The 60,948-nt window shown below is 47.9% G+C and overlaps 3 protein-coding genes across 3 annotated transcripts; all 3 read left to right on the forward strand.

Moving 5' to 3' along the window:
- Positions 1 to 37,865: 37,865 nt before the first annotated feature.
- LOC311631961 (proline-rich protein 23A-like) lies at positions 37,866 to 38,936 on the forward strand (the record flags this gene model as incomplete). The annotated part of the gene is made up of 2 exons (XM_084902761.1): positions 37,866 to 38,303; positions 38,610 to 38,936. The coding sequence occupies 2 exons, from the start codon at positions 37,866 to 37,868 to the stop codon at positions 38,934 to 38,936; spliced, it is 765 nt and encodes a 254-aa protein (XP_084758887.1).
- A 10,369-nt stretch (positions 38,937 to 49,305) lies between these two features.
- Positions 49,306 to 50,261, forward strand: LOC311632194 (proline-rich protein 23C-like; the record flags this gene model as incomplete). Its single annotated transcript, XM_084903331.1, has 1 exon — positions 49,306 to 50,261. The coding sequence occupies one exon, from the start codon at positions 49,306 to 49,308 to the stop codon at positions 50,185 to 50,187; it is 882 nt and encodes a 293-aa protein (XP_084759457.1). The 3' UTR covers positions 50,188 to 50,261.
- A 3,822-nt stretch (positions 50,262 to 54,083) lies between these two features.
- On the forward strand, positions 54,084 to 54,560 carry LOC311632195 (proline-rich protein 23A-like; the record flags this gene model as incomplete). The annotated part of the gene is made up of 1 exon (XM_084903332.1): positions 54,084 to 54,560. The coding sequence occupies one exon, from the start codon at positions 54,084 to 54,086 to the stop codon at positions 54,558 to 54,560; it is 477 nt and encodes a 158-aa protein (XP_084759458.1).
- Positions 54,561 to 60,948: the final 6,388 nt, after the last annotated feature.

Genomic DNA, 60,948 nt, shown 5'->3' on the forward strand with positions numbered 1-60,948 from the left:
ATCTTTCTCCTTTTAATTTTCCTAAATGGCCCAGCCGCTGCTGTTGAGGAGAAGGTATTTAATATGGGTGAGGATTTAGCTGTTCCTCCAGACCAAGCTGGGCCATTGCTTTTGAAATGTCATCTTGATTTGCTGCTTCCCCCACTAAGTAAGAGACTTAATAGGGCTTAAAGGATGAATCTAGAAACAAACCTCCCTAATGAAATGGCCTGGGGCCTTGCCCACTGTGGTAGCTCTGGGCACAGCTGCCCTGGGAGCAGGAGCTACTGACGGGGAAAGAGTCTGAAACCTGAAGGACTATCCTCCCAACCCCTTCTGTATCCCCCACCCTGGCTCCAGCCAGCCACTCAGAACCATGTCAAGTTCACAGGGTCTACTCCATTTCTCTCTCTCTCTCTCTCTCTCTCTCCCTCCCTCTCTATCCCTCCCTCCCTCCTCTCTTCCCCCCTCTCTCTCCCCACTCCCAAGTTCACCCAGAGCCCTATTATTCCACTTCTGCTAACATTTATTCCAGTGTTGGAATTACCAGTTGACTTCCACTTTCCCTTTCCAAACGGTTTTTTTTTTTTTAGAACAGGCACTGGGTCTACTTTACCAGGATACCTTGGTGTTAGACAGTGTTGGTTCCAGAAGCTTCTCAATAAATAACGGGTGAATGGATAAATGATGACTCGCTGAAAGACCTTTAACAAGACCCTTAGCATCTTTCCATTGTGAGTCAGTTATGTCTCTGCTTTCTCATCTATCAGTGGGAGCCAGGTCCCTGCAGTACCTCCCCTGCAGGGGCATGGTGAGCTGCTAGCAGAGGGCTGGTCAGAGAATGTTTTAAAAGGATACAGGAGTCCACCTGGGCCTCCCAAGGGTGCCTGAGGAAGAGGAGGGTGGGATCCGGGATCAGACCTGAGCTCTGCCTATCTAGTCATGTGCCCTGGCCCATGGCTGTGTCAGGCTCCGGGTGCCATTGAAGAAGTATTATACTAAACCACCAAATGGCAGACTTACTTGGCCATTTTGCATTGGCCAGACTCTGTCATTAGCTTCCCAAATGCTAGCTCCAGACAACCTACCAGGTCCACTGTCCCAGCTGGCAACCCGCCTGCACCATAGCATGGACCTGCCACAAACTCCTTCACACCATGCCCCCACCCCCAGCTGTCCAGTCTCCTTGTCCCCCATTAATGGGTCAGGCTACTGTATTGAAATGCAGCGTGTGCTCCCTCCAGAAGCCCACGCATTGCGCTGCTTCTGCTGGGAGGCTCAAGACACAACTGTCCTTTGGAAGGGATATTCCAGCATGCCTCTGACCACTGACTCCCTAAAAACGTCCCAGAAAACCTGTGTCTTCATAAGATGTACCTCCTCCCATGTGGAGAACCCATGCTATACCAACCCCTCCACTGTGCCTGCCATTTCTTCTTCATCCAGTTCAATTCACAAGTCCTCAACCTAGTGAACCACCGTGAGGTCCTTCCACATGTCCAGAGAGTCTAGGTCCCTTCGCACTATACTGTGACTAAAGTGAGAGAAATAACATTATTCTGCGAGAAGACCATAAATGTTCACTGTTGTCTGCTCATGCAAATCCCCACTGATTCTGCTCCTGCTTCATAGTGGCTGAGCCACATGCTGCTAGATTGATGTTCATATATCACCTGTGTGGCGCTTCTCCAACAGAGCACACGCCTGGCTCAGCAGCTGCAACAGAGCTACTTCTTAGTGTTAAAATAAAGACAATTCAAGACCAAAATTGGAGGGGTGAATGAAAGTTTCCCCCATCAAACAGGGAACCTGATCGAGGACACATGCTAAGTAAGCTCTTTGGGGAGGGAAAGGAAGAGTTAGAGAAGCTCTGTCCAAGCTAACAGGCAGAGTTGTTTCTGCCCCACACTGGGAAAGCAAAGTCTGGGTGAAGTGAACCGACTGGCAATGACTGGGTTTCTCTGATGTATGCGCGCTGAAGGTCCCAGGTGTCCACGTGGTGCGTGTTTCGGGGTTACGTCATCCAGGTACCTCTGCTGAGTGTCTGCGGCCCCTGCCTCAGGACTACAGTGCCCAGCTACTCGGTGATGTGTTTGAGTCAGGGTTATGTCACCCAGCTAGGGCCCACCTACAAACAGGCTGTTGTGATGGGCTAACGAGCCAGGTCACAATTCGCCATCAGCGAGGAATGGGAGAGTCCAGTGTTGTCCGCCAGAATCCAACAAGGTGTGGAAGGTGCCAGGCTGTGGATTAAGGAGGGCACTGAGGGGAGCCAGAATCTCTGCCAGCACTCCCTGGATGAAGTCTTCTTGTTCTCTGTACTGCCTTACAGGGAGGAGGGCAGTGTCAGAGCTGTCCACTGGCTTTTTCTCACGACCATCATTCTTACCCCACATGGCAATGAACTGATGTGAGAGTTCTGCAAACCACTCTCGCTCCTGTTCTCAGGGGAGAGGGGGGTCGGTCAGTGATCATGGATGGGGTTGGCCTTGGCAAGGGAGACCACTGTCTCCTGCACCTATCACTGCTCTGCCTCCAAAACCCTCCCCAGATCCTGCTGTGCCTGTAAGGTCTGACTCCGGTGTCTCCACTCCCAGAGGCTGCATCTTCTGTGCCTACAAGCTTCTGCGCTTCTCTCTGATCCAGCACCAATCATGCCCCCACCCCTCAACCAGACTGGGAGCTACAAGAGGGCAGAGCCATGGCCAGCCTGGCAGAGAAAAGGCACGCCAAGACATTTGCTGAGCCAGGCTGGTGCTGCCCAGTGGTTGAGCATCGACTATGAACCAGGAAGTCATGGTTTGATTCCCAGTCAAGGTATATGTTAGGTGGGCTCAGTGCCAAGTGCAGGGCGTGCAGGAGGCAGCCGATCAATGATTCTCTCTCCTCATTAATGTTTCTATCACCCTCTCTCTTCCTCTCTGAAATCAATGAAGATATATATATATATTAAAAAAAAAAAAAAGACAATTGCTTATCGAATGAATAGATGAATGGGGACTGGCATATAGCCCCTTCTTTGTTGTTCTCTGTTCCCTGTGCACCCCATCTCCAAATTTCTGCAATAGTTGTTGACCCCCAGCCAGCCCACCAGCTGGCTGAAAACATTCCCCAGAGCACAGAGCGCATGTACACAGCAGGCACACAGTAAGCGCTCAGGACAGCCTTTGAATAAATACGTAAGGACACCTCCTGCCTGCAATAAACTGGCTCAGGCTCCCCAGGGCATAGCAGAAATGACGGCTGCTTTTTTTAAATGAGTCATCCCTTGATCTTTGCAGCAAAAGCTGCTTTGAGCCCACGAGCCCAGCCTGGCTGTCTCTCTGCAGGCTGGACCTAGAGGAATTCCTACCGCCGTCACTCGGACCAGGAAGGGAACTTCCACCTGGAGATGCCAGCACCTGCCATTGCACTGTGCCTCTTTAAGTGGCTCTGAGGTCTTAGGTTCTGAATCTGGGATATCTATTTGTCTGTCCATCTGTCTATTCATTTGTCTGTCTTAGGGCATCTCCAGCCCTTACAGCTGATCTCCCCTCCCCACCCGTCTTCCTGGCCCTCTGTAGGCACCGGGTCCCCTCCATATTCACAAAGAAAAGCCGGTTGAGTAGCATTTCTATTCCCAGGGCTTAGGGTTTTGAAGAAGGACGGTGACTATTCATGAGTGTGTTCACAGCCTGCAGGGCTTGCTGATCCTAGCTGTCCGCGATGAGCATCTGCAGGGCCAACTTCCACCCCGAGGCACCTGGCTTCAGACTGGGACGTGAAGATGGAATTAGGAGCCTAGTGCAGTGGTCGGCAAACTCATTAGTCATCAGAGCCAAATATCAACAGTACAATGATTGAAATTTCTTTTGAGAGCCAAATTTTTTAAACTTAAATTTCTCCTAACGCCTCCTCTTCAAAATAGACTCGCCCAGGCCGTGGTATTTTGTGGAAGAGCCACACTCAAGGGGCCAAAGAGCCGCATGTGGCTCTTGAGCTGCAGTTTGCCAACCACGGGCCTAGTTCATCGAGGACTGTTGGAAGCATGGAGAGTTGTAGACCCGCCATAATCCAGCTGCTCCCTAGATACATGAGCAAACTCAGCCAGGATCAGCTACCCAGACACATGAACAAACCCTGCCAAGATCAGCCAATTCCAGCCCAGATCAGCTGAAGCCCTGTAGAGTTATGACCCAAATAAGATGGACTTTGCGCCGAAACTGGTTTGGCTCAGTGGATAGAGAGTCGGCTTGCAGACTGAAGGGTCCCGGGTTTGATTCCATTCAAGGGCATGTACCTTGGTTGTGGGCACATCCCCAGTGGGGGTGGGGGGGTGGTGTAGGAGGCAGCTGATCGATGTTTCTCTCTCATGGATGTTTCTGACTCTCTGTCCCTCTCTCTTCCTCTCTATAAAAAATCAATAAAATATATTTTTAAAAAGATGTACTTCTGGCCCCAGAAACAAAGAACTGCCTTACAGACATGGAAGTGACTATGTACTGGGTTCTGAAGGAGGTTACTTGGGAGAAACCATTGAAAAGCATGGAGCAGTGATACCATCCTTGGGATAAGTGTAGAGCCCTCAGGCAAATTTCTTTTTTAAAACGGTAACATGCACTTAGACATGTAAATGCTGGTTTACCCCTTTACCTGTGATCAGACCTCATATTTGCTGAATATCTCCGACTGTGACTGCCTGAAGTGACAATATTTTTTCCAGGTTTTTTTTTTTTTTTTTTAATTGAAGACAATATTTTTTCCTGCCCAGGAGACCATCCCATTTAGAAGCTCTGTGAATTCAATTAATGGACACTACCGTTTCTAAGCACCAGGCTACTGTTTTTCTCTTGGAAATGTTAGTTGCCTGTGAGTATCTACAGAGAACCACTGAATTAGGGGGAAATTGTTTGAAAATCTGTTAACAGACTACCGTAAAGTTCAAACAACCATTATCTTTGGGATTCCGGGCACTAGTGGCAGAAACCAAGACATGTGTTTGCCATCCCCACACACCATCACACACAAAAAAGGGAAGGTCCTTGTGACCTAAAAATACAGTTTGCAAATCTTCAAAGCCTGCTTGTCATTAAATCTCCTCTGAAGATGTGCAGAGCTTGCACTTTTAAGTGCAAATGTGTAAAGGGTCTCCAGACTGGGGAGAGTCACTCCTGTGTGAGTGTGTGTGTGTGTGTGTGTGTGTGCGCGCGTGTTTATGGGTGTGTGTGTGTGCACGCACATAGGCACCCCAAGCCACCAGGCAGCTGTCCCCACAAGCTAACATAATGAGAGTCCTATGTCACCACATCAAGCCTGGGGCCGTACAGTGGGAGGAGGGATGTACAGGTCCTGAGGGGCCATGGGGGCTCATTGGAAGTACACAGGATTCCTCAGAGAGAGGGCTATGGAGGCCTGTGACCAAGCACGTGGGTTTGGAATCCCACCTGAGTCTCTCCTGGCCCTGCCACGTGCTTGGAGTGGGGCCCTCCTTTCAGCCTCAATGTCCTCAGCTGGCAGCCAGCACCTCCCTTGGAGGATAGCTGAGTCAGGAAATCAATGCGGAGTGCTTAGCATGGTCCCAGGCACATATTAATGCTCAGCAAAAGATGTCATTAGTGAATTATGGACAGCACACTTTGCCTTGACTGGGCTGAAAGCTGTTTTAAAGGGCAGAATTGCTAAACTGTCAACAGTGTTAGAATAAGCCAAGGAACCACAGACATCTTGTGGCTAATGGTGTGCTGATAGTGTCACCTGACAGGTGCTGTCTGCTCAGCCTGTCCCCACCTGTCCCCTATCCATTTCTCAGAAGCCACAGACTAGGAAAACCAACAAAACACACATTAAGATTGTGTTTAAAGTAGAAGTAAAATTATTCTGAAACCTGTGAGGACAATGCCCAGACCTCAGACATGGCCCCAGGGCCCACCTGGCCTTTTCTACTTCTTTCTTGAGTAAGCTGCCATTTATTAAGCACCTATTACATGCCAGGCAGGTGCACCACAGGCATCATCTTATTTAGTTCTCGACATTTTAACATCCCAGTTTTGCTGAGGACCAAGGTCCAGAGCAGGTAAGTCACTTGTCTGATGTCACACAGCCTTTATAGATAGAGTCGGGAATGGAAATGAGGCCTGAGCATCTCCAAAGCCACGGTCTTACTCCTGCTTCTGGCTGCTGAACCTTCTAGATAAATGGTCCTGCTGAACCTTCTAGATAAGACTCACTTGGTGTGCACTCAGAGAAATGAAAATGAGTCCTCTCTCATTAAAACTTTAAGAACGTTTCCAAAACTTTAGCAAATCAATTTCTATCTCCAGTATATTTGCCAAATCCACTCACATTATCTTCTTAATTCCTTCCATCAAATCAACTCACTTTTTCTACCTAACTTTATCTTAAAAGGGAATGGTTCACACTATCATAACCCCTATCGCTTGCTATAATTAATTAAAAATTTTAATATATTTTATTAGTTTTTTTTTACAGAGAGGAAGGGAGAGTGATAGAGTTAGAAACATTGGTGTGAGAGAAACATCGATCAGCTGCCTCCGGCACCCTCACCACTGGGGATGTGCCCACAACCAAGATACATGCCCTTGACTGGAATCGAACCTGGGACCCTTGAGTCTGCAGGCCAACACTCTATCCACTGAGTCAAACCAGTTAGGGCATGTAATTACTGGTAACTAAATTTAAATAATTGTCTATATATATAAAAGCCTAAGCAATAGCTGACCAGCCAACCATTCACAATGACCACCAGGGGGCAGACGCTCAACGCACAGGCATGGAAACATGGAACAGACTGATGAATCTCAGAGGGAAGCAGGGATGAGGAAGGGCAGGAAGAGATTAACCAAAAATCTTATATGCATACTAGAGGCCCGGTGCATGGATTCATGTATCAGTGGGGTCCCTCAGGGATTGGGCCAAAACTGGCTCTCTGACATCCTCTGAGGGGTCCCAGATTGCAAGAGGGTGCAGGCCAGGCCAAGGGACCTCACCAGTGCCTGAATTTGTGCACTGGGCCTCTAGTTTAAATATAAAATTGTGTTGGCATATCATTTAAAATCAGCTTGTGTTCTGCATGCTATTAATAAAGTTCTGCTATAAACATTATTCTCTCTCATATATAAATATATACATGTACACATGCATAGAACTTTTCTTACTTTTTATTAGGAAAAGTTTCAAAAACAAAAGCAGAAATAATAATATAATGAACCACTGTGTACCCATCATCCAGCATCAATGACTCAACTCATGACTAGTCCTGTTGCATCTGTACCTCAACCCACTTCCCAGCTCCCATTTTTATTTTAAAGTAAATCTGAGACATCGTATCATTTCATTCACATACATGACATTCTTGGTCAGAGCACACATTTGGAGAGTGTTTGCTAGATGCCAGGCAGGTGCAACATGACAAACACACACTCACACATGCTCAGTCACCATGATGGTGGGAAGCCTGCTGTACTCTCCAGCCTCACAGACAGACAGAAACGTGAGGCAGAGAAACAGAAGCAACCTGCCCAGGGTCCTACAACTAGTAAATGGCAGAGCTGGGACTTGAACTCAGGCAGTCCGTGCCCTTATCACCTACACCGCACCACTTCTCAGGAGCACAGCCGCTTCTTGGCCTGGGTGGATGCAACTTGTTTTTCTCCCACTCCCCACAGAACTGGTCCAGAATGAGTTTCCTGCAGGTCACACGTAGAGCCTGTCACCTCTCAGTGCTCCTGCCCCATCAGCATCGCAGTCGGGTTACCTAAAAGGAGCTTCTACGCTCAAGACACGAGGCAGGACGCCTCTGCTGAGGGCAGAATGCGGGGCTAGTGTGCAGGCCATGAGCCTCCAGTCCCCAGGGGCTGGGGGGAAGACTGTGTGCTGCAGCTGAAGGGCCCAGTACGCAAGCCAGCCCTTAATAATCATTTACAACTTGACACTCGTTGCTCTGCTTTTCAGCCTTCAGCATCATCACAAAAGGTGCTGATGTCTCCGAGGCCTTGTTTCCTGGGAACGTGGCTGCTGCTCAGGTTGTGTCTTGACCACACTGGGATCACTCAGGGAGGAATGCCTTTTGTCTTGATTGAAACCCTCCGCATCCATTTGCTTCTAGCAGCCTGCGGGGTCCTGGTGTTAAGAGGGGCTGAGAGGGCTTAAATGTCTCCAAAGGTTTCTGAGACGTAGGATTTCTCAAGGGAGACAGGGTGATGATTTCAGGGTAAAGGAATCAAAAGCACATGTAGTGCCTCCCTCTGCGCACACAGAGTGACTTAAAAATGAAGGGGGGGGGGAGACATTAGAAAAAACAGTTTTGAGTTTCATTGAACCAATGTTGGAAAAATGCAGCAAGACCCTTTCCAAATCCAAAGCAGAAGTGTGTCCTTCCACCTCTGTGGGAAACTCTTCTGGTCCAGAGGCCAGGTCTCCTGGGGCCGCCAAGCATCCCCAGCCTCGGCACAGCACCCCCTCCACCGCCTTCTGACCAGAGAGCAGAGGGTCCCTCCGCCAGCTTCCCCAACCCAAAAGCTGGATGAAGGGTGGGATGGAGACCATGCCAAGGCTGGCAATGCCCCTTGGCAAGATCTGCCCTTTTTGCTTGTCTGTGGTGCCCAGCAGAACCCTCTCCACGGGCAGGAACGTGGGCGGGCCCCTGCCTGGCTGGGTCCCATTAGGGAACACACCCTCCAGGGAAGTGTGTGTACAGTATGGCTATGTGGAGACATGTAGGTGCTCAGCTAGAGAACAGGAGTTCCTTCAGGAACCACTATGGCTCCCGGGTTCTGACATTCCTGTGATCCAGTCTTCTGTCTCCTCCCATTGCCACTAACTGCCTTCTCGATTGACCCTGCTCTCCTGCTATCCCGGGGCTTCTCAGAATCTCTTGACTTCCACCTTTTCTCTGCCTGCCTGCTGGCATCTATCCTTCCTTCCCGGTACCCACAGAAAAGAGATCTGATTGGGCCCACTAGCCATGATCCCAAATCCCGACTCTATTGGACATCAGCCTGCACCACGGCACCCTGTGGGCCGCTGAGCCTATGAGCGGCTCCTTTGGCTGAGCCTCCATTCCTGGTCCAATCGTGTGGCCAGAGGGCGGGGACGCATAGTTCAGCTCTAGGCAACCAATGCGGGAGGCGGGCTCCCTCTCTTTATACCAAGAACTTAGGGGTGGGGAGAAAAGGGAGTCCACCTCACCACCACCCCCCTTCCCCCCCCCCGTGTTGCCTCCGACCTTGAAACAAAGGCTCAGTGGCCATGGAAGAGCATCAGAGACTAACAGCAAAGTCTGCAGCCGGAGGGAAGCACCTACACGTGTGTGGGCGCGGAGAGTGAGGCTAAGCTTCAATTAGGTTGATCTGTTTTGTAACTTGTTCTGGCCTTTTAAATCCCAACTCTCACGGAGGCCTCTGCTTTCCAGGAAGTTGTTCCCCTCCGCAGTTGTTGCTGCAATCGTGGCCGTTATGAAACCCTTTGTTTTGAAAGCACATTTCAAAACAAGGCTTCTTACGCACTCAGCTTTCTCTGGTTCGTTTGGAGGAAAATGGCGCAGATGTTTCTCTGTGGCCCGTCCACCCTGCGTTATCCCCCGCAGGCCATTCAAGTCCCAAAACCCACCGTGCAGTCACCATGGAAAAATGCAGAGGCAGGCTGCGGGGGATGCACGTCAACTCATCCCAAACACTCCCCTTCAGCCAGCTCCATGCCCCACACGTGGCTGAGCCATGACTCAACGGCCTGCTCCTCGGAGAGTAATTCATTATGTAATTAACTTTTTTCATCAAAGTCCATTTCTAAAGCAACTGCGGAGATAACACCAATTAGGAAACACTAACAGAGGAGGAGCTGGCCCTGACGTCAGGGCTCACGCCCGGAAGAGTTTACATGACTTGTCAGATGCCTGTGCCCGGGACCCTGACAGAATGCTGGGTAAGAAACAAACAGCACATGCTCCTCAGGCTGGAAGGGACCTTCCTGGAGCGGGCTTGTTCCCACAGGGGACCAGGGTGGAGTCATGCAAAGTAACGGACCTTGAGATGAGACCAACAGGAAACCTAATTCCTACTCCGAGTGCTAGCAGCTGAGGCCCCCGGGCAAGTCACGTCACCTCTCTGAAGCTCACTGTCTTCATTGGAGGGATGTTTTGGTTTTTTTTTTAAATATATTTTATTGATTTTTTACAGAGAGGAAGGGAGAGAGGGACAGAGAGCTAGACACGTCGATGAGAGAGAAACATCGACCAGCTGCCTCTTGCACACCCCCTACCGGGGATGTGCCCGCAACCAATGTACATGCCTTTGACCGGAATCGAACCTGGGACCTTTCAGTCAGCAGGCCGACGCTCTACCACTGAGCCAAACCGGCTTTGGCATTGGAAGGATGTTTTTATACTACCTGCCTCTCAGGGCTCTGGGAGGGTGAGAGATAAGACATGTTAAACTCTGGAAAAACAGTGCTGATACATAGTAGGTGCTCTGTGTGGAGTCAGTGCTACTGTCATCTGCCTTCCCACTCCGGAGTGAATTTCGAGTCCACTGGCCCCTCGTTGGCACGATCTGGCCAGGGTTCTCAGGAGAGAAGGGCTGAGCTGTGGAACATTCTTCTCCACAGACACTCGGCAATCGCCAGAGGCTTCGCCACCTCTCCTTGGTCCCATCAGGGTTTGGTTCAGAAAACTCCTCGTAAGCCCCTGCTCTCAGGGTCTCGCTTTGAAGGGAGGTGACAGACAGGCAATCCCAGTATCACCTGCTCAGGGCAAGGAGAGACGTGTGTGCTGATGCTTTGCGGAGCAGAGGGGAAACTGGGGGCAGCTTTCTGGAGGAGGAAACAGGGGGAGAAGAGAAGTTTCTGGGAAGATGGAATGGGGATGAGCAAAGGCACAAGGTGACGAGGCAGGAGCGGGGCAGGACCAGGTCTGGCTGCAGCATGAAGGAGCACACCCTTCCGCTGTGTGTGTGTGTAAGAAGGTACCCCCAGCAGAGTGAGGAGAGGGGACTGCACAGTGTGACTCTGGTGTCTAGGAGGCAGGCAGAGGCAGCACTCAAGGGAGGAGGGCAGCGTGGTGGCCCGCTGACAGCTGGGCAAGGCTTATCTTCACTCTGGAACCAGAAGGGAAAACCAATTTGACAAATGGAAAAAGTCTCAGGTCCAGGAATCAAGTTACCGCTGGGGCAGCAGGCCTTCCCCTGACCTCCTTCCTGAGGCAAGTTCTCTCTGCAGCCCGGTGAGCCCGGCCCTGCGCCAGCCAGCTGCACAAACCCAGGCTGCAGGCCATCTGATGGGAGGGGCGCGGGGGGGGGGGGGGGGGGAGGAGCCGGAGATGGGCCTCCCTCGGGAAACAGCACAGGTGGGCCCCCCCTGACCTGCCACAACCTCTCAGCCCACTGGCTCATCTACCCTGTTATGGCCAGACCAGAGCTTTTGCCATCTCAGAAATGACACAGGGCCCTCCTTGCTTGCTCTCCACCTGCCACTACGGTGGGCTCAGTGAGCGGCCAACCTCCTACACAGGTGTCAGCCCCCTCCTGCCTGATGACGGCTGCTGTCCACAGCCATCGGGCTGGACACTGCCCACCTGTGGAAAAATCTATGAGAACAGCCTCGCCTAGACCCTCCCCAGGAGATGCAACAGTTCTTGGGGTGTCAGAGCTGGGGGCAGGCAAGGAGTGGTGGAGCTGCAGGTGAACCTGCCCGGCACCACATTCCAATCTGCTCTTCCCTGAGCCGGGCACCCAGACAGACACTGGAACTATGTGTCAAGGCGCTGACAATGCACTCAGAAATCCCAACTAAGGTCAGTTTCATAAAATGGGCCATTAAAGAAGCAGGATGGACATCCCTCTGGAGGGGACCCCTGCAGGAAGCCGCCCATTGTCTTCATGAGCAGAGAGGTGTGGACAAGGAACCCAGAAGGCTGGTGGCCCTTAAGCCCTGGCAAAGGTCAGGGCTGTACACCTACTGTTCAGTACAGACAATGGCAGCTGAAGCAACTTCCCTACCAGACAGCCATGTAAATCCTCACTGATAAGATAGTCTGCCTGTTACTAGAAATTGCCTGCCTAAGGGCTATAGGTATATTACAAATTGAATAGAAGGATGGCAAGGCCAGAGCCCAAGCAAAGTTCTTCCTCTTGAGTTGGGCTCCTGCCTGGTCCCCCAATATTTCCAAATTATTATTTCTTGTCTCATCTCTTTCGTTTGCGTGTGGCCCCTCTTCCAGAGCCCGAACCCTGAACCATGTGGGATGTGGGTCATCACAGACCCCAAAACCCTTAAACAAGGTGGTGGCCCTGTCATAAAAACAGCACCATCCCCCCACTGGTACCCAAGTTAGAGATCAGGCTTCCATCACCCTTGACTCCTCATGACTTATCAATCCGTCAACCAATATATCCTAACCATGATTTCCATCTCTGGCCCCACAATTAGACCTCTGTGGTCACAGTCCTCTTCTCTGTTACCTGGGGGACCACCACAGCTGCCTTGTGACCACTGACCTCTAGCATCACCCCATCCATTCCACACTGTGAGTGCCTGAAAACATAGTCTAACAGTACTCCTTTGGCTTGCACCCTGCATGCCTAACAGCTTGCCTCTCTCCTCCACAACTCTAGGCTCCTCCACACCGAACCACCTGCAGGGCATTGATTGGGCCATGTTCTATTGTATCTTGCATCATGCCTTTGCAAAGGATGTGCAAACATGCACAACTTCAACTGACTACCACTGTTTCTATGTCTTCTTCTCAAATGTCCTTCCCTGAACCCCTGATTGCAATAGATGTCTCCCTTCTATACTCTCTGCGTCCCCCAAGCCAAAAAAAAAAAAACCTTACCCTCATGACTTGAACTCATAAGAGTAAGCCCCTGGGACAGATGACTGTGCTGGTTTCTACTCAATGAGGGCATGATGGAGCCTTTGGTCAAAGGCATGGCATCCGGGTGCCAGTTCTGTCTTCAGTGGGCTCAGAGAATCAAAGATGCTGGACTGGGCTGGGCAGGTTATGTTGTTGGGGCTCCCCATTCCCTGGAGTCAGGCACTGTGGCTAAAGGTCTTCTCTGCTCCTTAGGCCATTCCTTTCTACCTCGAGGGTCTCTGGCCAAGTTCTTAAAGAGGTTCCAGCCAGTCCTCACAGGAGTATAACCAGAGCCTGTAGGCTAATGCCCACCAGGAACTCTAGCAGACTCACAGCCACCAATAGAAAAGACTGGAGAATATTCTGGAAAGAAGAGATTCCAGGGCTAGGAATCCCAGGTGCTGGTAATCCTTTGTGCGGAGCAGAAAGGGCTGCAGGTCATGCCAACACCCAGAAGTCTCCTCAGACATCCCACCAATGCAGTGAGGCTCCTAGGTATGTGTTTGCTACTCAGCTGATCCAGAGGGAGGGATCCACCCGCCCCACCAGCAAGACAGAAGCCCCAGCCCCCGAGGACTCTGCAATGTGCATGTCAGGAGAGGCTGTTTCTCCTGACCCCTGGGTGCAGCTCTCCCCCGGGCAGGGGGAATCAGCATGTTGTTTAACCTGCTGTGATTTTGTCTGTGGGGACAATACCCCCACAAGGAAGAGATTTCCTAAGCCATCCAAGGACCAGGATGGAGAGAGGCCAGTTAGTCCCTGTGATGGTTAATTTTATGTGCCAACTTGGCTGGGCTAGTACTCAGATATTTGGCCAAACATGTCTGGATGTTACTGTGAAAATTTTTTTTAGGTAAAGTTAACATTTAAATCAAATCATCTGCCAGTATTGCTGTGCAAAAATGTGGGTGCGCCTCACCCAAACAGGTGAAGGCCTTAAGAAAAACCCTGATATTCCCTGAAGAAAAGGGAATTCTGCCAGCAGACTGCCTTCAGATACAAACTGAAGCATCATCTCTTCCCTGGGTCTCAGCCTGCCAGCCTACCCTGAAAACTCTGGACTAACCAGCCTCCACAATTACATGAGCCAATTCCTTTTTCTTTAATTCCTTTACAAATATATAGGGTGCCCCCCCAAAAAAAAAAATGTATACACACACTTGGAATAATTATAAAGGCGGGGTTTGTTAAAATACATTTCATTTTCAAAATTAAGTTATCAACTGCTAAAGTATTTTGGGGGAAAAACCACACCACACACACACACACACACACACACACACACACCCTGTTGGCTTCTCTAGAGAACCCTAATATGATGCACCAAAGATGATAGAGGCCTGGTCTCCAGCTTGGGTACCATGTAGATATGGTGCAGCTTTCATGGAAAGCTACCACCTTCTGGATTCTACCTTGGGTATAGTTTTCTAAAATGCATGTGCACAGTGGGATACACACACATATACATGTGTGCATATGCAATAGTTCCACCCCACCTGGCTACTCTAAACCCTTTTTACCCCAAGATACCTGTGCTACATCCATACAACATATACAGTTGGAAATGGATGCCCAAGCCAGCCCTCCCTTAGACTGGTTTACAGATGGCAACCTCCTTGAGGGCAGGCTGGGCTTGATCAAGCACTCTGCCTCTTACTGACTGTATCTTCTTAGGCATGGGATCTGACCTCTTCGGCCTCAGATCCTTCTTATGGAAAATGGGGCTACTGTCAACAAGATGAAGTGCCCAACACAGCTCCTGTCTACTCCCAATAGAGCATTCCCAATAATTTAATACTGATCTCACTCACAGGACGCATACATGTTCCCACCCTCATATTTATACACACAAAGACTATTAAGCAGAGCTCATGGTTCACATCACAAAGGTCTCAAGAGAATATGCTCCCCTTGCTTTTAAATCAACTCCTTGTATCCACAGAGACTGACAGCCATTATGTTCTTTGATTTCTTCTAGATTGTGGGGTACCGAGCAGCTTAGTCCATATGCTAGGAGGGAACAATGAAGCAAAGGGATAGTATGTGACATATTTAATTTGGTGATTGAGCTGGGCTGAAAACCTGCAACTCCTGGCTCTTCTCCCTAGGGCTGGTTCCTACTGGTTCCACTTGAGCAGATAGGCATGTGAGGCAGCCAATGCAGACCCAGCCCACTCACCCTCAGGCAATCCTTCCTATGTCTCACCTAAGACACTCTCGAGCTCTTTCAGTCTGCCAAATGAGGTTTAACAAGAGTCACCAGTGTTGGCCAAAGCCTTGTGTAATTTGCTGTCCTGTGTTCTTTCAAATAAATCTCACCTAAGATTTGTTTTCCGATATTTAGCCTTACAATCTTCCTAGCCTAGATTCCTAACTGGAATACAAAGACACAAAGAGGAGCATTAATTGGAGCTTTCTCTTGGCAGCCATGTCTAAAGACCCTAAAACACCAGACAAAGCAAGTTGGTGTGGTGTTGGGTACCTTCCTTGTTTGAACAGGGAACTAGATCATCTGGAAAGGCAAGGTGTGTTCAGAAAGGCATGGGCACTGGTGGTCAGACACCCATCTTCCAATCGCTATCACTAGTCCTGTGTCCATGGGCACCTCATTTTGCCTATCTGTGCCTCAGTTCCTACTTCTATGAAATAAATGAGTGATTTGGATAATTTCTAAAGTCCTAAATATCTAGGAGTCTCTGACTTACTGGTGCATCCTCATAGATAAGAAAAAATATGTCGTGAGTGCTACTCTGACCCCAAGGCTTGGGCAGACACCACTGATTGGCAGCAGCATTCCTTCCTCTTAAGCTAGACCCAGCCTCAGAAGTCTTCTCAACATAGCACTCCAGCAGCTACTACCACCCATCCAGGGTTACGATGCAAAATAAAATTTATTTGAATTAGAAATATCTGAGCCCCTGAAAAATTTCCCCAAAAAACTGCCTACCCAAAGTGGCACTGCCTTGGGGCTTAGATTGCAGAACTCACCAGCCTCCCACAGAGGGGTGGTTATCAGGAAAGCCAGACCTACCCTGGTCACGTGTAACTCCCTGGGGTCAGATGCCCGCTTCCAAGGGCTCATAGGAGATGTCTCAGAAGCAGTAACTTCTATCTTAAGTAACAATTCCAGAGAAGCAGAAGCACAAAGGACGGCTGTGTCATTGCAAGACCCAAGCCAGAGATGCCAAAATGAACATATATGTGTGTGTGTGTGTGTGTGTGTGTGTGACATACACACACACACACACACACACACACAGTCACTCCCCTAACAGCTCAGATATTCATGCATGCACACCCTCACACATACACCCTAAAATGGGCCTCTGGGTGGAAACAACCTGCAACAGTGCCATCTAGTGGGGGCTGGGGCTGTCTTGCCCTCAGAGGTTTCCCCACTGAACCCCAGAGAGATGGTCTCCAGATTCAGGGCCATGAAGGCTGTGGCTGGGTCTTGTGGAGAAGGATACAAAAGAAGTGATGAAACTACCTTGGGACCTCTCATCACCCCACTAAATTCCTACCTCCACAGGGTGCTAAGTGACCCCCATATCTACACACCCAAATGCTCACAGCCCTGTCAAACCTGCACCTGCCAGAGGTGACAAGCACTACACGTGAATCAAAGGAAACTCGTGTGGGGCCAGTTCTGCAGGGAGTGGGAAAAGAGCACATGGCATTCACCCAAGCCAAGAAATGCCTGTGCTCCTGAGAGGTGGTGCAGTGCAGGGATGAAGGGCACAGACCGAGTTCAAGTTCCTGCTAAGGCACTTCTACCCCAGCACTCAGACACACAAATGTGGGCAAGGCTCCAGGCAGATTCTGCCTCAGTTATTCCCCAGGTTCCTGCCTTTGAAACTCAGTTTACTCTTCTATATAATGGAAGAAGAAGAATGCCTTCTTGACCTGGCTGCTGTGTCCATGATGTTTCAAAGAGCCCAGCAGCACCCAGGAAGGTCATGGCTCAAGGTGGCTAGGAAGGCCATCTGCCAGAGTCAGGGTAGGACTCATTCCTATAGGGGCTGAGTCCCTCTGCTCCCCGGCTAGGGACTCTTCAGTAGGGGGTAGGACACTATTGTTTTCTTTTTTAATATATTTGTATTTATTCCAGAGACAGGAGGGGAGAAGGATAGAGATAGAAACATCAATGAGAGAGAAACATCAATAGGCTGCCTCCTGCATGCCCCCCTCCCCCAGGGACTGAGCCCATAACCATGCATGCACCCCAACCAGGAATCAAATCCGTGACCTCTTGGCTCATGGGTAAAGCTTGGTTCATTAAGCAACACCATCATTTTAAATAATTAAATATAACACAGGCTCTTGCCAAGGGAACCACTCCTTGCCTTTTTAGGATCTGTAGGACAATCTGTTGTAGCTTAATGATCTCTGGTTTGGGTTGGGGGAGGATGGTGCTTTACAAACAAATAATCCCCAATCTCCCCCTCTCATGGCTCACAATAAACCACCTCTGGCCCCATGACAAGGTCAGAACTCCCAGCATCACCCATCTCTCTCTCTCTCTTTTCTACTCACTCACCTGCTCACACATGACCACATCATGATCAACCAGAATCTAGCCTCAGCTCCTGAGTTGTAATCTACCACCTTAAGCACCCCTTTCTCTGTGTCTTATCTTAAATCTCAAGAGAAAAATCTGATTGTTTAATCTAGCCGGTGATTTGGATTCTCTGGAGTCAAATGACCTTCCTATCCAGTCAGCTGTGAGCTGGCCCCAGGCAGTTGGGATGAAGAGGGTAGTTAGGGTTGGGTCACGTGGTATAAGCAGAGCAACCAAAATGTGTGATGTGGGAGAAATTGGGGACATAAGAAATATGATATATATATCAAATGTATGTATGTTTATGTGAATATATGTATATGTATATATGTGTACACACACACACACACACACACACACACACACACACACACAAATATTAAGTCCTCTTTTAAGGTCCTAGATAGGTTCTTGGAACTGTGGTGAAACAATGTATAACAAAACCAGCTTACCATAGGCCAATCAATATAAACAAGAGTTCAATTCCCACAGCATCCCTCAACATTATAATGAAATGACTTTACATGAAACCAACTTATCCAAGCACCTCCTGTCTGTGTATAATATGCAGAGATGTGAAAATATTTCATACAGTATTATTTATAACCCATGATTTAAAAATCATGTTTCATACAGTTTTATTTATAACGTATGATGAAAAAATCACGTTTCTCACCCACGGGTTCACTCAGTAATTAATTCTCTATGCATTCACATAGCACGTGCTGCTTTTCAGACTGCAAATGGAGCACTGGACCCTGAGGCAAGGAAGCGCAGCCTCAGCTCAAGAAAACCCACAGTTACTCTCTGGATAGAGGACCAAGCCACAAACAGCTTCTCTCGGGGAGGTGCTAGGCATAGGCCAGCAGGTACCTCTAGAAAAGAAAAGAATACATAGCCAACAAATCAAATACACCAAGCCCCAATGAGAAGCCTGCAAAGCAACCAAAATAACACTAAGAGCAATAGTCAGGCCCTTCCTGGGCTTGGGGCAGGTGACGACAGTATCCGAGCTTACGGGCCAGCGGCCAAGAGCATCTGGCAGGAGGTCCAGTCTCCCGGCCTGAACCTGCCTTTTGGCCTAAGAGCCAGCAGCCCCAGCTGATAGACACAGTGTCCTCGCCTCTACCTGAGTTTAATTCAAACCATTCTGCCCAGCCCTAATTCAGAGCTTTTATTGGGTTTTAAGTTACTCAATATATGCCACAATAGAAATATTTTTTCAATCTTAAATTAGAAACATACCACAGGAGGATTTTTTGAAGCTTTTTAACAACATTGCAGAGTGAAATGTCTTCAACTCTGCAACTGAAATCTAATCAAGGCAACCTTCCTCTAGAGAGACTTTGATATTGAGAGTGGCATGTGTCCTCTGGAATGTGCTCTTCTCCCCTTTTTCCAAAAGCAGTCCACCGTGGTCCTCTAAGCATTCTGGGTGTGTGAGTGTTCAAAGAATACTCGGGGATTCCTGAAGAACCAGCAGCAGAGGTGGACAGAGCAAAATCATCACTCTGGACATACCCTTTTAAAAATATATGCATTTATTTATTTCAGAGAAGAAGGGAAAGAGAGAAAAACATCAATAATGAGAGAGAATCATTGATAGGCTGCCTCCTGCTCGCCCCCTACTGGGGACTAAGCATGCAATCTGGGCATGTGCCCCAACTGGGGGAATCAAACCATGACCTTCTGGTTCAGAGGTTGACAATCACTGAGCCACGCCAGGCAAGTTTTAAAAGGGTATGTCCATCACCACCATCAACTACGATAAAGTGAGACCTGGGAGAAGGAGATTCCTGGTTTGCCTGGCAGTTAGACACCTGAGGCAAGCTGTAAAGGGGACCATTCTCATGAGAGGACGGGGTGCTAGAGGCCAGGAGACAAATGGTCTGAGCTCTAGGTGGCCCCAAAGTACTTAACCTGGAAAATGCCTCTGGCAGCCCTGCTAATAACAGCTCCTCCGAAGAGCGCTCCTCTCGTGAACCAACACACTGCACACGCACTCTGACATGAGGGGCCCGGGAGCTGCTTTGCGCTCTGGCTGTACCCCTGCTGGACATCGTAAGGCTAGCCTGTTGAATGATCAAAGATGCAGGCATATGGCTTGGCACATGGCAGAGCCGAATCTTTTGACATTTTGGACCCAACGTAGAATTCTGGAATGAATGTAGCTGTCTTTTGGAAAGAAATCAAGGCAATGAATAAAAAGCAGCTGATAAATGCCAGGAAAAAATATAGGAATCATGAGAATATGCGTAGATTTGTCCTATATGGGGTAATCTCATTTCCTTGAATTGTACTAAGGAACCCTGAAGTCTAAAAACCAGAGCATCTCTCCAAGGCTGCTCTTTGTCCCTGTGATCTGACCAGCATCTCGAGTGCAGAGCAGCTGGACAGCTTGATGTCACTGTCACCATACCGAAGACAATGCAAACACAGGGCCAGGAAGACAAACTGGCCCTTGCAAGCACTGAGAAAGGGTGGGCTCACTCCTCAGTGTAGGGATTGTGTTTGCTATCCCACAAGCCAACTGTTTGAGTGACGTTGCCAAGTAAAATAAAAACAATCTGGCACTTCCAGGCTTGGGGGCCTGGGGTACCTTCTCCCCATTTGAAGACAACCCCAGACCACAGCTCTGCCGATGGCCCCTCTGACGTTAGGGCTTCTTGTACGCCTTCACCCAGTGCTGGGCTTGTGCCTGCTCACCACTGTGAGGAGGTTGGTGGGGAGGAAGTGACCTTGGTGCTGCAGGATCATGCCTGGTTTAATTCAAAGAGACTGGACCTTCATGTGAAATGGTGAGGGAATTACACAGACCATAGACCTGAATGGAGTGACCCTGATGCACATATTTTACAGGAGGAGCTCTGAGTGAAAAAAGGCCCAGTGAGCTGGGAAAGGCATAAAGGCTTTCCAGAGAGACAGGCCTGGAGCTGGTCCTTAAAAGAGAAACAGAAAAGGGGAAGGCATTCAAGGCAGATGGTACAGCCAGCGCTAAGACTGGAGGTGAAATAAACAAGGCACGTCAGAGGATGGCCAACGCAGGACAAAAAGGGCTTGCCTTGCAAGGGAGCAGGAATGAGTCAAGTTCCGTCTCCCTAAGTTTATTCCCTGGTGGGTTCTCATCTCTGAGAGTCCTCTGAGGCGGCTCTTCAGATCTGAAATGCCACCTGACAAAGAGAACGCAGGCAGGGCTGCCCTGAACAGTGCTGAGCCTCCCCCCACCTCCAGCCCCCAGGCCAAAAGTTTTCCCAGTGACCAAAGACTTGAGAGAAGTCAGCTGTGCCTGTTGCCCCTGCCCCCGCACTTCTGGCTCCCACAATCTTGGGCAGCAGCTTCTACCATTGATAACTCCCCCAGAACAGGCTCAGTCTGCCCTGCCTTTGGACACGGGGGTCAGAGTGAGCTCTGGGCCTTGGGCACAGCCCCCAGATGCTGGGCAGGTTGAAATGCAGACCGAGGCCCAGCCCCCGGTCTGCCCTCGGCCTTGAGAATATCACTCTATAGGATGGGAAACGAAGAGAGCCTCGCTGCATTAGAGAGTGGGGACAGGACAGCCCTAGACCCTCCTCCCCCGAGTCAGGAACCCAGGCCAGCCTGGCTTTCAGCTGACCTCTGGAAATGGAAAAGATCACAGGCTCTTATCTGTAGGCTCTGCCAGGCCTCCAAGGCTTTCTCTGCAGCATCCGAGTCCCCCTAAACCAGCCTCGCCGGGCACATCTGTTAATTCGGCTCGTGTGCTTCCCCTACCTCCTCCCCTAGCAGCAGAAAGAAGCACTTGGGAGTTCATTCTGATGCTGTCTCACATGCTGGGTCCCCAAGTGGAGCCTGCTCAGGTCAGCAAACTCCACCTTCTTCCTCTCTGGTCGCACGGGTACAGCCAGAACCCACTGAGTGAAGAAGAGGGCTGGGCCCAGTCCCACTCAAATCAGAGCCCCCATGACCAGCACAGGGCGTTGGGAAGTGGCCGTGGCTAGACCAGACCAGAGCAGCTCCTGCCCCCAACAAATCTACCTTGAAAAGCTGCTGCTCCTTCATGTATATGAAAAGGGTGAACAGATTCCCTCTGCCCACAGCAGAGTGGTCACTCCCGTTGTCCCGGCTCAATTCACTCTTGAAAGTGTTCCGGTTGAGATGATGAATTATATGGTCACCCAGTTCTACCAGGTCCAAGGCTAGTGAGTGGTCAAGACAAAATGTGAACCCAGGTCTGGCTTTAAGTACCAAGCTTATCCACTCAGACATAAGGACTAATAAAGGCTTGAAGAGGGTAGATGGGAAACAATCAGAGTTGTACTTTAAAGAGTAGCCTACAGGCAGCATAAACAAGGATAGGGAAGACCCTGGAAGACCTCCTGGAGGAGGCGATGTGGCCACAGGCTGTGACAGATGAGCAGAAGGAAGAGTGTGCTCAAAGGTGGCAGGCAGCCTGACACTGAGAGAGACATCTCAGCCTCAGGCTGTGGTGAAGACACATTTTCAAATAATGAGTCTGTCGTCGAAAATATTTCCATTTTGGCTTGAATGAAGATGTATGATCTCCGAGTGGAATTTGGGTATATAGGACAGCAAAGCCAGGCTTCTGATGTGAGACAGACATTTGTAAAAACCCCTGGGTGAACAGAGGATGAATCGTTCTTCCTCGGAAACATCAGGGACATCTGCTGGGCCAGGACATGGGCAGGCCAGGGCGGAATGTGCAGCCAGGAGACGTGGGGAGGTCTGCTCCACGGTCATCAGCAGCACCAGAAATTTGGGCATTAACCTCAGTGTCTTGCAGTCTTGGGCCATGGTGTAAACTGTGAGGGCTCCCTGAGGGGTACCTTGCAGGCAGGATCAAAGGCACCGGCAATGCAGGAGTGTCACAGAGCCCAGGAAGGCCCCCAAGCCAGGACATCTTCCCTGCCTGGCCAATTCCTTCTCATCTTCAAGTTTCACTCCTCTGAAAGGTGAACAATATTATCCCATTTTACAGGGGAGACAGCTGGGGCCAGAGGGGCCAGATAAGCTGCCAAAGGAAGCACAGCTCATTAGGAGGCAGGCCCTGGGACCGCATGCAGGCCCACTGATACCCAACCCATCCCCAGCTCAGGGCTGCCTCCAGAACAGGCCCTGTCCAGGCTCTGCATGTGGGGAGTCTCATGTCAATAATTGTAGGCTATCACACAGCTTCTGAGACTGACTGGAGGAAAGCATGCTTGGCTTTCACCACAGGGAGCAAGAGGGAGCCACCATCTCCAGTGCTAATCTTGCCAGTCAAGGTCCCAGGTCTTGCTTCACAAATAAAGGACCTTGAAAATAGGGGCAGGGCTGAAGATAGTAGGGAAGTCCCACACTTTCATCAACTTCTTCCCAGCTTCGGTCAGTGGCAGTGCTGGTCATTAGCGACGTTAAAACCAAAGAACCTAGGGGAGACCCCAAAGTAGAGGGCAGGGCCTGGGGGCTCCATTGGTCACAGAGAGAACGCAGTCGAGAGAAACTTCCCTTCCTAAAGGGGGTTCTTGCAGGCTGGGCAGCAATAAGACAGGGTAACTCTCTACTGTCCTTCCGGTCTCCAGACAGGAGTGTTTGGTGGGGAGTGGGGAGAAAGGCCAGGCCTGGGGTCCCAGCAGGGCTGTGAGGATGCAGGGGCAGCAGGTGGGATGCCTGAGAAGCGAGGGCTCAGTGAAATCAACCCAGGGACAGTACTGCATGGCGGCTGGTGAGCCAGACCCACATTTCACTGCGGGAGCCCAAGGCCAAACAGGGAAGGGCTTTGCTCAGGGCCACAGAGTGATGGCGGGCTGTCCTGGGGAGGGCTCCCAGGCCTGGATTCCTCCACACAGCTCTGAAAACGGTTCTTCTCTGATCCCAAGCCTGCTGGGAACTGGGCAGAATCAGCTGAGCGGAACCAGGCTGCCTAAGCTATCCATGAGATCTGGAGCAGCGGCCCCCACACTTGGTTCTCTTTCACCCTGTGAACCGTGATTTCACCTCCTCCTTCATGGATGTGGTCATGGACAGACGCCAGGTCCCCTGAGTCCCTGAGAGGAGCCAGCCCCACCCCCCCCCCTTTCTTAAGCACAGACAGAGAATGAAAGGTGGACCACAGGAGGGGTGGAGAAAGACTAGGCTCTGTCTGTGTGCAGACCTGTACTTAGGCTCCACACCTGTTGGCTCGCTGCTCTTGTCACCTCAGCTCTGTGTCATCTGTGAAATGGGGGCAGTGACAGTGCCTCCCTTGGAGGGTGGTGGGAAGAATGAAACAGAGGCCCATGTGCAGCTAGCACTCAGCCAGCCTTCTTCAGGACGGGCTCCTCCTCTTCCTTGCTGTGAACAATCTCTCCCCACCCCACCCACACAATCTCTGGGCTTCCGCAAAGCATTGTATAGATTCTTCCTTAAATCCCAACTTGACCCTGGCATGTGGGATTGAGATATGTTATCCAGCACATCTTTGTTGAGCTCCTGTGTGTGCCACGTCAGTGAGGATGCTGCAAGTGAGAGGCATCATGCTCACAATCTGGTTGAGGAGACTATGGCTTCAGTAGGCACACAGTAGGTCCTCAATAAACATCTGCCCAAAATATTGACTCGTGGCTCACACAGTCAATCGACAGCCACTCTCAACCTCATTCCCCTGTTTTCATGATGGACTGTCACACCAGAGGATGTGATAAGAACACAGAGACTTCCAAATACTTGCCTGAAGTCACCACAGCAGGCTGGTGCCAGAGACTGGACCAGGGAGGCAGCAGAGCAAGTTTATTAACAGAATAACCCAAATGGACTTGAACCCCATTTCAAGCTCTGGCTTTATTTTCCACTTAACGCTGTGTGACCTTGGGCACGATATTTCATCTCTCTGGTCATCCGCTTCTTCTGCAAAATGAGGTAACATCTTTCTCCCAGAGAAGAAGTGAGACTGACAAGAGACCCATGGAGGTAGTATCAAATGTGGTGTGAGACACTTAGAAGGGCTCAGCAGCTGCCCACCCTAAACCCCCCTAGAGTAGCCAGAGAGCCGTGACACACTGAAAGGGCCTTAAGCACCAAACAGGGAAGCTCAGTTCTAGAATGTCCGTAGAAGACCAGCAAGAAAATAGAAAAACCACACAGGAGCTTGTTTTCAAAGACAAAGAAAAATAGGATTAACCAGGCCCAAGAATGCTGTTATGAAAGAATGAAAATATTTTCCTTACCAGGGCAATTGTATGTCAACAGATGATAAGGGGTAGGAGCAGCCACCACAAGGCCACCAGACACTGCAAACCGCATGACACGAAGGTCTGCAAGCGGGAGCCAAGCAGACCCCAGGGGACCTGCAGGTGAGGGAGGCTTTCCAAAGGCCTGTTCTCCAGCCTGTGAAATGGGACTGCTCAGTCTGGTCTCTGTCTGGCATGGCTCTTTCCTTTTTCTTTCTTCTTTAACTAATAATTATATATACTTAAGGTACACAACATGATGATCTGATATACGTGTTTACAGTGAAATGATTATCATAATCAAGCTAATTAATAAACCATCCCCTCACATAGTTACCTTTGTGCGTGTGTTCACGGTAAGAGCATCTGAAATGTATTCTGTTAGCAAATTTCCAGCATTTAATACAGTAACATTAATTATAGTCATCATGCTGCACCTCTGGGCTTATCCTATATAATAAAGAGGTGATATACAAATTGACTGTCACTTCAACACACAATGATGGCTGCCCCCATGTGCACACAAGATGGCCGCCACAAGATGGCCAGCAGGGGAAGGCAGTTGTGGGTGATCAGGCCAGCAGAGGAGGGCAGTTAGGAGGGACAAGGCCTGCAAGGGAGAGTAGTTAGGGGCAATCAACCTGCAGTGGGGGGCAAATAGGTGTGACCAGGCCAGCAGAGGAAGGCAGTTGTGGGTGATCAGGCCAGCAGAGGAGGGCAGTTAGGAGGGACAAGGCCTGCAAGGGAGAGTAGTTAGGGGCAATCAACCTGCAGTGGGGGGCAAATAGGTGTGACCAGGCCAGCAGAGGAGGGCAGTTGGGGACGACCAGGCCTGCAGGGGAGAGCAGTTAGGGGTGACCAGGCCTGCAGGGGAGGGCAGTTGAGGCAGAACAGCCTGTATGGGAGGTAGTTTTGGAGGACCAGGCCTGCAGAGGAGGGCAGCTGGGGGCAACCAGGCCTGCAGGAGAGGGCAGATAGAGGCAATCAGGCCAGCCGGGGAGCAGTTAGGTGGTTAGGGGGTGATCAGGCTGGCAGCAGAAGTGGTTAGGCAATCAGGCAGGCAGTTGAGCAGTTGGGAGCCAGCAGTCCCAGATTGTAAGAGGGATGTCCCATATTGGAGAGGTTGCAGGCTGGGCTGATTCTTATCTCTGTTCTTATCAGACACCCCCACCCCCATCCTGTGCACGAATTTCATGCACCAGGCCTCTAGTCCAACATAATAACTGCCACTTTGTACATCTTGACCAGCACTTTCCCATTCTTTCTACCCCCCTGCCCTGGTGACCACTGTTCTAGTCTCTGCTTCCATGACTTTGACATTTTTAGATTCCACATAATAGTGAGATCATACTGTATTTTTCTTCCTGTGACTGGCTTATCGCACTTAAGTTCATCCATGTTATTGTAAATAGCAAGGTCTCCTTCTTTCCTAAGGCTGAATAATATTCCATTGCATTCATACCATAATTTCCATTCATCTGTGGCTTCCTTCTATTGGCCCTCTTTTGGTAAACTGGATTGCAGCAGCTGTAATTACCATCTCCAGGTCAGTGGAGGAAGCTGATATGTTTTAGTCAGGCTCAGAAAGGTTAGGGACAGCCCCTGAGGTCACACAGCTAAGAGGGGCATGGTGAGGCTGGACCAAAGCCCACCTGGCCCCACTCTGCCACACTGCCTCCCCATCCTTGGGGGCTCTGCGTTCATTCACTCAGGCCCCGTGAGGGCACTGATATGAACCAGATACTGGCCCACGAGCAAGCTCCCTCAGCACCTCCTGCCCCATCCTCTCACCTGAAGGCCAGCCCACCTGGTCCTGTCAGCTCTGCCCCTCACCTAACACCCAGACACAACATGTGGGAATTTTCATTCTGGTTGTCCTCACCTTGTTCCTCTCTGCTCAAGCGACCATGACCTGTTTCCTATTCTCAGATTCCTTGCCTCCCTCTCACCTTCCTTTCCCCACCGTTGCAAACCTTGTCCAACTCTCACCTGATTCTTGGGTCACAGCAAGTACCCTCCTGACCTTGCACATTCTCCATTTCCACCTCTCCCAAATGCCCCCACGGAAACCGGTGTCTGAGGAATGCCAACATGCTTATCCTCTCCCATCCCCCGCCCACACCCACACCCTGGCTTTGAATCCTTCTGCACCTCCTTCCCCCACCAACTACCTGATACAGTTCATAGATTTTGTAGCTATACACACACCACCCCCTGCTGCACACAGGTGCTCAATAGATGCATGCTGATGGTAAATATTTTTGTATTTTGGTCTGATTAACATCACTGGGATCCCCTTTTGTTTCTAGACTTCATCCGCAGCTCCTGAAGTCTGTAAAATCCCAGCAGGAGCCATTCCCATAGTAGGTGCTAATCCACCTTGGGTCCAGTCACTCCTGTATTTTCCAAGCAAGAGGAAACCCACCCCACCTCACCCCCCAATTTCCCAGCCTTACACACTGACCTCTGAGCCTAGACGGCATAGAGCAGTTCAACCCCAACTCGACTTTGGGACAGAGCCATTCATGACTTAAAACACCTCCGTGTTCTCAGGATGGAGAGTCTTAAGTGAGGAAACTGAGACTCCTAGAGGGATGTGCTCCAGTCACCCAGAGCCCAGGTTCAAGCCCTAGCTGAGCTGTTCTGACCCATTCACTGCTCCCTGCCATCCCTCTCCATCCAAATCCCCCAGTAGGGGATTACAACAACCCTCAGCCCCAAGGGGACACCTGCTTCAGATCCCCTTCCAGGTCTACCCAGGTCCGTCTCAGAAGCATTCTCTCATGAGAGAACTGCCCAGGCAGCTCCAGTGCTTGGGAAGGTCTCCCAAAAAGCTTCCCAGGAGTTGGTGGGGGTGGGGGAGACAAAAATGTCTGCAGATGCTTCCAGCAGACACTCCCTACCTCTCCCTGGAGGTGGCAGGCAGAAAGACCAGTTCCAGGGCAACCTCTCAAGGCTAAAGGGGGCAGAAGGGGGCGTATGTGAGAAGACAGGCTGCCACCACGCGTGCTGTTATGAGCCCCATATGGGAGGTGAGCAAGGCTGGCGGCTCCACTGTTTATCCTCTGTGCTCCCAGGGCCCGGGTAGGGGAGGAACTGGGAGACACTCAATGCTGTGCAGGTTGAGAACTGGTACAATGTATAAGCAATGAGATTTCCCTGAACAAGAGCTGCCACATCTAAAACCTCCCCAGACCCAGGCCCAGTGGGTCAGTGCTCACATTCAGGTGGACATGGGCAGACAGCAGACTCTTCTGCCCTGCAGCCATCTGGGCCTTGGGGAGCCTGCAGTTCGTCCTGACAGGAATCAGCACCGCTGCCATGGTTCTCAAGTCACTGGCTGTTGCTGTGGGTCTGGCCATGTGCTAAGCACTGAAGATGCAGGTGAAAATGAGATGTGGGCCCCACTCTGCAGAGTTCGGGCAGGTGAAGAAAGACAGTCAAATGAATAGCCCTGAGTCCATGTGCTGAGGCCCTCAGTGGGTTAGAGACACAGACCACTGAGTCTGCCTGCTCCCAGCTCCCTCCTGCAGGCCTCTGCTGTCTGGGCTGCCACAGTGTGGGCCACATGGCTCCACCAGCCCAATCCCAGCTGATCCAACCAGGGTGGATACTGGCCCCAGAGCAGCCAGTCTACTAGCTAACTGGTGAAAAGATGAAGAGGGCCATGCTGAGTCTGACTTTAGAGAATTAGTTTCACAAACAAGTGAGTTTGGCCGGGCCGGCGTGGCTCAGTGGTTGGGCGTCTACCTATGAATCAGAAGATCACGGTTCAATTCCCAGTAAAGGCCAAACTCACTTATATTTTAAACTAATTCTCAGTAAGTGGCCTCATTCCCTAAGCCTCATGTCCTCAGTGTCCTCAGCACAAACAGGAATCATAATCATACCTATCTCATGTAGCTGCTATGAGGATTAAATTAGAATATACGTGGATACACTAAAGCACTGTGCTGAGGGAAAGCTACCTTGCTAATGCCCAGAATGTGCCAAGCATAAAGTACAAAACCCATAAGTATCTGATTGACTGAATGGTTGATTTGCACATAGTAAGCACTCAGTAATCACTGTTGTTTTTACCATTTGTTTATGAGTACTCACAAGTAGGCATGTTTGATAATGAAGATGCAGGCATGGTTTCTGGGTTTGGGATGAGACAAAAACAATATTGTTCAGGCAACCAGAGAAAATTCTTCTGTGGTTAAAATGATTAAGAGTTTTCAAGAATCAAGGTGTCTAAAATTCCCCTTTAAGCTGTTTGCTTCCTCAAGATCTAATTCTCCTCTACTGCCTAAATCCTTCAATAAAATCTGCCACCTACTAGTACACAATCTCTTGGGTGAGTAGAGTTGGAGGGGGTGGAATGATTGGGTCATTGTCCATCAGAACGACATGAAAAAGAAAAGGTACAAGACACACACACAGCAAGCAAACAGAGAGCTGATGCAGAACTTAGCCACAGCGAGCACTGGGCAGCAGAGAAATGCACACTACACAGTGCATCTACAGAATAACCACCAACAGGGCAGTAAAAGAGTATGTGGTTTCCAAACTAACAGGAAAAATTAAGTAATTAAATCCAAAAGAGGAAGACAAGAAAAAGAAAAGAAAAACCACATGTGGAGAGAAAGAAAGCATGTAGTAAAAATGGTAAAATGTACATACACTGTAAATGGACTAAATGCTCTACTTAAGAAACTCCAATGAAAGGTTATCAGAAATACTTTTAACTTAAACATATTTATTTAAAAAGAGAAACATATAGAACATAAGTATATAGGAAGGTTCTATGATATGAATGTTTGTTTCCCCCAAAATTCATATGTTGAAAGGTACGAGGGATGGGGTTTTAGGGAGGTCATTAGTGCCCTCATAAACCAGACTCCATAGAGATCCCTCACCATGTGCAGTTACCCTTACAAGACAGCCAGCTATGAGGAAGCAGGCCCTCACCAAACACCTAATCTGCCGGTGCCATGTAACCGAACTTCTAGCCATGGAAAAGAGTTTGGACTTTTCCTGAAAGCAATAGGAGTCCACTACAAATCAACTCAGGATTTAAAACAGGAAGCAACTGGTAAATTTTCTTTTTAGAATGCTCATTTCTGTTATGATGAACTTCCCAGCCTCCAGAACTATGAAAAATACATTTCTGTTATGTATAAGCCAGCCAGTCTATGGTATTTTGTTACAGCAGCCCAAGCAAAGCAAGACAGAAAGGTTGTTAAGTAAAAAGATAGAAAAAGAATCACCACGCAATCAATGGCCTAAAGAAGCAGTGTGGCTACACTATTGTTAGTCAGTGAAAAGGTTAAAGCAAAAGGCCTTACTGGAAAACAGGGCAGCCAGTTCATGGCAACAGAAGTCCAGTTCATCAGGAAGATAAACAATTCTAAATGTGTATGCAGATACAATGTGCCTTCAAAACATATAAAGCAAATATGAGTAAATCTACAAGGAAAAGAGATAAAGTCTCAAAATGAGAGCTTTAATAATAATCAGTAGATGATATAAAATGCAGATAAAAAAAATCAGTAAGGGCCGAAACCGGTTTGGCTCAGTGGATAGAGCGTCGGCCTGCGGACTGAAAGGTCCCGGGTTCCATTCCGGTGAAAGGCATGTACATTGGTTGTGGGTACATCCCCAGTAGGGGGTGTGCAAGAGGCAGCTGATCGGTGATTCTCTCTCATCGATGTTTCTAACTCTCTATCCCTCTAAAAAATCAATAAAATATATATATATTTTTTAAATCAGTAAGGGTAAAGAATATTTTAGCAACATTTAACTAATGAAGAATTATAGAACACTACACCCAACATCTACAGAATAATTTTTTTTCAAGTACACACAGAACAATGACAAAGTTAATATATACTAAACCATGAAATAAGTCTTAACAAAATGAAAAGTATTGAAATCATAACAGAATGTTCCCCAACTATATGCAATTAAATTAAAATCAGTAACAACAACAAACCCTAAAAAAAATACTAATATGTTTGGAAATCCAGGAATGTATTTTGAAATAACTAGTGGATCAAAGAAGTCCCAAGGGAAGTAGAAAAATTCTGACCTGCATGATAACAAAAATACAATGCAGAAGAATTTGTCAGATACAGCTAATTCAGTGCTTAGAAGAAATGTTATAGCCATAAATGCCTGTAATTAAAATTCATGAACTCAGCACTGTTTTCAAGAAATTTGGTAAAGTTGCCGGGACCGGTTTGGCTCAGTGGATAGAGCGTCAGACTGCAGACTGAAAGGTCCCAGGTTCGATTCTGGTCAAGGACATGTACCTTGGTTGCGGGCACATCCCCAGTAGGGGGTGTGCAAGAGGCAGCTGATCGATGATTCTCTCTCATCGATGTTTCTAACACTCTATCCCTCTCTCTTCCTCTCTGTGAAAAATCAATAAAATATATTTAAAAAGAAAAAAAAAACTTTCTGAAAGAAAGAAATTTGGTAAAGTTAGTAAAGGAAATTTGGGGAAGATGGCAGCAGGGTGACAGCATAGTATTTTAATTTTTTCAGATCCCCATTAAAAACAGGAAGTATTTAGTTAGCAAAACAAAAAACCTATGGACATTTAAAATAAAAATAGAAGATAAAACCTAAATAAATGAGGAGATACCCCATGTTCATGGATTGGAAGTCTCAATATTGTTAAGATAGCAGCATCATTAAAATGTCCACACTACCCAAAGCAACGTATAAATTCAACACAAGTCTTCTCAGTTCCCCAAACACATCAAGCTCCTTCTGTCCTCAGGACCTTTCTACCATTCCTAACAAAGGTACTCTACATCCACTGGAAGATCTGTCCCCAACCACTTAATCTAAAGCATTGTCCCCAATTGTTTCATTCCTAGTTCCTATAAAAATTTGTAACGACACTACTTATGTCTGTTTACTTTCTGGTTGATGGTTTTCACCTAAGAATATAAGTTCTATGAGGGCAGGAACTGTGTTTGTTTGTTTGTTTGTTTGCTTGCTTGCTTCACTGACTCAGCACCTCCCACACAGCAGACTCACCAAGACCAAGGATTTGTTGAGGGAATGGTGGCAGAGGCCCTCCTACAGCCCTGTCAGAAATCCCCATGGGTCTGGACCTACAACAGGCCAATCTGGAGCTCCAGGGAAGCAAGAAAGAGGTACAGACACTGAATCACAAGGCTGGCCAGCATCGCAAAGCAGACTTCAGTACCCTAGGCTGAAAAGAGTAACATTCCAGGATGGAGAGAAGCCCTGGAAGTCAGCTCCAGGACAGACCACCCCCAACTTGTCAACTTTCCCCACATTTGCAAGTCCACCTTTTTGATAGCACCTTAGGCTCCAGGAGTGTGGGACTAAGATGGGAGCATTTTTATAATTTCTTTATTGATTAAGGTATTACATATGTGTCCTCATCCCTCCATTAACCCCCCAATCCTCTCCCACCCCTACCCCACTATGGTGTTCACCCCTATGGTGTTCATGCTCATTTATTAGCTCACCCCTATGGTGTTCATAGCTCACCCCTATGGTGTTCATGCTCATTTATTAGGCTTATATTCATGCATACAAGTCCATTTTTTAAAATATATTTTTATTGATTTCAGAGAAAAAGAGAGAGGGAGAGAGAAATAAAAACATCAATGATGAGAGAGAATCATTGACTGGCTGCCTCCTGCACAACCCCCACTGGGTTCGAGCCCGCAAGCCAGGCATGTGCCCTTGACTGGAATCAAACCTGGGACCCTTCAGATGCTCTATCCACTGAGCCAAACCAGTTAGGGCTAAGAGGGGAGCATTTTTAATGTTCTCCTGTTCTCAGATGGGCCAACTAGTGGTCAAAGAGCAGAATCTAGGTAGCCAACAGAGACAAGCGTCTGTATAAATGGGTAATAATACCTACCTCACTAGATTGTTGTGAGAATTAAATGTTGTAATATATGGAAAGGACCTTACCAGGCCTAAAATACATGCTCTTTATTTCCCTTCTCCCGTTCCTCCACCTCCCAAGGAGAAAGATGCAGGACGTATAATCCCTCTCCCTGCCTCCTCCATGTCTACCCTGAACTGTGATATCTGGGTGGGAAACAGCTCCAGGCTGCAGATGCTATGACAGCGTTGCTTAAATTGAATTATACTGAAACCAGAGATGCCTTCAGCTCTCCCAGGGAGTTCAGAAGTTTTCACCCTGAGAGTAACTGCATACTGCTCAGGAAAAGGCATTCAACTTGATAAGAAGTCATTCGGATCACCATCTAACGCAGCTTTGGCCTTTGAAATAAACTCATTCCTTATTAGCACACACTTGGGATTTCCATGACTGACTATTATTATTTCTATGACACAAAGCCCATTTTGAAGACATTTTTTCATGCTGTCAGAGTCCTATGTAATTTCATCTCTCTACAACGTTACTCTCTTTCATGTGTATAGAATCATAGGCCCTGATGAGAAAGGAAAAGAGAAAGAGAGAAAATGAACAAGAGTCATTGATTCAGTAAGGGCTAGAAGCAGGGCACCAGTACAATGATAGACAAGTCCATATCACTGAGAACTTCTAGCCATGGAATAGTGTTTGGACTTTTCCTAAAAGCAATAGGAGTCCACTACAAGTCAACTCAGATTTAAAATAGGAAGCAACGGGTAAATTTCCTTATTAGAATGCTCATTTCAGTTATAATGGAAAAGACATATGCAAAGTGGCAGGTAAGGAAGAGTAGCTAGGAAACCATTCATTAGACAGTAATATTGTACTGTTGTAATGTGATAAAGATCTTTCAAATAGCAACCCTGTTACAAGATATAAATGTGTCAGAGTAACATGCTGTACACCTTAAGTTTACACAAAGTTACGTGTAAAAATCATTTTTAAATTAAAAAGAAAAAGAATATTAATTTTTTTTAAATTAGAGCTTGAAGAAATGAAGCAATTCAGATTGTGTTTTCAAAATATCCTATCTAATTACAGCGGGGAGAGTACGGAGATCTGGGGGAGATAAGAGATCAATCGAAGGACTTGTATACATGCATATAAGTACAAAATATCCTATCTAATAAGTAATATGCAAATTAACCATCACATCCATCAGCCATGCCCACCAGCCAATCAGGAGCAAATATGCAAATTAACCCAACCAAGATGGCTACAGCTATGGAGTAAGCAGGAGGCTTGGGTTTTCCCAGTAATGGAAGAAGCTAAGCTTTCAGCATACCCCAGCGGACCTAGGCCTCCACTAAAGGCTACAAAGTTTCAATTATAGAAGACAAATCCCAACAAAAATGGTGGCAGCCACAAAGCTGGAGAGAGCAGGAGTCTTAAGTTGCCCCTGGCAATGGAAGAAGCCAAGCTTCTTCTGCTCAAGGCTACAAAGTTTCAATTATAGAAAATAAATAAATACCAACAAAAATGGCTTCAGCCACGAGCAAGCAGGAGGCTTGGCTCTGCTCAAGGCTACAAAGTTTCAATTATAGAAGATAAATAAACCCCAGATACCAGGGGCTCTGCTTGGGTCACCGGGGCTGTGGCTGGCCTGCAAACCACCACAGGCCCCTCGCCCAGGCTGTCCCAAGCCCCAAGGGAACCCATACCCTGATCCGGAACATCCTTCAAGGCAAACCAGCTGGCCCTCACCCATGCACCAGGCCTCTATCCTATCTAATAAAAGAGTAATATGCAGATTGAGCATCACTCCAACACACAAGATGGCTGCCCCCATGTGGTCAAAAATGGCTGTCCCCATGAGGACACAAGATGGCCACCACAAGATGGCCAGCAGGGGAGGACAGTTGGGAGGGACCAGGCTGCAAGGGAGGGCAGTTGGAGGCAATCAAGCCTGCATGGGAGGACAGTTAGGGGTGACCAGGCCTGCAGGGAAGTAGGGGGCGATCAGGCTGGCAGGCAGAAGCAGTTAGAGGCAATCAGGAAGGCAGGCAGGTGAGCAGTTGGGAGCCAGCAGTCTTGGATTGTGAGAGGGATGTCTCAGATTGGAGAGGATGCAGGTTGGGCTGAGGGACACACCTCCCTGTGTATGAATTTCATGCACCGGGCCTCTAGTTTACTAATAATTTCTAAACATAAAAAAAACTATTTAAATGCTTATCCAATTTAGATATGACAAAAAAAAACAAACAAGCAATAAAATAGAGAAATTGAACTTCATCAAAATACAACTTTTGTGCTTCAAATGACAATCTAAACAAAATGAAGAAAAGCCACAGAATGGAAGAAAATATTTGCAAATCATATATCTGATAAGAAACTTGCCTCAAGAATATAAAAAGAGCCGAAGCCGGTTTGGCTCAGTGGTAGAGCGTCGGTCTGCGGACTGAAAGGTCCCAGGTTCGATTCCAGGCAAGGGCATGTACATTGGTTGCGGGCACATCCCCGGTAGGGGGTGTACAAGAGGCAGCTGGTCGATGATTCTCTCTCATCGACGTTTCTAGCTCTCTATCTCTCTCCCTTCCTCTCTGTAAAAAATCAATAAAATATATTCAAAAAAAAAAAAGAGTGAAATCATACAAAGTATGTTCTCTGAATGAAATAGAATTAAAGCTATAAGTCAAAGTATTACAAACATCTTTATTTGCTTGGCTGGTGTGGTTCAGTGGTTGAGTGTTGACCTGTGAACCATGAGGTCACTCAGTTCAATTCCTGTTCAGGGAACATGCCACTGTCGCAGGCTTGATCCCAGTAGGGGGCAAGCAGGAGGCAGCTGATCCATGATTCTCTCTCATCACTGATGTTTCTGTCCCTCTCTCCATCTCCCTTCCTCTCTCTGAAAAAAAATAAAAATAATAAAAATTTTTTAAAAATTTTTTAATCTGTATATCAACAAAATGAATTAGATAAAATGGACAAATTCCTAACCCTGGCCAGGTGGCTCGATTGATTGGAGCTTCACCCTCTGGGTCAAAAAGATGGTGGATTCAGTTCATACCTAGGTTGCGGGTTTGATCTCCAGACAGGGTATACCAACGTTTCTCTCTCACATAAGTATCTCTCCCTTTCCCTTCCCCTCCCCCCTCCTTTTTTCTTCCTACCTAATCCCATCCTCCTTCTTCTCCCTCTCTCTCTAAAGTCAATAAAAATATATTCTCATGTGAGGATTATAAAATAAAAAATGGACACATCCCTATAAAAACACAAATTACCAAAACTGACTTAAGAAGAAATAGAATGTCTGAATAGACCTACAATATATTTTTTTTTTTAATTGAACTAGCCATTGAAATTCTTCCCACAAAGATAAGTCCAGCTCTAGCTGGTTTGGCTCAGCGGATGGGGAATTCCCAGTGAGGATTCACAGGGCGCAGGACAATGCGGAGCTCACAGGTGATGGGCTGAGGTCAGAGTAGCAGCAGACACCAGGCGGCGCCACAGGGTTCAGAACCCCACTCCTGGCCAGGCCAGGGCCCAAGGGCTCCTCCGGGAGTCCTGGCCAGCTTTGAACTCGCCCATCGGTTCCCTACACGTGGCCCCTTCACCCTCCCTCTCCTGAACGTTGCCCGCATTCTTCATCGAATATGGAATGTTCAGGGATCGAACACAGAATTCTCCGGGGCCAAAGCAATTCTTTCCTACAAGCTCCGCCCACCACCGAACCCTCTGCCCAGACACCGGAAACGCAGCAGCTGGGCGCAGGTTCCAATGGTCCGAAGGCACCCTTGGCCCAGCGGGGACCGCCATGGGGTCGTGCCACTTCCGGTTTCGCCCACACTGGCAGGAAGACCGGAAACACAGCCGTAAGGGCCGAGGCAGGCCAGCAGCGCGAATGCAGCCCCAGGAAGTTTGAGTTCCCTTATGACTTCGTCATTAACAAGCATAAACCACCCCAGGGATCGGAAGCCCTCCACGGCTACATGAAAACAAGTTCAGTTTCACTTTAGTGCAAAACAACTTTTTTGGAGGGGCTTACAGAGAATTCCTGGGATTTCCGATTCAGTGGTCCTGGGGTGGGGCAAAGAATCTGCATTTTTCCACAGACTTCCCAAGGAATGCCATTGCTTCCAAGTCACAGACCATGATTGCTCCAATGTCCATCGAGAGAGCCCTGATTTAAATATCATTCCGGACGAAGGAATACTATGCAGCTCTTAAAAATGTGGGTCTTTAGTATATGCCATGTTGTAAAAAGGGAACAAATGAGCAATCATGTGGCTAGGAGACACAGGGGTCGAAGGCAATATTTCCTTGTCCTCTGTCGCCATATGAAAGCATCACATATCACAGAAATCAGTGTTGGGCATTTACTCCTAGTAACCCGTTGAGCCACACCTTCGCTTTTTGCAGCCTCCATGTACCTCGCACAAGAGTTCCGGGCTCCGGGACATAATCCTCCTGCGTGGTATTTTTCTCTGTAAATTGGGCTCAAAACAGATACACTTCGCTGCAGGAGTTTAGGTCAAACTCTTCCGTTTATGGTCGCATAAAAATTACGATAGTACTACCCTAAGGTGAGCGGGCGTCCCGCTTTTTGGCGGGACAGTCCCGTTAAAAAGCGGGACGTCTGCTCACCTTATACTACACTGATATATGGATATATATATATATATATATATAGTCGTAAATTGATCGTACGGAGGCTGCTATTCACACACTCCATTCTCACACGACTGAAAGGACCTGACAGTAATTTACAACTTAGGCAAACAGAAAATAATGATGTTGTAAACCCAAAATTCACCCCACTTTCCAAAAGAGAAAAGCTCGGGTCGCTAGGGCGTGGGGGCTCAGGGGCGGGAAGACGGTCTTATGCGTCAGTATCCAGGGACGGCGTTCTATTGGTGAGACTAGAAGCCTAGCCCGCGTTCCGGTTATCATCATGTCCTCCGCACCCGCGGTCAATTCAAAAAAAAGCAACAGGAACTGCGCTGGAAGTCAAGCCCAGAGCATCATGGTCGTTCGGCCCAATGGGGCTTCCTTACAGGAACTTGTCAATTACAGCCGCCGCTGCCGCCGGCTGCAAAGTTGCCCCCATCTCCGAGGGGCGGGGCCTCGGAAGGGGCGGGGTTTATCCAGCAGCTGTGATAGGCTGGTTGCGGGCGTCTAAGGGCACGCACCGGAGGGTCGTCGTCGTGAGCGTATAAAGATTCGAAGCCCGGGGGAAGGGTCGCACTAGCCAGACTGCCGGCCTTTTAGGAGGGCGCCCAGGAGCCCCGAGGACTTGCCCGAGGACTTGCCCCGCGACGCGCGCAGCTCTTCACGCAGCCCAGCCGGCCTCCAGCCCGCTTCACCTGTCTCCGCCGCCGCCGCTGAGTGACACTCCCCTCCGCCAGGCCCAGGAGCACCGCCCGCACCGCCGCCCCGATGCTGGGCAGACGCCCCCTCAGCCCCAGCTTCCATGCCGCGCCCCGGTGGGAACCGCAGCCCGGGGGGCCCGGCCCCGCCAAGCGCCGCCGAATCCAGGAGCCCGCGGGCCCCGAACACGGCATGGCGCCCGGCCTGCAGGGCCCGGCCGAGCCCAGGGCCGCCGCCGCGCTCACCTCCGTGGTGGTGCTGGCCGCAGGCTGCGCCCTGCAGCTGCCTCTGGACAGCGGCGTCGACCTGATGCTGGAGCCCGCGCCCACGTCGGTGCTGCGAGTGCGTCTGGGCGGCCACACCCTCGTGCTGGTGCCCGAGGCGCTCTGGGGCGCGGGCGCGGGGGCGCGCTCGCCCGGCGGCCTGGAGCCCGGCGCTCACCTGGACGCTCCCGGGGGAGGCGTCGCCGTCCAGCAGGGATTCTTCTGCGCATTTGTCCCAGAGATCGTCGCCGCTCCAGAGATCGCTGTCCCAGAGTTCGCCTTCCCAGAGGTCGCCGCCGCTCCAGAGATCGCTGTCTCAGAGATAGTCTTCCCAGAGATGGCCTTCCCAGAGGTCGCCCTCCCAGAGATGGCCTTCCCAGAGGTCGCCCTCCCAGAGATGGCCTTCCCAGAGATCTCCGTCCCAGAGATGGCCTTCCCAGAGGTCTCCGTCCCAGAGATGGCCTTCCCAGAGGTCTCCGTCCCAGAAATGGCCTTCCCAGAGGTCTCCGTCCCAGAGGTCGCCGCCGTTCCAGGGATCGCTGTCCCAGAGTTCGCCGTCCCAGAGATTGCCATCCCAGAAGAGGCCTACGACGAGGATGAGGCCCCCGGGTTCCTGACTCCTTGGATGGTCCATGCAATGGGATTAGGGACCCACCCTCAGAGTCCCATCGAAGAGCCATGGCCCCGGGCCCCCACGCCTAGCCCAGAGAGACGCGCGCCTGGTCCCTACTACAGCCCGGACTTCCACCTTTGGGAGCCCTTCCCCAGCTCCCCGCTCCAACCCCTACCTCCTTCTCCCAGTCCAGGTCCTCAGGTGCGCCCCCGGCGCCCTCTGGGGCCTCCTCCCAAGGCCCGCAGACGGCTGTTCCGGGAATGAACTGCTATAATATAATCCCGCCCCACGGAGCTGAGGACCAGGGGAAGGTATCCCCATATCGGTTGTGTGCATATTGCACAACCTACAAGAATGGAGAAAGACAGATACTCTCTTGATGCAGGCTGCTTTGCAGAATTTTCTGTCAATGGTAGACTAAAACATTTGGAAGAAAGATGACAAAGCAGCAAAGAAATGCTGCTTGAAATACAGGATACTTGACTTTGGGTGGTGAGCAATGCTATATACAGATGATGTATTATATGTAATTGTGCACTTGAAACTTATGTAACTTATTAATGCCCCCCCAATAAATGTAATATTTAAGAAATATTTTTAAAATAAAATGTACATCCAGATTGCTACTTACGTTATTTTCTTTATATAGGTCACCTTTAGGCAGTTCCATTCCCCCTAATTTTGCTTCAGACCTCGGCTCCACTACTTTTCTCTAAAAATACTTCCCTTCCCCAGTAACCTACCGCTGTACCTCTTTTCTCCCAGCTTAGAGTAATTAACTAAATTTCTTTTGTATCATGGGTTTTGGCCCTACTATCCATGGCACCAGCCCCTTTTGGAGGGATCTAGCAAATAGGTATATGTGGACAGATGTCTGTTGGGTACAAAGCAAACAGAATGGGCAACAATGACTGTGCACCCCCCTCTCTTTTTCATGACTAGGTAAATGATTTAATTATATTGCTGGGTTTATGGAGATTTTTCCCCCCAAAGTATCAACTCTTTTCCATTACTTTCTTATATTGTTTATATAATTTTCCTGTCCTGGAAATGTAATTCTAAAGACTGTATTTTTATAGTTCTAAGACCCTAGATATATTTTGTACATACATTGGTACTGGCATATGGAAATAATTTATTCTCATATTGATCTGGTATCCAGCAAAATTATTTAATTTTTTAATAGCTTATTTGTAGATTCTCTTGCTTGACTGATGAAGACAATACTATTTCCAAACGATGAGAAATTGTCTTTTTGTTGTTCATGTTAAACCTCACCTGAGGATATTTTTTCCATTGATTTTTTTTTTTTTAAGAGAGAATGGAAGGGAGGAGGAGAGACAGAGAGAAACATCGATGTAAGATACATCAATTGGTTGCCTCCCACATGTGCCCAGACCAGGGCTGGGAATAAGCCTGCAACCGAGTCACCTGGCCTTGACCAGAATTGAACCTGAGACACTTCACTCCATAGGCCGGTGCTCTAACCTCTGAGTAAACCGGCTAGGGTGAGAAATTGTCTTTTTTTTTTTTTAATGTATTAATTTTTTACAGAGAGGAAGGGAGAGTGAGAGAGAGTTAGAAACATCAATGAAACATCAATAAGCTGCCTCCTGCACAACCCCTACAGGAAATGTGCCCACAACCAAGGTACATGCCCTTGACCAAATCGAACTCAGGACCCTTGAGTCCGCAGACTGGCACTCTTATCCAATGAGCCAAACCAGTAAGGGTGAGAAATTGTCTTTTTTGACAAGCCTCTTACATGTTATTCCTTAATCTCCTTTATTAGATATTTCCAAGTCCAGATTGAACAGTAATAGGGGCATCCTGTCTTATAACTTGTGTAAATGTAGGTGCTTCTAAATTTTACCATAAATTTTAATCTTTTCTGTACATGCTTGGTAGATAACCTATATAAGAAGTTAGTTTTCATTCTTTCTGATCATTGAAAATTTTGGGTTTTTGTGTTGTTTGTTTGGGGCTGGCTACAAAGACTTTCTCAGGTTACTCTGAATGTTTGGCGTTTTATTGTTTGTTTGTATACATAAAGTAGCTACATTCAATCTTTGGGTCTTTGGGTACATACAGAAAGCTGGAAACAGAACAAATGAGACCAAGCTTGAGGCTTCAGGAATTTTAAAAATTGCATGCCCTCTGATTTCAGAAGAGAATGTGGAAGGGGAAAGGCAATAACTGCAGGGTCACTATAAGGATTTTAAATGTTAAATTTTGAAATTAATTTTTCTGTATGTATAAGATGACTTATTGTAGTTTCTTTTTAAATCTATTCATGTGGTCATTCACACTGCTAGGCCTTCTAAAGAAGTATCTTTGCATTTTGGTTATTCTACATTATTTTATACAATTCTAATTCCAGCCTTGGTTCTTTTTTGTTTTGTTTTTTCTTTGTTTATTGCAACCATATACCCACCATTCCTAATTTTAAAATTATTTTTCCAGGTTTGTCTCATATTTTACAATGAAATAAATTATTTGTGATAAAACTAATATCAAGATACTAGCTTTTTCTGCTGAATACTAATAATTATTTAGACTTACCAACATGCTTTGCCAGTGTCTTTGCTCACCTTCTGTTCTTGCATTCCACTCCTTCATTCTGTCCTCATGTTTTTCTTATCAATGTATACTCTTCCAAGTTCCTTCAGCTGTGGCCTGGGTTAGTTTTATATGCCTGCACATATTTCAGTTAAACCTTCAAACTTGCATAATTTTAGCTTGGTTTAGAATTCTAAAATAATGCCTGTAATCTCTCACTACTTTAAAAAGGCTGCTCTATTATTTTCCCTACACATTTATTGTCCAGTTGAGAAGTCTTCTGTCATTTGTATTGCCATTCCTTTGTAGGAGATTAGGCTGTTTAGTATTTTTCTTGACTTTGATGTTCCACAGTTTCAACCTGATGTATTTAGCAGTAAAAATGTTTCCTGCTGCAACTCAGTGACCTTTCTAAATCTGAAGATTTAACTCTTAAAATCTCAAAAAAAGAATGAGTCAATATCTCTTGGGCTACTAAACCCCTCTCCAATCTGTGGGACTTCTGATAGAGAAATGTTGGAGCTGCTTAATTAATGTCCCTAGCCCTATGTCTCTTTTTAATTTCTATATCAATTAGCCCAATAATTCAACTTCCTCTGGCATAAAAACTCTAATTATCTGGCAACATTAAATAAGACTGGTTTTCTCCTGGGCAAAGAAATTTTTTGTGTGGACATATTTTGAATGAATATACATTTTTCTGCTCCACACTTGAATTTTTCATTTGCTTCTTCCTGGTTCCCTAAAATCCAGAACTCAGAACCATCTATATGGAGCTCATATAATTTAAACCTGAGAAATATTCCCTTTCTTTTCTAAGGCACCTTTCAAATGAACAGTTTTATTCAAGTCACATCATCCTTGAAGTTATGTCATTTTAAAAGATAGGCACAAGGATGAGGATTGTAAAAAGACTACATATAAGAAGCAGGCATTTTTCCTGGAAGAGGAGGTGATTTAGACTTAGATTATCCCATAAGAGCTGTCAACAGTGTGTAAAAACATGATATTTGTGCACCTGATGTCTTAGGCCCCCAACATGATGGTTGGCTGCTTTGCCTCAGAATGCACAATTGGCAGTCTACACCCCCTAGCAGGAGGAAAACCAGAGAAAACACTGAGTCAATTCCAAACTTTCAGGACAACAAGAAAATCAGGATAGCAGAATCTCTTGGCTTTATTGATAAGCCACAGCAAAGTTTCTCCAAATGGCTACCAGTTTGGTGAGAATGGCAAACTCGCCAGACTGCGATGTTGGCCTGAGCAACAGGCTCGAAGGACCTATTACTGTGTCATATACCCTGTGTTTCTCGTTCTTGTGACAAGCAACACTTTTAGTCAGCAAATGCAGAATGGAAACATGGCAGAGAGCAAAAGGAGATAAGAAAAAAATGGCTTTATCCCACCAAGGATGTCAAATAAATGGAACCAGTGTCAAAACCTGGTACCAGCTCTGGCTGGTGTGGCTGTTGATGGGGTTGTCGCATGCACCAAAAAGTTACTATTTTGATTTCAAGTCAGAGTACATGCCTGGACTGTGGGCTCAATCCCCAAGATGGGGTGCACAGGAGGCAGATCAATGCTCCACTCTCACATTGATATTTCTCTCTCCAAAAGTTAATTTTAAAATCTTAAAACACACATACATACACACACACACACACACACACACACACACACACACCTGATACCAAACTGAGAATAAGTAGCCAAGAAACTACTGCAGTAACAGAATTAAAAGCTGGTGTTGACTCGCCACATTGGCCCAGACTCCAAAAACGGAGAGTATCAGGCAAAAGGTGCCTGCATGGGTGCTGTTCCTGTTTAAAGGCTGCGGTCCATGGTGATGGGCAATGCAGACTATATCACACGGGGACCTCCAGGAAAGCGGAAAATAAAGAAAGCCACTTAAATTAGAACAAGCGAAGGCTGTTTATTCAGAGCTTGTTAGAGCAAGGGTGTCAGCCCTATCACTTTCTTGCATTTGGCAAACTTATCAGTAGGCAAGGGAGTAGGGAAGCTTTACTGTGGAGAAAGGGGAGGACTTCAGGTATGTCCGACTGAAGGTTGTTGGCAGGGGGAAGCTGGAGGCAGGCTAACTAGAAGCAGGACAGCCTATGTCATTGGTTTGGTTTGTGTGCTTTGGGTCTTGGGCATAGCATGTTTGGCTTTCTCAAGTTGGCCCTGAGCTGGAAATGGGGGTGACAATTAGAAAAGCTGGCCAAGTCCTGCACATTTGGGGCCAGTTGCTGCAGAGGTGATGGTTTTCTTTCTGGGCTGGTGGCTACAAAGTTGTGGGTCAGAATTCATGTGTGGTCTAGCCATTGTTTTGTATATTCAGCCTCTCAGACCTCATTATCCCCATCCAAAATCAGAAAGGAAGAAGTAAAAATCTCTATCTGTAGATTATATGATTTATGTATAGGAAGCCCTAAAGACTCCACACAAAAAAACTATTAGCAATAATAAATTCATTAAGGTTGCAGAATACAAAAATACACAACCAGTAAACTACCTGAAAAAGTTTAAGAAAACAATACAAATGATAGAAACAAACAAAAAATATATACTTAGGAATAAACTTAACAAAAGAGGTGAAAATGCCGGGACCGGTTTGGCTCAGTGGATAGAGCATCGGCCTGGGGACTGAAAGGTCCCGGGTTCGATTCCGGGCAAGGGCATGTACCTTGGTTGCGGGCACATCCCCAGTAGGGGGTGTGCAAGAGGCAGCTGATCGATGATTCTCTCTCATCGATGTTTCTAACTCTCTATCCCTCTCTCTTCCACTCTGTAAAAAATCAATAAAATATATTAAAAAAAAAAGAGGATGGATCATCCCCTTAAGAATTCTCTTTAAAAAAAAAAAAAAAAGAGGTGAAAGACTTATACACTGAATATTATATAATATTAATGAAAGAAATTAAAGAAGACAAATAGAAAAATGCCCCATGTTTATGGATTGGAAAAATGAAAGTTGTTAAAATTTTCATAGTACCCTAAGTGAGCTCCAGATTCAATGCCATCCATGTCAATATCCCAATGACAATCTTGAAAGAAAACAAACAAAAGAAATAAAAAAAAAATCCTAAAATTCATAAGAAACCACAAAAGACCTCGAATAGCCACAGCAATCTTAGCAAACACAAAGCTAGAGGCATCTGACTTTCTGATTTCAAAATATATTATAAATCTACAGTAATTAAAACAGTAGGGTACTGGCATAAAAGCAGACATATAGACCAGTGAAACATATAGAGAGCCCAGAAATAAATCCCCACCCTTACAGTCAATAGATTCCAACAAGGGTGCCAACGGTAGATAATAGGGAAAGGATAGTCTCTCCACCAAATTATATTGGGAAAACCGGATGTCCACATGTAGAAGAACAAAACTGGACCCTTACCTCATCATATACAAAAATCAACTCAGAACTGATTAATGACTTAAACATAAGACCTGAAACAATAAAATTATTCGAAGAAAACATAGAGGAAAAGCTTCTTGACATTGGTCTAGGCAATTATTTTTTTTAATATGATACCAAAAGCAGAGGTAACAAAAGCAAAAATAATCAAAGGAAACAATCAGCAGAATAAAAGGGCAATCTACAGAATGGGAGAAAATATAGATGTGTTAAGTGGATAATATTCAAACTATATAAGGAACTCAAACAACTCAATAGCAAAATCTGTAATAATAAAAGCATAACATGCAAATCTACTGAACAACCAAACAGCAGAACTACTGTCCAGACGAACTTCCAGAGGACCACACTATGACACGCCCTGGCGCCCGGCCAGCAGAGATGGGTGCAATGCAATTGGTTAGGGGGCCCTGCCATCACCCCACTAAAACCTGCAGAGGAAGGCCCAGCCCACCAGCCAGGGAAGCTGTGGCGGGTGTGTAGGGCCAGCCAGTGATGCCCCACAGAGGGAGGCCCAGGCCAGCCAAGTGATCACACCCCACGCCTGTCGCCCACAGAGGGAGGCTACCAGTGGTGGTGGGGGATGGCAAGCAATGGCAGTGGCGGGGGCAAGACCAGTTGCCGGCAGGGGGTTAGAGGGGGAAGGAAAGCCCTGATAGGCTCTGATCACTACCAGGCCTAGAGACCCTACCCAAGGGGTCCCGGATTGCAAGAGGGTGCGGGCTGAGCTGAGGGAGGGACACCCCCCACCCTGCACAAATTTCATGCACCAGGCCTCTAGTATAATAATAATACAGACAGTCCTCAGGTTACATTGGACTTGACTTATGTCGTTTCGTGGTTACATCACTATCTCCCATTTACAGTATTTATTTTTTTTAAAAGTTCCGTCATTTTGACATATGTACACATGTGCTTTATGTTGTTTTTTTATTATTATTTATTCACCACAAGTAAAGGTCAGGAATTGTTATCTTTCTTTTAATTTTTTTTTTACTGTTTCACTCCATTGCTGCTGTGTATGTGCTCCATGTGAGTGACGTAGGTGCTTATGCAGGAGGGTTCTGACTTACAGCAAAAATCGAGTTACGTCGCACTATAGGAAAGGATCTCCTACGTAACCTGAGGGCTTTCTGTAGGCTGATTTGCCTGCCCAACGTAATTCAGTGGTTGAATGTCAACCTATGAACCAGGAGGTCATGGTTGGACCAGGAGGTCATGGTTAGATTCTAGTCAGTCAGGGCATAGGCCTGGGTTTCAGTCTCCATCCCCAATGGGGGATGTGCAGGAGGCAGCCAATCAATGATTCTCATCATTGATGTTTCTCTCTCTCCCTCTCTCTCCCTCTCCCTTTCTCTCTGAAATCAATAAAAATACTTAAAAAAAAAAAAAGAAGAAGAAGAAGAAGAAGAAGAAGAAGAAGAAGAAGAAGAAGAAGAAGAAGAAGAAGGAAGAGTTTACCTCTCAATTATACAATGCAGATACTTATTCAGTAGAGGTAACTAAACTTTGATGATGCTAGATAGAGATGGGATAACTGCCAGATTGATGTTCTTGAGGAGACAAAATGAACTGAGATCAAGTGCACAAATGGAGGAAGTGGCCTTTGCTAGGACCATAAACATTTCATCCATGGGAACAGAAGAGAAGACAGAATGTATAGTCCTTAGTGGAGCTTGGAGAAATATATAAATTTTGAAAAGTATTTCATGATTGCTTATATTGTCTCAGTGGAAAAGAAGCAAGGTGACCATCTAGGGGAGAACATAAGGAGTGAGGTATTGGAAATTTGCAGAGAGGAGAAAGCATGCAATATCCATCTAGAACAACAAGAGAGTGATGGAATAAAGCATAAGAGTAAGATCACTGGGCAGCGTTTGGAGCCCACTTGAAGTTAATGATCACGAATATCAAATGAGACCAGTCAATGAGATTGAGTGTTTTTCTCCAGCCCCATTCAGCTGCACAAGTTCAGGCACAAAGTAGCAGATATATCAACCAGCAAAGTGGGAGACAGGAAAAGGAGCTGAAGATATAAACATGGCAATGATTATAATGAAAAGATAGTAGGAGCCATGGGCTTGTCCAGAGGGATGGAAGGTCTGATAGAGTTTAAATAATTAAAGGCCTAAGCCAGAAAATTAGGAGGTACTCTGAGAATAAAATGGTTGGAAATGTGATCATGGAGGTAATGACAGGGTCAAGAGTAAGAATCGATGAGGTAGAAGGGAAGACAAAATTGTTGAAGGGAAAAGGAAGAGGCCAAGACTTGGGGCCAGAGGGAACCCATGGGGAATTAAAATCACCACAAATTATGCCAGGTGTAAAATGTGTGAGAATTATAGTAAATCAAGTTCTAAAGTTCTCATAACTATGATAGAGACATTTGCTATTCATGTATGTGCTAAATGATTGGTATAAAATATGTCTGAAACCCAATCTTTTTAAACAATATTTTGTTTCTCTACAAGCTGAGGTAATATTACGAAGGCCATAAAGAGAGTGATGACATAGTAAATGAAGAAAGCTGTCAGCGGTGGCTTTTATGAGAAGGTGCTAAGTTGGTCTTTGAAGAAGGTACCAATGCTGCATAAACTGGAGGAAGAGTCAAAACCCAATTTTTTAAAGTCAAAAAATCAGAATGAAGATAGAAACATTTCAAAGAATAAGATATAAAAATGGCTAATAAGCATATAAAAAAAGATCCATGTTGATTGACAATCAGAAATGCAAATGAAAACACAATGGGATAGCATGTAAGTACATCAGATTGGGAAAGATTTAAGAGTCTGGCAATAAGAGATGTTTGCAAGGATGTATGGAAATATGCTCTCCTCACAGGGAGTGTAAACTATGAAAAACATTTGGGGGAAATGGGGAGGCATTACCTGTTAATTTGAAAAGGCATACATAGTACCAATTAGCAATTCACTCCTAGATATACACAATAAATATAAGTAAAAAGTCCATGACATAAAACCAGATAAGTCTGCATTTGATTCCTACATCTAACACAAACTAGCTATTTAATTTTGAATAACTTACTTTACCATTCTCAGTTTCACCTGCTGTGAAGACTGAAAAAGATCAGTTTTGTTTGTTTGTTTGTTTGTTTGTTTGTTTGTTTGTTTCAAAGAAGGCAGGAGTAAGCTTTGGATATGTTTATGGCATTAACTGTGATGATTTCAGGGATTTATACTTGTTTCCAAACTCAAGTTGTATACATACAGTTTTTTGTATGTCAACCATGTTTTTAAAGAAAATTCTTATTTAAATTACTTAATAAAAAGGTGGGTATAGCCAAAACCAGTTTGGCTCAGTGGATAGAGCATTGGCCTGCGGACTGAGGAATCCCGGGTTCGATTCCGGTCAAGGGCATGTACATTGGTTGCGAGCACATCCCCAGTGGAGGGTGTGCAAGAGGCAGCTGGTCGATGTTTCTAACTCTCTATCTCTCTCTCTTCCTCTCTGTAAAAAATCAATAAAATATATTTTTTAAAAAGGTGGGTATATAATAAGTGCTCAATAAAATGATTTGTTTATATTAATGTTTTAATTTTATTGATATATTTAACTGAAGGTAAAGGCTGTTATAAGTCTTATAACAGCCTTAACCTTCAGGAAGAATCTGCCACAAATATTTTACTTTAGCATTAAAACAAAACTTCTCTTAAAGAGAAATCAGTATTTTCCATTTACCCCAGAAATTAAAGAACAAGCATTAAAGAAATTTCGGGTGGGGTGGGGACCGGGTGGAAGGGAGCTGAGGGGGGGGGGGGGAGGAGAAACAATTGTAATAATCTGAACAATAAAGATTTATTAAATTTTTTAAAATATATTTTATTGTTTTTTTACAGAGAGGAAGAGAGAGGGATAGAGAGTTAGAAACATCAATGAGAGAGAATCATCCATCAGCTGCCTCTTGCACACCCCCTACTGGGGATGTGCCCGCAACCAAGGTACATGCCCTTGACTGGAATCCAACCCGGGACCTTTCAGTCCGCAAGCTTACATTCTATCCACTGAGCCATATGGGTTTCGGCAAGATTTATTAAATTAAAAAAAATAATTTCATGGAGTATTTGGGTGGGTCCGTTTGATGCTGGGAAGTGAGTAGTCTAGTTGAGTGGTCTTTTTTTTCTGGAATACCTGAAATCACAGAAAAACATCGGTCCCGAAAGTAAGCACATGTTTCCCAGTTGTTACTGGCGCATCATTTCTTCCCTAGACAAGTACTCTGCCCCCTAGAGGCCTAGAGAAGTATTTCCTCAGAGTGACCTGCCAACCACAGACGCCGATACTGGGCCGGACCACTTGGGGGCGGAGCCTCGGAAGGGGTGGAGCTTAGCGGAAGTGAGATTTGGGTTCCCAGGGTCTCCATTGCCATTTCCTCGGTCTTCCCAGCGCGCACAGGTCAGCTCGAGGAGCCAAAGATTAGAAGTCTGAGGCGCGGGTTCCCCACAAGCTGGACTGCGAGCCTCCAGACAGGGCGCCCAGGAGCTCCGAGGACTTGCCCCGAGGACTTGCCCCGCGACGCGCGGCTCTGCCCCCAGCCCGCCCGCCCCCAGCCCGCTCACCTGCCGCCGCCGCCGCCGCTGAGTGACACTCCCCTCCGCCAGGCCCAGGAGCACCGCCCGCACCGCCGCCCCGATGCTGGGCAGACGCCCCCTCAGCCCCAGCTTCCATGCCGCGCCCCGGTGGGAACCGCAGCCCGGGGGGCCCGGCCCCGCCAAGCGCCGCCGAATCCAGGAGCCCGCGGGCCCCGAACACGGCATGGCGCCCGGCCTGCAGGGCCCGGCCGAGCCCAGGGCCGCCGCCGCGCTCACCTCCGTGGTGGTGCTGGCCGCGGGCTGCGCCCTGCAGCTGCCTCTGGACAGCGGCGTCGACCTGATGCTGGAGCCCGCGCCCACGTCGGTGCTGCGAGTGCGTCTGGGCGGCCACGCCCTCGTGCTGGTGCCCGAGGCGCTCTGGGGCGCGGGCGCGGGGGCGCGCTCGCCCGGCGGCCTGGAGCCCGGCGCTCACCTGGACGCTCCCGGGGGAGGCGTCGCCGTCCAGCAGGGATTCTTCTGCGCATTTGTCCCAGAGATGGCCGTCCCAGAGATCAGCATCCCAGAGATCGCCGTCCCAGAGATCTCCATCCCAGAGATCGCCGTCCCAGAGATCGCTGTCCCAGAGATGGCCTTCCCAGAGGTCGCCTTCCCAGAGATCGCTGTCCCAGAAGAGGCCTACGACGGGAACGAGGACGAGGACGTGGCCCCCGGGTTCCTGACTCCTTGGATGGCCGCTGGAACGGGGTTAGGGACCCACCCGCACGGCCCCATCAGAGCGCCATGGCCCCAGTCCCCCACGCCTAGCCCAGAGAGACGCGCGCCTGGTCCCTACTACAGCCTGCACTCCCACCTTTGGGAGCCCTTCCCCAGCTCAGCGCTCCAACCCCTACCTCCGTCTCCCAGTCCAAGTCCTCAGGTGCGCCCCCGGCGGCGCCCTCTGGGGCCTCCTCCCAAGGCCCGCAGACGGCTGTTCCGGGAATGAACTGCCCCTCCCTCCAGAGTTATACCCAATGTCCTACCACCTGGAAACTGAGCACTTCGTGTGCAAACAGTTCCTTCCGCGCAGACTGGCTATAGTAAGCAGATGAGACGTGAGGAAGAGGAAGGATATTCTAGACCATCGGTTTTCTCTTTCTTGGTGTGTCCAGATGCTCTTCTGGAAAACTGCAGAACAGCATAATGGTAACTGTGGGATTTTATCAGCTGTTTCCAGCATGCATTGGGATTTTTAAATCTGATCATCCGCTGGTTTTGACCTATAAGCTGATATAAAATGTTTGCATTTCTGCTGGTCCACATTATTTCAGACCCTTTTAATTTTACTCTGACCTTTTTCCTATGTAAATCAAACTTTTAACATTTAAAATTTTATTTATCACATTTATACTTCCCATTTTTATTAAATAAAATATTATTGATCAAGCCCTGAAGTCAACATGATTTCTTAAATATATTTTTATTGGTTTCATAGGGGGAGAGAAACATCAAGGTTGAGAAAATCATTGATCAGCTGCCTCCTGCACGCCCCCTACTGGGGATGAGCCCACAACCTGGGCAATCCCTCTGGAATTGAACCCAGGACCTTTCAGTCCACAGGCTGGCACTATCCACTGAACCAAACTGGCTAGGGCAGTGGTCGGCAAACTCTTTAGTCAACAGAGCCAAATATCAACAGTACAACCATTGAAATTTCTTTTGAGGACCAAATTTTTAAACTCAAACTTCTTCTAATGCCACTTCTTCAAAATAGACTCGCCCAGGCCCTGGTATTTTGTGGAAGAGCCACACTCAAGGGACCAAAGAGCCACGCGTGGCTCGAGAGCTGCAATTTGCCGACCATGGGGCCAGGACAACATGATTTTATTTTATAAAACATCACTACTATTAAATTTATCACATACTTTACCAATTCTTCTCTGCCTCTTTATTCTTTTTTTTTCTAATATATATATTTTATTGATTTTTTACAGAGAGGAAGAGAGAGGGATAGAGTTAGAAACATCGACGAGAGAGAATCATCGATCAGCTGCCTCTTGCACACCCCCTACTGGGGATGTGCCCGCAACCAACGTACATGCCCCTGACCAGAATCGAACCCGGGACCTTTCAGTCCGCAGGCCGACGCTCTATCCACTGAGCCAAACCGGTTTCGGCTGCCTCTTTATTCTTATGTTCCACTCTTAAAGTCTAGCCACAATTTTCTTCTTGCTGAAGAATATCCTTTAATAGTTCTTTCTACTATGTTCTATGTATGATAAACTGTCTTGGTTTTGTAAGCCTGAACATGTTTTTATGTGGTAAACTCGCTTATTCTTCTGTTTTATTGCATATTTACTCATTCTAACATGATGTTTAACTAAAGATGTTAGTCCATTGTTCTGCCATTTTGTTGTTTTTGAAAGCAAGAAGTCTTCTGCCAATCAGTTTGTTATTCCTTCTATGTTTGATTCTGCTATCAATTTTAGCATATTTTAAATGTTCCTTTTCCTTTGGTGTTTTAGAGTTTTATTGTAATGTCTCTGGGGTAAATTCTATTTTTATTTGGCTGAGTGGAATTTAATTAACTATCAATATCGGGAATTATCTCTTGACTGAAATTCCACAAAATCTTAGGCTCTATATCTTAGAATATCCCACATATCCCCATCTCTGGGAATCCAATCAGACAGCCTATATAATAAAAGAGTAATATGCAAATTGTTTGACCTGGAGTTCAACCGCTCGCTATGATGTGTGCTGACCATCAGGGGGCAGTGCAGAATATGGCAGGCATCAGCGATGCACTGCTGGCAGTGAGCAGCAGTAGAGGTGCTGCTGGCCTCAAGGAGAGCAGGACTGGGGCAGCAGATGGTGGAGCAAGTGAGTGGGCAGCTCCAGGCCAAGGCGGGTGCGAATAGGGGGTCAATCACCCCACAGATAGCAACCAGCGTCAGGGATGGAGGAGAGGGAGCCCCATGGCATTTATTTGTGAGGGAAATTTTAGCTAAAATACAATCTCATAAACCACTTGCTTACTTTTATAAGTGCCTGTGTCTAAAGTCTCTAAGATTTTCCTGGAGGCTATGGAAAGCCTTTACTCCATTTCTGACCACGCCTTATGCAAATGGTTCTTGAAATTTTTTTTAATAAAAAAGCTTTTAGAATATTCAAGTGAAACTGCAGTTTTTTGTTAGAGAACAGGCTGTGGTATTTAATATTAATAGTAAAAATTTATTATAAGGTTAACTTTTTGTATTTAAACTTTCTTATTTGTATTACATTGAGTCCTTAACAATTAGTTTATTCATTCCTCATTGGTGAAGCTCAGAGGAGAGAAGGACATTTTACAAAATTAAATAGTATGTGTTGGATTTGTTAAGTGAATGAACAAATGATTTTTCCCTATCATCACATCTGAAGAATTCTTATTCATTATCTCTGTCAGTAATACTACTTCCCTATTCTCAGTCATGTAGAGCTGCTTTCTCTCTGATAATGTATTTTCGTTTGCTTTTCTTATTTCATGTGTTTTTTAACCTTCTTAGCTTCCTGCATACTATTTCTAGTTCAGTATTTCCAGTTTCAATTCTGTCTAAACTTTTGTTTAACCCACTCGTATTTCTTGCTTCCATGTTTCCATATTTAATCCCTAGAAGTGTTGTTGTTGTTTTTAGTTCCTTTTTCAGTTATAGCTGACCTATTAATTCAGGTGTACAATACAGCAATTAGACATTTATGTACCTTACAACCACCCTGTAAGTCCAGTACCCATCTGGCACCAACATACTTATTACAATATTATTGACTATATTCCCTATGTTGTACTTTATCATTAGTTCCTTTTTAAAGCTGCCATCTTTAACAAATATGTATTAAGTGCCTACTACGTACCATACACTTTTCCAAACTCCAAGAATACAGGCAAGAACAAAACATTTAAAAATTACTGCCTTGCCGAAACCAGTTTGATTCAGTGGATAGAGTGCCAGCCTGCGGACTGACAGGTCCCAGGTTTGATTCCGGTCAAGGGCATGTACCTTGGTTGTGGGCACATCAGTAGGGGGTGTGCAGGAAGCAGCTGGTTGATATTTCCTTCCTCTCTGTAAAAAAAAAAAAATAAATAAAATAAAATAAAATAAATCAATAAAATATATTTTTTTAAATCACTGCCTTCATGGAGTGCAATAATTCACCCAATAAACAATGCTGCCTCTCATTAAAACAGTAGCAAGAGGAGTGATACGAAGCTGCAGGTAGAGAAAACAGGATTGCTTGTGAAAGGTGTGAGAGTCAAGGATAAATTAAGAGCTTGGGGCCTGAGCACAAAAAGGATGGAATTGTTATTTTCTGAGATTGGAAGGACCTTGAGCAGATATAGAAAAAGAAATAAGATCCGAAACCGGTTTGGCTCAATGGATAGAGCGTTGGCTTGGGGACTGGTTGATGTACCTTGGTTGCGGGCATATCCCCAGTAGGGGGTGTGCAAGAGACAACTGATCGATGACTCTCTCTCATCAATGTTTCTAACTATCTCTCTCCCTACCTCTCTGTACAAAATCAATAATATATATATATATATTTAAAAAAGAAATAAGACATGTTCCATTTTCAACGTGTTGTTAGATGTGCCAGGAGGCGGGGCTTATAGTGAGACGCAGGTCACCTGACATCCCATATTGTCACTCAGTGCGCTGGAGGGCAAGACCTAAGCCCCGCCAGGCTCTCCTAGAATCTGGGGCTTCAGGCATCCGGGAGGCACCGTCGAGTTCCCAGGACTCGCTCAGCGATGCCCCCCCCCTGCACCCGCCCGCCCCCAGCCCGCTCACCTGCCGCCGCCGCCGCCGCTGAGTGACACTCCCCTCCGCCAGGCCCAGGAGCACCGCCCGCACCGCCGCCCCGATGCTGGGCAGACGCCCCCTCAGCCCCAGCTTCCATGCCGCGCCCCGGTGGGAACCGCAGCCCGGGGGGCCCGGCCCCGCCAAGCGCCGCCGAATCCAGGAGCCCGCGGGCCCCGAACACGGCATGGCGCCCGGCCTGCAGGGCCCGGCCGAGCCCAGGGCCGCCGCCGCGCTCACCTCCGTGGTGGTGCTGGCCGCGGGCTGCGCCCTGCAGCTGCCTCTGGACAGCGGCGTCGACCTGATGCTGGAGCCCGCGCCCACGTCGGTGCTGCGAGTGCGTCTGGGCGGCCACACCCTCGTGCTGGTGCCCGAGGCGCTCTGGGGCGCGGGCGCGGGGGCGCGCTCGCCCGGCGGCCTGGAGCCCGGCGCTCACCTGGACGCTCCCGGGGGAGGCGTCGCCGTCCAGCAGGGATTCTTCTGCGCTTTTGTCCCAGAGGTCGCCGCTGTTCAAGAGATCGCCGTCCCAGAAAACGCCTAGGACGCGACCCCCCGCTTCCTGACTCCTTGGATCAGTGTTTCCCAAGTTTTTGACATATGTGTACCCCTTCTATAATTTTCGTAACGCTGAGTACCCCTCGTACTCATGAGAACGTAGAATTAGGCGCAGCTAAGCACGGTGCAGTGCATATCCCCACCAAACTCCGGTGCAACCCATACCCCCACCAAACTCTTCCCGTACCCCTGGGGGTACGCGTACCACACTTTTGGAAACACTGCAGGAACCGGGTTAGGGACCCACCCACACGGCCCCATCAGAGCGCCATGGCCCCAGTCCCCCACGCCTAGCCCAGAGAGACGCGCGCCTGGTCCCTACTACAGCCTGCACTCCCACCTTTGGGAGCCCTTCCCCAGCTCAGCGCTCCAACCCCTACCTCCGTCTCCCAGTCCAGGTCCTCAGGTGCGCCCCCGGCGGCGCCCTCTGGGGCCTCCTCCCAAGGCCCGCAGACCGCTGTTCTGGGAATGAACTGCTCCAAAAAAAGAGACTTAAAAAATACTAGGCAAAAATTAATGAAACAAAGAGCTGTTTAAAAAAATAAATAAATAAACAAAATTGGCAAACCCTTAACTAGACTCACCAAGAAGAAAAGAGAAGGGACTTAAGTAATAAAATCAGAAATAAAATAGGAGACATTGCAACAGATACCACAGAAATACAAAGGTTCATAAGAAACCACTATGAGTAACCATAAGCCAAAAAATTTGGACAATCCAGAAGAAAAGGATAAATTCCTAGAAACATACAACCTATAAATACTGAATCGTGAAGAAACAGAACCTGAAGAGACCAATTACTAGTAAGGAGACTGAGTTAGTAATCAAAAACCTCCCGACAAACAAAAAGTCCAGAACCAGATGGCTTCACTGGTGAATTCTACCAAGCATTTAAAGAAGAATTGACACAAATTGTTCTCAAACTCTTCTAAAGTAGAAGAAGAGGAAACACTCCCAAACTCATTTTATGAGACCGGCATTACCCTGATGCCGAAACCAGACAAGGATGCCACAAGAAAATAAAATGACAGGCCTATATCCCTAATGAACGTAGATGCAAAAATCCTCAGCAAAATATTACCAAACAAATTCAACAATACAATAAGAGGACCATACACAGGGACCAAGTGGAATTGATTTCAGGGATGAAAGGATGGTTCAATATCCACAAATCAATTAATCCCTCTTAGAACCTTACTGTCCCCATCTGTTAGATGGGCAGGTGTCAGACTAGATCTCCAAGGGCCTTCCCAGCTCCATCTCTTGATGCTGAAGCCCAGACATATTCATGATAGGTAACAGTAGAGAATGGAAAATGCATGGAAAAGAGCAAGAAAGGTAGGAGGGGAAAGAGATGCAATGTCACCTGAACAACTCCTCCTCAGTCTGACTCTCCCAGGTGTCACCTTCTCAGGAAACCTATTCTGCCCCCCACCCCTATGGCCCTCTTTCAGGCTCCCCTTTAGTGCTCAGCTAGGGACCAGATCAAGGCCTGGCCCTGGCTGAGAGAACATTAAAGAAGTGAAGAAAGGAAGCTCTGAGGGAGAGAATCCTATCTAATAAAAGTAATATACAAGTTGACCATCACTTCAACATACAAGATGGCTGCCCTCATGTGGTCAAAGATCCTGCCCCCATGTGGACACAAGATGGCCACCACAAGATGGCCAGCAGGGGAGAGCAGTTGGAAGGGACAAGTCTTCAAGGGAGGGCAGTTGTGGGCAATCAGGCCAGCAGGGGAAGGCAGTTGGGAAGGACCAGGCCTGCAAGGGATGGAAGTTGGGGGCGACTGGACCTGCAGGGAAGGGCAGTTGGGCGGGGAAAGAAGTTGGGGATGGGGGTGGGGAGAACCAGGCCTATATCCCTAATGAACGTAGATCAGACTGGCAGGGGAGTAGTTAGGGGGTGATCAGGCTGGCAGGCAGAAGCAGTTAGGGGCAATCAGGAAGGCAGGCAGGCGAGCAGTTGGGAGCCAGCAGTCCTGGATTATGAGAGGGATGTCCGACTGCCTGTCTAGTCCCGATCCTACCTGGATCCTACCTCAAGGAGTCCCAGATTGGAGAGGGTGCAGGCTGGGCTGAGGAACACCCCCTCCCCCCATGCATGAATTTTGTGCACCGGGCCTCTAGTACTAGTATGTGAACAGAGTATGCTGCCTTCTCTGTGGGGCCAGCAGCGCTAGGAAAGCCCCCTATAATTGAGCTGACATGGCATGTGAACCAATGATGTGTGAGTACATGAGAGCAAATTGGAGAAAGAAGCACCTAGATGGGGCAGCTGCCTCCCCCAAAGGGGAACTGGGAAGGGACAGACTAGTTGGCTGGTCCTGGGGTGGAGCCAGAGGCAGCTTCTAGAAACAGAGTTTTGAATGCATGCTAAGTGCACCAAGTCAGGAGCTAAGGTTTGGAAGGAGGCATGAAGAAGCAAAAAAGCCAAAGAGAGTGGAGGAGTTTGTGGAGACACTTCTTGATTTCCCCTCCCCCCCCCCCCCCCCCCCCCCCGGCCCCCAGCCCCAACTCTGTACCTTACTAACTCCTGCTCATATTACTAGCCTCTGACCCCCAAACCCCCAGTGTGGCTCCGCCCCCTCTGGCTACCGTAATTTCAGTTAAATGCCTATTCAGTATCTGCTTGCTTTTCCCCACAGCCCCAAAGTCTGTTTGCTTCGTGAACACAGGGACCGTGCCCTGCTAACCACCGAATGCCCAGCCCCAGCCCCAGCCCCAGCCCTGGGCCTGGTACATGGTAGGCATTCAGGAAATAGTAGTGGAATACATTACAGTGTTTCCCAACCTTCTCTCATGATGAGAATCACCTGGTGGAGTTGTTAAAACACAGATTCCTGAATCCCAACTAAGAAGTGCTAAACTAGGATTTTTGAGAACATATAGGTAAAATTGCATACCTAACTTAGTGCTCTGTATATAACATCTGTGTTAGAGCACTAGTTAAGTATACAATTTTACCTATATGTTCCCAAAAATCCTAGTTTAGCACTTCTTAGTTGGGATTCAGGAATCTGTGTTTTAACAACTCCACCAGGTGATTCTCATCATGAGAGAAGGTTGGGAAACACTGGAATACAAGAATGAACAGAACAATGGTGATTCGGAAACCTCTGGGGGCAAGGCAGTGCTCTCAGGGCCCTCCCCCCACTCCCCCACCCCACCCCCGGTGGGAGTGGCCTGCTAAGGATGGATGATGGATGGGGACCGGCAGGTAGGCTGGCCTCCCCTGCCACATGGGCCATGCGGTTTGGCCCCAGATCCACCGAGAGGGGGTGGGACCACAGCTGTGTGGGACCGCTCAGCACGCTCCACGCAGCGTGTCCCTGGTTCCCTGCCCTGGGTGGAGGGCTGAGCCGGCAGCCCTACAGGGAGCTTGGGAAATCGTTTCAACCGGCTGGCCCTTCTGGGGCCTGACGTCACGCCGGCCTGTTTTCCCGCCCTCCACCATGGTCTGGTGACTAGGGAGCCTGCCTGTGGCTCATTCTCCATCACACAGGCCCCAACGAGCCGCATTCTTCCTCCCCTTCACACATGGAACCTAAACATCCTGGCGCTGGTTTTACTTTCCCTCCTAAGCCCCTGCGCTCCCCTGGCGGAGGGTCCTTCTGAAATCCTAGAGGTTTGTTCCCAGGCAGCGTATTCCGTACACAGCCCGCAGTGGGATTACAGCAGAGATAAATAAAAGATTAGTTTCCGAGTTTTGGGACTAAATAAAGGATCGGGTTCTTGGTGATTGGGAGATAAAAGGGGCTTGGGGGGTTGTTCCTGGATGAACCGATTCAGAAAGCCGTTTGGGGCAGTGGGTGGGACCAGGAGCTCAGTTTTCCCCGGGGTCTCCTTGTGGGTCCCCCTCACGACCCACCCGGCCCATCTGGTTCCACTTGAGGGGCAGGCTGAGCAGGCGAGGGCAGCAGGGAGCCCACGCCAGGCGCCTGCTCGGAGTCTCTGGCCAGGCTGGTGTTGTTGAGTCAGGGATGACTGAGCATCACCGGCCCTTCCACTGGATTCAGAGGGTCTTCTGTGTCCCTGTGGAGGGAAACGTCCAGGTACCACTGCCCTTCTCTGGAAGAAGTCTCCAGGGCGATCCTCACTCTCGGGAACATCACTCACGGCCTAGGATTAAGCAAAAGCAGGCCTCTGGCATGGGACACCTTGACTCTTACTTTTCACCACGTTTAACAGCCTTATCTCTATCTTGCTTGTCCCTAGGCCTGACAGATGTGCTACAGCAAGTCAGAAGGGACAGTAGAAAAAAATAAAAAGATTCCCTGAAGCAAAGACGGTTGACTGTCTGAATGGGAAGGGACACCATGAAAAGCAAAGAGGAAAAGGCGTCAAGAAGCACTGGCTGTGGGCCATGCAGTGGCCTGACCATCACCAGCCCAGGAGCCCAGAGGAGAAGGAGGCTGCACCCAGGGAGCTTTGCTTGTAAAGGCGAGTGAGCTCAGCGCGGCCTCCGTGTCCCAGCTGCCGAAAGGTACAGAGGTCTCCTCTCCTAAAGCGTGAGTTCAGTGTCTGAGAAAGTCGTGTCTATGGGACCGATCATTGCTTATTGGTTTGGGATCACCGAGGGTTGCTCTGGCAGGATTGTATCTGCTGTGGCAGTGGTTTTCAAGAAAAGTGGGCATCATTCTGTGAGAATGTACAGGGCACTGTGATAAGCACATTCCGCATGTTAATGTGTTCGATTCTTATAAGAAGCCCAGGAAGTTAACAGAACATGTTAGCTATAGGGAAAAGGTCCTGGGAAGAAAAGGAAAGAATTATAACTGTTTTTAAACTGGATTTATTGTGAATATTTAATAAGCTCAAAAATCCAACTATCTCGTAATAACTCATGAATTCAGCCCGAATGATGATGATGCCATAAATGACGAATATGACTCTGAAGTAAAAAAAAAAAAAAAAAAAAAAAAAAAAAAATCCAAAAATATGTTTTAATCAGTCATCTATATGCAAGCTGCATTATCGCACCCTGGAACATATGGATGAAATTTTTAGTTTCCAGCTAATAGGTGGGTGCTTGAGGAGATCTCCATGTTTAGCAGCATGCTGGGGGGGGGAAAAATGCCAAATATCTGACTGTTTTTCACTTCCCACTCAGTTGTTTTGGGAACCTGTAGATAACCAATATCAGGAAAATATCTTGCTCTCTCTCTCTCAATCTCTCTCTCTCTCTCTCTCTCTCTCTCTCTCTCTCTCTCACACACACACACACACACACACACACACACACACACGCATCACCACCACCGAAACCAGAGTACCTCAGCTAAGCCTCAACCACCCTTCCTGGAGGCTCCTGATCTATGGCTGTAGGTGGAGTGGGGGAGAGTGACATGGGTCCCACACAGGATAATTGCTGATGAGCAGCCCTGGCAACCTAGACCTGCCCCCCAACGCTCCCGTTTTCCTGGGGACAAAAGGGGAAATGCCCTGACCCGGCTGCTTTCCCTGTGGCCTCGCAGGTCAGAGCACAGAAACCTAAGAGCATCCGTCAGCGGAGGATCCAGCCTCTCCTGGAGGCAGCCACGGAGGGGTGGAAGCAGCTGCTCTTCCGGCGGGCTCCCTCCCAGATGCAGGGGCTCCGGGAACTCCAAAGTGGAAGCTCAACTCCTGGAGAACAACTGGCCGCAAACCGAGACCTCCCTGTTTATTTTAACTTCCACTCCGAGCCTCCCCACTCCGCAGTGGCTGCCTGACCACCTGCAGCAGGATTCCCAGGAAAGCTTTTTGAACCTGGAGACTCTGGGGTCCCTCCCCAGGCATCCCGGGCCAGCTCCCTGTGGTGGGTGCAGGAATCTGCATGTTGAAAGGGTTCCCATGCCAAAACCAGTTTGGCTCAGTGGATAGAGCACCAGCCTGCGGACTGAAGGGTCCCAGGTTCGATTCCGGTCAAGGGCATGTACCTTGGTTGTAGGCACATCCCCAGTGGGGGGGGTGCGGGAGGCAGCTGATCCATGCTTCTCTCTCATTGATGAACTCTCTATCCCTCTCTCTTCCTCTCTGTAAAAAATCAATAAAATATATTTGAAAGAAAGAAAGGGATCCCTGATCAGCCTAACACTCCATAAACGCTGAGCACTACTTCCTTAGAGATGTGTTCATTCCAGCAGAGTGCAGCTTCTCCCACTTCTTCAGGTTTTGTATTTGACTGTGCCTTAATTCAACAAAGCTTATGGAGAGCCTGCCCCAGACCAGACCCTGTTCTCTGCCCAGGGGTGCAGGGCTGACAGGGAGCCAGGCCCTGCCCTCAGGGAGGCTCCAGGGATTTCAGTGTCAGAACAATGACCACAGCCAGAGCCTGTGTGAGGGCCCCCTTTCTACAGGTGAGAACACCTGTGAGCTTGGCGTGCCCACCTCTCA

Source organism: Pipistrellus hanaki, assembly GCF_964339955.1.
Source record: "Pipistrellus hanaki genome assembly, chromosome: 13".
NCBI lineage: Eukaryota > Metazoa > Chordata > Mammalia > Chiroptera > Vespertilionidae > Pipistrellus > Pipistrellus hanaki.